Consider the following 72089-nt stretch of genomic DNA (forward strand, 5'->3'; position numbering starts at 1 on the left):
TCATTAATGATACCATGTATGCCAACCCTGTATATTATTTAGACAGCTATAATAGTTCTGATGTTCCAATGAAAGCACGCTCTGAACAGAAGTCACCGCATTCTTCACTGCATGCTTAATCAGAACAGTCAGTCTGTGAATATTGAGAAGGATTTTTAAACCCCAAAACCTGCAGTTTATGGCAAATTATAATGTTTGACAGGGTGAAAACATGCTCCTCTTCAAGTCACTGTCTTCAGATGAACTACACCTTCAGAATATCCTTATAAATTAGGGAAATTTCATAAATGCTGTTTTACAGTGGAGGAAACTTGTATGCAGACAGTACATGGCTGTCTCAAGGTCACGGCAGATTTCCTCTCATTTACTCCTCTCCCAAGCTCTAGGTCACAGTAACATAATCGTGTTTGCACCATCTTTTCCTTGCTGCAACTTGAAGATAGGGGGACTGCTGCTGGTGGAACCTCCTCCTTCTTCAAGCGGGAGCCAGAGCTAGACTTAGCCTTGGCCTTGCGTTTTGTAAGAGGGAGAAGATCACTGGAACCACCTCAGAATAAATCAGTCCAGTATTACATTTGTGAAATGAGAGTCTATCCAACAGAGACAAAAAGAGCATCAAGCAGCCCATTGTTACTTCTAGGCACTCTCTTTGCAGCTCCCTCCTGTGCTATGACTGGAACCACGAGGTCCAGAGAGGTTGGTGGTCCCGTTGCTGAGGGATACAGCGCTGGGAGCGTGCAATTCAAGGACTGTTTTGCCCACCGGCATGGACTTACTTAGCATGCAGAAGATTTGCAATCTGATTACTCATTTGTTTGATCTCATGGTAGCAGTATGTTTGGTATACCTATATGAAGTCTGTGGTTCAGATAGTCTTCTTCCAAGGTTGCTTCTCTCTCTTGGCTGTTTACTAAAGTACTTAAATCCTTCAGTATCATCACATGAGGGACTTCATCAGTGAAGCAGAAATTACAAACACAGCAAACTAAATTTTATATTCCCAATCCTTAAATAGCTTTACTGAGGGAGAGTGAAGGGGCTGTGCATCCTTTTCGTTTCCCTTCCCCCTCCAAAATAATCTCTAGTTTCATGTATCTCAGGTCTTTCTAGATATTCTTCTCTCACATGCTTTGAAATCATCTCATCTCACGTGCTTTGAAACCTCATATTTCTAGAAATGCTATCTCCTGCCACCCTCAATCTGATTTCTGGAAATGAGTCAGTCTCAAATTAATCTTCTGGATGGAAAGCTGGCCCTTCCCGCCTGGCTTGATGGGTGACTCATGTCTTTGCTTCTGTCTCCACCCCAAACATGGCAGCCTGAGTCACTGTCCTTCATCACATCTATCATATCCCCTGCTTACTGAGTTGGAAACTCTTAGCTGATGTGTGCATCTAAGCTCCCGAGCTGTCCGAGTGCGCTGACGTGACCCGTGGGCTCCTACGACCCCATTGCCCTCCATCTCCATCACTCTGCCGCCACAGTCAGGGACAAGCTCTCTTTCGACATCTTCCTGGAAAGGACTCGTGTGGTGATGGGAATTACAGAGTAAGTCCTGTCTCAGCGTTCGGTTCTTTGATTGCTTCTGGACATTAGCATTGGAGCTAATCACCTAGTTAATTAAACTGTCTCAAATATAAGCCAATATTGGGCCTTGGCCCAGACCTTTTATTTACATTTCTGACCAGCCTCAATTCTTCATTTGGCAATATATCAAAATGTACAGATGGATCAAAATAGTTCATCATTTCCCAGTCAAATATGATTCTTTGCAAATAGTAACCCAGACTGTCACAGCTGGTATACACAGGACTTGAATTATACATATGCAAACTGGGAGCACTTCGAAGACGCAGCCAGCCAGAACAGACACCGTGCCTCCCAGCGTGCTTCCCCACTCACATCCTACCTGCAGGTCCAAAAAAGCTCCCTGTGGAACTGGATGGGACAACTGGCATCCTGCAACCAGGCTGCATCGACCTTGTACAGAGCTCAGCCAGTGAAGCCCATTACTGTCAGAGAGCTGCTCACTACCAGCTTGTAGGTACCGTACGCTCAGAGGAATTGTCTGACATTCAGATATTCAAATATATATATTACAGAAGACTTTGGTCTTCAGCAAGCAGAAAGCATCTAATTTAGTCAGATAAATTATTCATTGTAAATAATTTGTTCAGCTCCACTACCTAGCAACAAAAGGATTCATTTTTCCTTCCTTCCATGCATATAGGATTTTTCTGTCAACAGTAATGGGGGAATACACAGAACAAGTACATTAATATTGGTGATTTTTTTTTTTTTTGGTTTGTTTGTTTTTGTTTTCCCCCCCCCTACCTACATGTTCTTTAGAAACAGGTATAATGTAGAAGTGTATATCTATTGTTGTTAGTTTCCAACCCAGGGAGCTCTACAGAGAAATCTCTTCTGGGTACATACCGTGGCATGCATTCCAACAAGAATGCATTTTGCAGTCCAGTATTAGAAATGATGTTTTTTTTATTATTTTTCTTTTTGCTTATAGTATTTTTATGTAAGTGACTTTTTTAGCTTTATGAACTTCTTTCTCTATTTCCGCTAGTTAAGAACATAACAAAATGTAAGAACTATGGACTGAAAGTCTAACTAGTCAAGTTGACTGTTGAACAGCAAGGGACTCTACTCTTTTGAGTAGAGAAGCATGACAAGCACAGAGCAGTGCTTCTTTCAGCTTCCAGAAATTTATAACTTGGGGTCATTATGAGCTAGGAGGGTGTCTTTCCATTTAGTAATCTCTGGATATGTCTTCCATAAGTGAATAATTTATTTGTGTGTGTGTGAATTCATCTATGGTTATGGTACCAAAAGCAAAAGTAATATTCTTTGTTCATCCAGTTTAACATGTTGTCAGTCTTATTTTCCCTTTAAACCTCTTCTGATGCACTTGCAGAATTTCCAAGAAAAGAAGTGTATAGTCCATGCCATCCTTTCTCAATCAGAGCATTTGAAAATGAACTTGTGATTTAAAGGTGATAATGTAGCAAATGCTGAGGCCCATCAATTTACCTGTATTGCTTTTCTCTCTGTTGGTATCTGCTTATCTCAGTGACCATTCTGTGTCTTGAGGTAGAAAAGCATTTTGTCCTGTAAATCAGTACTTATACCTTTGCTTGAAATTTTTGCATTGTATATTCCTCTGCTGAAATTACCTTTTTCTTTTTTTTCTGTTTCCTTATTCTTACCATCTGTTTTACTATTCTTCTGGCAGTCCCATCCCAAAGGTGGTGATGACTTCAGAAGAGAAGTTGATAAACAATACCACATTTAGGATGTGTAAACAGTGTTGATCTTTGGTCTTTTCTTTCTTCTATGCAACTTTCTAACTAGGCAAGCAGAGAAGAAAAGATGATGTTCATCTACCTCAGGCTACTACTTCCTTATTGAAAGCTTTGCTACAAAGGTTATTCAGAAGGGGAGAGAAGGGAATCTATATTTGTAAGTAAAAATATTCTAATCTATAAGTAGTAGAAGATGTTCATCAAGGTTGAATAGGAGAAAAGTTATCAAGAGATAGGTAACTTCCTATGCGCTACAAAACATCCCATGCTACTTGCAAATAAATTTTCTATAGGAAGAAATAAATGCTGGGGATTTGAGTTTGGAAGTTTTAAGTTTGGCCAGTTTGGAAGCTGTAACTTGTTAAGACCTGATAATTTTTAATTTAATTTTTATTTTTTTTTAAGTCCTGAAGTATAGTATTCCCCAAAATGATGCTGTGGCAGCCAATTCTTCATTATGTTATGATGCATATATGCTCAGACACTCATTCAGCTGTAATTTCCTGTAGTGCCCACACTGAAACAATGTCGAAGCATTTACTTTCTCAAACAAGTAGAAATCATGCCAAAAAAAATAAAAAATAAAACCAAAATTTGTCCTCTGAGCTATTTAGCCACTTCTGCAGGAAGAAGTGTAATCCAAGATGCAAGGTTGCAAACTGTTTTCTCCATGTGGCTGGCAAACACAACAAATGATGCTTTTAAAAGGGGTGAAGAATAACAGAATAAGAGACACAACTTAGACTGCAAAAATACTTCATGATCTCAGCCTGGTCTGGTATGTGTAATGGTATTGTCTGGTACTTCAAGACCTGGAAAGTTTATATTAATGCTCAAAGTGTTTTTATTGAAACAACACAAAATAGCAAAATCCCTACTATACCTTTCAAAAGAGAAGATAACTACTGTTTTCTTCATTTAAGCCACATTTTCATGGCAATAGAAGCTATTAGTTTGTTTTAATGCTGCAGAAGACATAAAAGGAGGAAATCTTTGCCCTGAAGAATTGAAAAGAAAATGGATATGAGAAAGGAAGTCAGAAGGGCAAGCAGCGTTAGCTCTATTTTATATACAGGAAATGGAGAGCAAAGAATGATTGTTTTTGTCAAGCCTTTCTAGAGAAAAATAATGATACCAACTGTGCATCAATGTAACTATCTCTATCACCAGAGACAGAGAGAGAAAGATGAGGATATTAGATTCAGGAAATGTGTAACCAAAACAACATTGAAATAAAGAAGAATCTTTGAATCAATTCAGAGGAAGCTGGTTCACTTTCTAGTGATTTAATCAGTGAGTGGGGATGAGGATTTTACCTGTCATGGACTTCTGTCTCCAACTGATATTCTGTTATCCTTTTTGCATTTCAGCATCCTTAAATTTGGTCCCACAGAGAGCATTGCTTCCTTATGAATCCATGCAGCTCCCAGTGCCCACAGTGTCTTAGAACTATTCCAGTATCCATATGGAATAGTAATAATAAATTAGGTGTTCAAAATGATACAGTTGATTTGAAGAGTATCTTGAAGCTGAATTAATGCCAATCTGGTGGCTCAATTCTTTTCAACCCAAATTTTCCTCAACTGGCTACTTGCTGCATTCTGCTATGGAAACATCTTTGTTGGAGTTGTCACTGCCTTTTGTCTTGCAAGTCATTCTCTGTGTGTGGCAATAGCAGGGGTTCTTCATATCTAAATTTCATTTTCTCATGTGGCTTTTATGAGCCTCAGTTCAAACTCTGCCCAGATGGTTCCTCCATGTCAGAATCCATCAGGCATTTTCTTTTCCATCAGTCATGAACAGGATCTGGGGATTTGGGCACATGGTACTGTCAGAACAAAAGCAAATGCCAAGCAAAGAAATCTGTCTTTTTTTCTTCAATGTTTTTCATGTTTCCTTTCCTTTCCTTTCCTTTCCTTTCCTTTCCTTTCCTTTCCTTTCCTTTCCTTTCCTTTCCTTTCCTTTCCTTTCCTTTCCTTTCCTTTCCTTTCCTTTCCTTTCCTTTCCTTTCCTTTCCTTTCCTTTCCTTTCCTTTCCTTTCCTTTCCTTTCCTTTCCTTTCCTTTCCTTTCCTTTGGGATAGGGATATGTCTCCTGGTATTGGTTTCACAGGATGCTAGTGTGGGTGTCTCAGAAGTGACCATACATTTAAACTTTTCTTTAAAATAACTGGAATCCATTAAAAGCTCCCATTTGTATTCAGGGCATTTCAGCTCTGAGCAGCATGAAAGGAAGAGATCAATAATCACATTGCAAGACCCAACTTCTTGCTCTGCTGGGCTAACACAAGCTAGCTCAGCTCCAATAGTGAATCGAGTCCTCCCTATATTGTCCTTCAAATGTAGTAGCCCGCCTTCTTCCCCTTTACCTTACAGTCCTCTAGGGCTCTTTCCCAATTCAACTATAACTTTTTGTTTTGTTTTGTTTTGTTTTTACCTATTTTCAATTTATTCCCGTATCTATTTTTCTCCTCTTTGATCTGCCATTTGGCTAGTACTACTGAAGGGCTCCATGTTCACATCTTTGCATAGCCTTTACTTTAATGCCACTCTCACTCATCATTGACTGCAATCTTACTCCACTGCTTCAGCAACTCATTTATATCAAGAAGGAAAGCTTTGTTTAACTGGCAAGTGTATATTATGAAGAGAAATATGGTAGTAGACATACAGTGACATGTCGTGAGCTAGCAGTATGACATGACTAGCTATTGATTCCTAAGTTAAAATTGTAAAAATCATACCTAGAGGGTCTCCTTTTATTTTTTGTTATTCTTCAATGTTTTCTCAACTCAAGTAATTTCTTACGCAAGATTTATTATCATTAATACAGTTCTCCCTCCTATTCTGCTCTGCCTTTTATCTGTCTTTGGGCTTTTATATCACTTCCAAGTCTCAATGGTTTTCTAAAAATATTTAAAGTGCATTTCAGGTTTTGTTTTGTTTTGTTTTGTTTTTTTAAAAAGCTAGTAAACTTTCCCCAAAATTAGATCTTGGCATTACTGATGCCTCTTCCAGCAACAAAGCAATAGTCAATGGTACCTCTTTTTCATTAATGCTCTAAGATGGGAGAACTAGAGCGGACAGGTGCATAGTCAAAAAAATAAAAAATAAAAAAATAGAGCTGCCTTTGAACAAAGAGGATATGCTGTTGCAGGATGGAGGGAGAAAGAAAATCTGAGTGTGGAATCAGTGCCAGAAAATGATGAATGCAGCAAAAGAATTAAGTAACCGAAGTGAGATGCCCTTCTGCGTGACCATGTGCCAAGTCAGGGAGAAGGAACACTAGGATGTGTTGATGTTTGATTCACTGCTGGTTTTGTGTCATGCTGAATCTGGCAGCCACGCAGTGTCTGCTGTGTGTCACAAAACTCCTGTGGTGAGAAACCACATGAAAAAAATTATAAAGGGGAAAAACATTGGCACAAGAATTTCAGGCTGTCAGTCCCTGAAATGAAAGCTTGCTTTAGGTATACTAGCAGATCCCTCTAGTCTACACTTTCTTTCACCTTATTTGTGACTGGGTCTCATTTTCTACTGATCCCAACTGCACAGGTGTAAAATAGGCTTTGAATGCTGCTATGTGAATAGGAAAGTTCTGTTTTTGCGGCATACCATGCTTAAATGGCTCTAGCTTTATGTGTGTGTTACTTAACAAATAAAGCTTAGGCCAAAAGATGCTATGAAATGTTTGTTAAAGCTTGGAGCATCATTTTGTGGAGCCAGGTTTCTGTCAGGACTGGAGTCTCAAGGTCTGGGTATCGAAATCATTAGATCTTGATGCCTGCCTGAGTTTTGAGTCCGAAACAGTAATTTGGAGTTTGGAGCTGGCTTTGTTAATGTGAACTGTCTAAGTTCCAGGGTGAAACACTGAATGGCAGCATTAGTAGCTGTTACACTGTTCTCAGAAATAACCACCAAGATGTGCCGACTATTCAATCTTTTTCTAATTGCAGGATAGCTAAGGTATGCAGGGAATAACTGGGACATAATTTGAAAATTTATAAGGCACCCAGAGAGAAGCTGTCACCCCTTTCTATTTGGAACAGACCAAACCCTGGAGAACGTAATGTAGAAAATAAATTTTGTTCCACTTTTTGTTTTCCTTCTTTCACTTGTGCAATTTTGGGTTGGCTTAACGTGCAGGAACCAAAATGCTGGTACAGGAGAAGCATTGTTGTAATGCAGTTTGAAGGCTAAACATCAAGATGTCTTTGAAACGACAGAAGGGGGTAGGGGAGAATTTATTTTTCTGAGGTTTCTGAACTAGGTTTTATCTTCCAGCACAAAAGTAAATGGAATGCACATCCAGACTTCCCTTGGTTTGTTCTCCAGCTAAGCGCTGATCCTTTCAAGTTTTAGTCATGTCTTATTCTTCATCAATCTTCAAATTTGACATTGAATCTTAATCCACAAAAGGAAAAAACTTGAATGCTTCAGGTATTTTTCAAGATTGATAGTAATATTAGGAGGTAGCCAGACTTTCACATTGTTCTTCTTATCACCCTCTTGAACATCCAAAAGCAGAGATTTGAGTTTTGCGAGTAATTACCAGAGTGTTCTAGGGTAAAATTTTCATCAGCTAAAATAAGGCTTTTATTTCTTTGTAGTGAAATGGGAAATTCACTTGCTCTTAGCAAAGCGAACATATGTTTATCCCATGTGAAAATCTGCCATTAGCGCCTACAAGCTTCTAGTTTACACAACATCTATTTTCTTTTGCAGTGGGTAATGAAAGATGTGTCAGAGTCACCCGGGCTCTTCTGTAGTCTCACAGACCATTGTTCCAGGACCTGGGAGCAAAGGCCATGGCATCCATTCCTCTTGACAGATTCCCAATGTTGTGCACAAAAATTAAACAACATCATATATATATTTAAAAATTGGCTTTAAAACCCCTTCAAGAAGCCAAAAATAATACAGAAAAGGAGAACTTTATTTTTATTTCTGTCTGTTTATTCAATGTCTCATGATAAGAAGAGGAAAATCTTCTGTTGGATTCTGCAGCAATGTTTTGGCCAACAGTGTTAATTGTTTTCTTTAATTTTAATGGAACACACTGCCTTGGGCTGAAGCTAAATCTCTCTAAGCCACACAAGTGAAGATTAACTTCTTGTCCTTCCTCTTTTGCAAAACTGTCAGAAAAGTATCACTTCACTTTTTCTTTTCCTCCTTAAAATGTTGTACACCTCCCTGCTCAGCATCCTTCTCATTCAGAGCTAGAGAGAGACACAGCAGATTCACAGCTTTGTTTGCCTGTACCAATGCAAAAGGACAGGACATTCCCACTGCATTTGAAGCCAGATTGCTCTCAAGGTTCACACACCAAGCAGAAGATCTTTTGTCATTTCAGAAGAGGAGCCAGGAGCAGAGAATTTGATGAGTTGATATTAGGAACTGGTAGCAGTGCAACAGGCTGATGCCACTGTAGTACAGTCTGTGAAGTCTTTTAACATGCTAGCATTCACTTCCTTAAAGCTCCTTCCTACACAATAGCGCACAATCCTTCAGTTTTTTTCACTCAGTAATCCATTGTAAGCTAACTGGGGAAAAAAAAAAAAAAAGTATTGGGAAGCTCTACAGCAGAAGTGCTATGAGTCTCGTAGACAGGACTACACTCAGGCAGATGCTAAGTGGGCTAAAGACAGTATTGCTTGCAAGAAAGTTCCATAAAGCGATCAGACTGGGATCATCAAACAACCTGTGACATCCAAGAGAATACTGCTAGTACCCCATGATTCTAGTTATGCTTTGGGTGGCAATGAGCCAATGTTGCTTTTACACTATTTTGTTGTTGTTGTTGTTTGGTTTGGGGATTTTTTTTTTCTGTCTTACCCTAAAAAAAAAAAAAAAAAAAAAAAAAGATGCTCCAAGAAGTCAGAGACCATTTTTTGCATGTGTCAAGAGCTGAGTCTCGTGATTTTTTCACAATTAATTCTCCCATTACATCAATGTGGAGAACTGCAAGATTATGGGAGACCATGAGATTTAACATAAAGCAGGGGGAGAGCATTTCTCTTGGATTTGAAAGTCTCAAAACGCAGGAACAAAATTTTAAAGTACAAAAATTATAGGGCAGTATGTTCTGAAGGCAAGCTGATGATGCTTTTCACAAAACAAACTAAGACTAAATGGAATTAAGTTCTGGGAGTAAACAAACAAACAACAACAACCAACCAAAAAAAATATTCAGAACTCAGGTAGAAAAATTGTTTCAGAAATTCAGTTGCAATTTCAAGTGTTCTGTATATGTTGTTCCATGTGACTCAGTAGCATTTCTAGCATAAAGATTTTTAGAATTGGCAGAAATATGTGACTGGAAAGGAAGGATGCTGTTTTTTTTTTTTTTTTTTTTTTTTTTTTTTTTTCTTTTTCTTTCTCTTATCAAATTACTTATTTTGATCTCAGAAACGTGGCTATTCTTTTTAGAGCGGCATGTTCAGAGGGAAAGAGCAATCCCTCGCCAGCTAGTATTTTGCATCATTGCTACCTGCTAATTATGTGAGGCAATCTTCAGAGAGCCTGATAGACACATCCATAATACCTGCTTGATGGGATTTCAGCAGAACTTTGTCCCTCTTCTCATCACATGCAGACACAATGACTCGGTGGCGTTTTGACAGCTGTGTGTCTGAGATGTCTGTTATGAAGGAGACAAGAAGGAAGATGTTCCAGGCTCCCATGTTGCCACCCTCCTGATGAGTAATTCCAGGCAGTTTGGAGCCTCCTCGCGGTCCTCTCCATCACCCCCACCCCTCTGTTCCCAGCAGCACATTCTGTCTCCTTCAGGAGTCATGCCAGCCTCTCAAACCTAAATGGTACATTATGTTAGATTAATTGGCGAAGAAAACATCCACAGAACAAGGGGAGGTGGGGGAAGAGGAAGGTTTGCTTGTCAGAAGTGTCATTTTATCACACTGAAAATCATAGAAATGGGGAAAAGAAGGATCCATCCTCTAAATGAAAAGAAAATGTTTGCCTGGGAGTGACTGGCAGTAACTTGGAGCGAAGAGGGAAGAGATGAGGTGCTGGGGAAGGGAGGGGAGAGAAAGACACAAAGTCCCAGTCAGCGTGTGATGGCTGTCACCAGTGCAAGCGGGGTTCCAAGGAGACAGCTTTGGCTGTCTGACCTGCGTTGACTGGTAGCTCTCCTCTGCCACTGGTGGACTCAGAGCAGGCACTAAATGGGGTCCTGGGGGAAAATCTTTTGGTAATTGGCTCCTGGAGAAACTTTCAATACAAGCTGAGCACTGTGATTCTTGTCATGGTGGCTACATCCTGGTGGCGTCTCCTGCTGCTTCTCACAGCTGGCCAGAGTAGAACCCACACAAAAGCCCTTCCCTGCTTTTCTTTTCCTATGCCAGAAGAGCTCTGCTCTCCCTAGGCTAGAAAATGTCTAATTCCTGCCTCAGCACATCTGTTTGCATTCGCTGGAGTTATTTGATGGGCTCCTCTCTAACTTGGTCCAAACTCTTCAGCAAGGACAGAATTCAGTTGCCACTTTTCACTAGAAGTTTGGCAGCCCAACATATTCTTGCAGTTGTGGAGTTTATTTTCAGTTTTCCTTTTTTTTTGAAAAAAAATATTATTATTTTTTTAAATAAAACTTTCCCCACCACTGTATTCCCCATGTGCTGGGACCTCCCTTGTGTTGTCAGCTTGCTGGTTCCTTATTCCTCCTTTGCTTTCCACCCACACAGTTTTCTCTTTAGTGTCCACAAGCAATCTATAGCACTACTTTTTTTTTTTTTTTTTTTTCTTTTGAGTTTTAATTTCATATGTGCTTTACATACACAGAATCAATTTGGTATAACCCACTGCAAGAACTATTTTCGTTACTGATTTTCAAGAGGGAATTGAGCACCCATGTTAACAGAAATATAAGATTCCCCACATGGGAATTCTGGGCTCTTTTTCATACTTCCAGTGCCAAAACTCTATAGAAAGATGTTGTTTCATTCATTCTGACTGACCCTGGCAGACATGAAGCTGCTATGCAGTAATTAAGTATTTTTATATGAAAGCTAGTTTTTATAGTAGCCTACATGCCATACATCAGTGTGGAAAATAAAATTAAAAAAAATAAATATATTTATTTCATGCCAAATGCTTCATGCTGGAATTCAACAGATGAAGCAAAATGACTTCTTCACACGGTTTTGCTGCTGAATTTGCTTCATAAGTAAGGACCAGGAGCTGACTTTGTAGCTAACAACATCCAGTAATGTAAAGCAATAGTAGTTATGTATTAGAGAGGGAAAATGAAACAAAATAAAACAAAATAAAATAAAAACATTCCAATGGGAAGGATGGATAGAAATAGACTGATAGGCTGAAAGCATGGAAAGGGTGTTGAAAATGCACCTCTGGAGGTTTCTCAAGATCTGGCTAAGCAAATGTTTAAATTCAGTTTCATTAGAGTTTGTGTTTGAGACAGGAGAAATTACAGGCCTCACGAGGTTCCTCATGCTCTTTCTTTTATGCCTCTAAGGTAAATGTGGAGCACAATGTCAGGAGAAGGAGAAGCTAGCTTCTAGCCTGGATGTGAGACCAACGTGAAGTTCCCACTCCTACCTGAGATACGGCTTTCCTGGGTAGAGCTGTAGGCACAGGGGGGTTCCTTCAGCCCCCCATAGGATACAACTCCTCCTTGCTTCCATCTTCAGTGTTGGTGGCACAGCACGGGGACATACTGAATACCCACAGCTCTCATCACATTGCTTGCCACCCTGTGTCGTTGGGTTTTGCCAGTGATGCCATTTGCCAGTGTGCCAGGCTCCTCTTTGTTCTGTCACATCACAGTAACATCTTACAAGGAGATTTGTTGTTTCAAGAGGAGAGAAATAAGCAAGTAGTGTTTGCAAACTGATACGGCTTGTTAGAGCATCTTTGGAATGGATTTCTCTCTGTGCTTTTTGTTGACCATTTATTTCCTTCAATTGGAGCGTGAAAGGACCAAGCTTGCCCAATGCAACTTCCCTATGCTAAGTACCACCTGCCAGGCAAATAAAGATAATCTATCAGTCACTGTTCCTCTGAGATCATAAGTTTTCAGAAAGAAATGCTGGCGCACACCCACGCTGCTCCCCTCACTGCATTCCCTTGCCATCCAGACTGCAGTGTGACTAGGAGCAGGAACAACACAGAAAATCCATCTATCTCAATAGTATTTCAAACCTAAAACTTAACCTACAAATAAGTGACTTACCCCTGGCACCTCCATAGTAATTGGGCTCAATTTTAGACCACTTTCAGTAGTAATACCTGAACAAAAGGGCAGTTGCTATAAATAAATCAGGATGGAAGATATTATTAGAAGATGTTATTAGAAAGACAAAGGTAGATTAAGTGGAGGGAAGGAAAAAATACCAGCCCAGCCACTCCAGCATAAACAAAATAGAGTAAAATTAGAGCTGGCTGTAGGCAGAGCTTTGAATGACTGAAGAGTGCATTTGCAGCCTGCTGAGCAAAGGCAATTCTGCCCCCACACTGACGCACAGAAGATTTGGATTAATTTCAGTCCAAACAGGTAGTGCAGCTGCAGTTTGGGGCTGATAGCTTGGTAGGAAGGCAAAACAGAGAACTGATGCGGGCCTGAGTACACTACACCTGCTGGGTAACAGAGATATAAATGCTAGAACAGGGGCAGCCAAAACGCGTCTCTTAAGCAACACACAGCTTCGGAACAGTTTTAGCACAGCTTCCACAACAGAGAGGTGTGATGTGAAGCTGCTGCGAGCAGCGTGGCGGTAATCAGTTTTCCCTGTCATTGAGGTTCGAAGGGAAGTGGTAGGATTGTTTGGGGAGGCTCCAGGAACAGCTGGATGAACATCTCTCAAGGATGGCTGGTCTGTCCTCCCCTAGCCATGGTCACTGCAACCCTTTTAAAGTGCCTTCTGGCTTTGTGTTTCTGTGCTGTGACAGTGCTACCAGGCACCCTGCTGAAGAAGGGTAGGCACCAGGGCCTATGGGGGTTGCCATTAGGTTACGGGACCCTAAGGTATACGTGGGTGAGCAGCACTCCATCACTAAAACCCTGGGAGGTTGTTGTCAACTCCTGCGTACGTGCCACTCTTGGGACTTTCTGTCACTTCAGCTCACTGGGGTATGCAACATGGGCCCACTGGTTTGTGCCCAAGCAGTATAAGCAAACATGTTTACTGTGACCGGTACATCTTCAATATTTATTGGTGTTACTTTATTTACGATTAAAGTACAACCCCAAATCTGTTCAGATCCTCATTGTCTCTGCTGTTGTAAAGATGCATAAAGAAAGTCCATTGTTCAATAGTTTTATCTGTTTTCAGATTTGTGGATACAGAACCTTTATGGTCAATGTCATCCGGCTGATGATTTTATTTTATTTCTTAAACAATAGCTTTCTTTAAAATGTATACGTTTGAGGTGCCAGAAGATTTATTTTGTGAAGAACTGAGAAATAGGAATAAGTGATAAAATGTAGAGAAAATGTGTATAGGGATAAGGGAGGAGGAAAAAGCGTTTCTCTGATTTTAAGGTTTCCTCCTACCAGGAGGTAAGAAGAGTGGTGTTGCCCAGCACTTGGGAAACGTTGCCATCATTTGAAGTGAATTTTTTTTAACAAATAAAACCTTATCTTTTCTTTAAAGCCTCTTGCAACAAAAATACGTTTTGGACAGCATTTTGTACCATATGGGTCAGTTGCTAAAAATACATATTTTAAAGGTGAACTTTTCTTTCCATTTTATACAGTGGCTCAACCAATCACAGCAAATGTTAACCGTAAAGTACTCAGTCTCACGTAACCCAGACAGCTCAGTGCTCTGTGAAGCAAAAGGAACAAAATTCCTCAAGTTCATTGGTAAGAAAACTTTTTTAACCTTCCTTTCTTATTCTTCTTAGGACACGGGCATTGTTCTACATTTTCCTGACCTTTAAAATCTGTAGGGAGTGCAGAAAGAGGAGGAGAGAGGGCTGACATTGTGACCAGTGTTTCCTACTCCATCACCTCTTTGCTTTGCTTGTTTATGTCCCTGTCAGAAAGTGTTGCAAGGCACTTAGGAAAAGCCATTTTATTTGAAGATTCTTAAGTATTTTATCAAAGCTGCATTAATCAGAACTCTGAGAATACGTGCACATTCAAGAGACTTGAGAGAATGGGCAGGGTGATGGAAAGCACCTTTAATTACTTCAACACTTAGGAATAGATATGTATTTATATATAAAATTGATGTTCATGCCCTGCATTTCTAATTATATAGAGACTTTTCATCTTACTTTTATTCCTATATTTGATAAACAGTAGCGTCCATGGGCTGTTCTCAGTAATGGACTTTTAACTTGTTGGCCCAACTATTTGCAACACAATCCATGGTTACCAGACAGAAGTCTGGAAAGCCAGAATGAATAGGGCCAAAGACCAGAGCAGGGGAAATACCTCTGGTGGGTGAGGTGCTGCCCTTCAGGCATCTGGAAGGTTATTTCAGCGCTTACTCCATGGCTCTTTAGGATGTAACTTCGGTCCGCAGCAGTAGCTGTGCATGAAACTGCAGGACTGCTTTTAGGCATGTGCTCTCAGGCACCTCATGGGCACAACCTTTGCATGAGGCTGCTACAGATCCAGTCTGTGTTTAATCTGGCACAAACCAGAGCTCTTGCAGAAGTCCGTCACAGTCATATACCAAAAGAAAAGCAGACAGGACAGGGCTCCAAATGAACCCAGGTTGCAGACTAGGAACTCATACGGAGGTATTTATAGTGCTGCTAAAAATCCATTACACACAGTCATCCGGAGAAGCAGGTTCACTGTTTCTTGGCTATAAATGCAGGTGCAGCCTCTGTAAGGAATATCTGAGAGTTCTCTGTACAAGGGCTAAGAAACACTCATAGAACTGTTGGATGTAGGAGAAAATAACTCTTTCTCATTCAATCTCCTTTTTTAGACACTTGTATTAATTTTCTATTTATTCTCAAAGCTCCTGCCCTCTCTTATATATAGTTGAGACAGACAGATAAATGTAAATAGGTTCACACAACATTCATATCTAGAGAAACATTCACATTAACCTATATACGAACTTACTTATCTAAGTTAGGAAAATATATATTTATATATTTTTCAGGCAGGAGAAAAGAGAGCACAAAGCTGTCTAGACAGCTAAGTTAAGGAATGAGCTACCAGTGGTTCTTTTTAAAATACTGGGAAGAAAAGACCTGCAAATAAGAGATTCCTATCTTTTGATTGCAAAGGTGCCCTAGCAATGGGAGAATGTAACCGAAGATGATAAATCTGACCATAATAAGCAAATGGTTTGGAATTTGCGTGGAGCTGTGTAATTATGACATTTAGAGCTAAAATCAACATATGGACATCTTGCCTTTGAAAGCATAGTCTTACAGACTTGGGCATCAGATATTCATCCTCAGAGAATTAGGTATTTTCTATTAGCATTATTGGCATTAATTGGAGTTGTGAGGTGAAATGTTCACAAACTGACATGCAGATTGAACATTTGAGATGCCTGCAGTGCTTATGAGCATGAGTGAGGAGGGGGAAGATACAGCAGCTGTAGTGTGTATGTAGACGACCAGGTGAAGGGCTGTTCTGGCCAAGCCAGGTGTTATACCTAATTCCTTGTTTATAACAACTGTGTCAGTAGGCTCAGCTGATGACACCAGTTCTTCAATTTTAAACCCTTGCTGCTACATTGATTTCCTACTGTAACACCACAAGGGTAGATCAAACTCTAAAGTTAGAACTTATTTCCTTGACTTCAAGCACCCAAGAGTTAGAGCTCCTGTCTCTGTGACCAGAAAATAATGTAAACTTAACAAAAGGATAAATGATTTTCTGATTTATCTGCCTAAACACTGAGGACAACAATGGTCTCCTGAACATTTTTGTATATGTTGTTGAGCTACAGTGAACCCAGAGGAGGTGTTTGTTTGTTTGTTTTTTAATTTCTACAAACTTGAACATGATATGGAGTGTATATGGGATTCCCATTACCAAGACTATGCTGATTCAAAATTGATAAACATTTCTGCAAATATGATACATTGAGAAGCATCATTCTTTCCAGTGATTAAGTCACTCTCTCTCACAACAAAGCTCTGATTGTTTTGAGAGGCTGAATTTTGGCACAATAAAAACTGAATTGTTTTTGGACCATCTCATCTAAAAACTAGATTGACCAAAAAAAGCTTTTTGGCCTTGCTGGTAGGTGTCAGTGTAAGAAATTCTGTGACTCTAAGCACCAGTACTCGGGATAAAAGGATAAAAGCTTGAAAAGATTGTAGATTTTTTTTTCTGTGAGATTTAAACATTATTATAATGTTGGGCTCCTCTGAGATTTTGGCTGGCTGCATAGAAGAGCTCAAGTATCCTTTTGTTTCATCCCATTCCTGCTATGTAGGGAAGGGGATGCTAGTTGTGTTTGGAAATGGCTCTGAAGGGAGCACTGGCAGATGTGCCACAGGGAAAAGCACACCTCATCTGGTGAGAGGCACCAAGCACACATGCCGGGAGAAGTGCTGTTTACAGAACCCATTTTGATATGATTCCAAATGCCTACATTAAAGGAAAAATCAAAATATAAATAAATAAAACAAACATGAAGACCACATGTACTTTGTTTCCTGCCAAGTGTTACTTGGTTGTGTCACCTTTCTTTTGAATTTTTGCAAGGTTTACTGGAAATCTTGACCTCCATACACACATCTGAGCTGCATCATATCTCTCTATGCTGTACAAACTTATTACATAGACTGTACATTTCAGAGCAGAGAATCCCATCATAAATTCCTTGACACTATGATAGCAGTTTTCTGATCTCATTTAAATGGCAGAAGCACTTCCTGTTTTGAAAGAAAACTAGAAAGGAGATTGTTCTGGGGGTGGACTGGTCTGGTGCAGCTTGTTTAAACCACAGCTTTGAGAGTGGGCTGCTTAAATTCACTTCCAGGAGGTTTTGTTTGTCTACAATGTACTGTTGGCCCAAGCTTTGTCCTCACGGGAGGCTTATTTTCCCCAGCCACCTTAGGCTTGCATTGAAAATACTAATGACCCCAGTGCCTGTCCCACACTTAAGTTCTTCATAGAGTAATAATAGGTGTATCTACACTATACAGTAAAGAAGTATGAATTAAGAATTGGACAATGGATAGAAAAATTGGCCAAACTCTCATAGTTAGTCACAGAATGAGTATGCAAGATGCTAGATTCAATTCAGGAGAAAACAGGATACTGAATGACTAGACAGAAATGTTACGCCTACTCCCTGTCAAGATGGTAAATCTAGTCCTAAAAATTGGCATGAAAATCTACCAGTCCAGGCTCAAAATCCACTCAACCATTTTTCCACCGGACTGACAACTATCTTTTCTGCAATGTAATGAGTCAAGAAATACGGCCTGTGTTAGTAAATGGAATATTGAAGGTTGGAATAAGAATTTAGAACCTGCCTGAGCCTTGTTAGAGGATTTGGGCCTATGGACAAGTTGCTGCATATTTATCCAAGGATGAGAACATACAAGAGTGATTTCTACATCATAGCCACCTTGTGGCAAATTATTCACTGACAAAAAAATACTGGTTCTGTAATGCTGTCTTTGTGATTGCCAGGATGTAGTGAAATCCATCTGCTCTTTAATGGAGACAGAAGTAGTGCAGAACCTCCAGGTTTCAGATTGTCCCTACCAGACCCATACTCCAGCTTAAACTGATGTTGTCCAAATATTTAACTGCATTTGAGGGACACAGAACATCAGGTCAGAGAGATGGTTCCTTTCACAAAGTCTTTTTTTTTTTCTTTTTTCTTTTTCTTTCATTTGTCTCCAGTCTTTTGTATGTAGGTTCCTTTGTTCAACATGGAGTAGTCCTGTAGATGTAAACTTTCTCTGTAAATTCAACAAGGAAGTTTTACTGATGTTTTTCTCATTTGGATTAAATAGCCATAACAACTTTGTCTGTATCAGCAATCGATATCCTGATGAAATATGGGTTAAGAAAAAATAATAGGGGGATTTAGTCGTATAATGTAACTTCAGTGTTGTTTTTTCTTTTCCATAACTTAGGAGAATTTCAGTCCAGCTCTTGGAGAATGTTCAATCCTGGGTGTTTCATTAGTCTTTTGTCCATGGGTACCTAAGGGATATAATGTTCACACCAGAGCAAAAGATATTGCTTTCCAAATCCAGTCTTTGAAATAATCTTTGGAGTTCTGGATTAACCAAGTGAAAAATAATAAATGGAGAGAGGAGCAGTGTTTTCTTAGCTAGGGGTAGTAGATGGCTTCAAGTGGCATCATATCACTCATATATGGGGACTTGAGGCCAGAAAGCAGTTCAAGAAGTAAGGTTGTAGATGGAAGCGGTGTGACAAAGTCACAGGGAAAAGAATTGGTCACTGATGTGAGGTTGCATACGCCAACCCTATGTTGCTGTCTAGGGAAATAAATATGAGCACTATACCATGACAGAAAAAGAAGGGGCGCGTTCCCCATAGCCATCTTCCAACCAGCTAGGTGAGAACAATGTAACAGCCAAGGACTGGAGGGAAAAAAGAGCTAAAGTGTTTCAGATTATCCTACAGAGAACAAATATGTTTGAATATACCATTCACATTGCCTCGTAGTTTACCGTCTCAGGGGCACCAGCTCTGTATAAGCCTGTGACTCACTGTAATCAAGCCACAAGCAACGGCTATGTGAAAGATCCTGGAAAAGTTTCTTGGCATCTCCAATAGATGTGTTGCAAAGCGATGACCCATTTTTCAGTCACTGGTTTGTATTTGATAACCATGAAGCCCTACAGTGTAGAGAGGGAAAAGAAATGAGATTGCCTGAGCTGAAAGAAATGGCTGTGCGAGCCAAACCATTGTGAGCTTTTATGTCTTGATTGCTTCTCTCTGGAAAGCTCTGCCAAGTCTAAAATAATTTCCATAATAGCTTGCATTGCTGATATAAAATAGATAGAAAATGCAGTGTCTCTTTTCAACTTGCCCCTACAACATCTCAGATTTCTTTCAGATTATAACTAGAACCTGTTTATCACTGAAAAGAAGTACCCGTCTGGGGTTCTTCCTATCAGCACGGGAGGCAGAGACAAGTTTTCTAATGAACCATTCCGTACAAGCACTTTGAAACTACCCATTAGCCAACAGACTTCACCTGCAACAGACCTGGGTAAATTCTCAGCTAGGTATTTTTTATTTTATTCGCTTCCGGTTCTAAATGGATTTTAGTGGCTTCTCTTAACTCTTGTTGGCAGGAACTCAGATATTTACCATCTGTTCAAATGCACAGTGGCCATGATAAACAATTCACACTATTCCCCAAGCAATGGGAATGGGGAGGCAACTGGTAATAGATTCTGTCTCTTCACACAGCTCGGGTACAGGCAGTGGACAACACGTTCAGGTGGGTTGTTGGCACCAATTGAACTCTCTCCAGGGTGCTTCCAGCAGAAATGAATTTAAGAAAGTATTCATGATCGTATCAGAAGATATTTAGCTTTAGCTTAAACGATAGCATTTTATTTCTTTAATTTCTTTAATATGTATGATGCCCAAGCAACATCTTTCTGGGGAGGTGTAATAGAATAAAAAGTAAAGGGGATAGTTATAGGCTTCCATTCAGAAGCTGCAAGGTTACATTAGAGCAGCTTTTCATACTGTGTTCATACTCTGTTGCTCAGACACAGCTGCAAAGAAACACATGAATTCTTATATGTGTTTGGCTAAACCTTCTCCTGGGCTGTTACTGCAGTCTTCTGGCCATAGATGTTGTCTATGAAAGGAGGCTGCGGTTTGGTTACACTTACAGCAAGCAATTTCTCAACAAACCTGTCACAATTGGTGGACCTGAATCAGGATTTGCTCGTAAAGATGCCCATGCTGTTAAGAATTGCATTTGCAAGTGCAGGTGGAGAATTTAGAAGGTTGCTGCTGGGAGGAGTGAGTGTCTCTCAGTGGTGTCTCTCCTTCAGAAATAATGACTGCAGCCTGCACCTTTTGTGTAGAAGTGTCTCAGATTAAGTCTCTGCCACTCATTGTGTATTTTCTTTCTATTTTGCAGAACTTTCCAGCTGGAGACACATGGTACGTTTGTTCCCCATGGCATGAAAGCATGACATCTTACTGCTTTTCCCTGGAGTGAAGCAGCACATTCATTTTTAATTGTTGACCACTATATCAGAAATCCTATTTCCCAGAGTTTAATTGTTTTGCATGATGTTTAATTCATGGCTTCCCTACAGAAATCAGCTGTTAACCTTTTAAAAAAAATAATGTATTATTTAGTATTTATTTATTATTTAGCAATAACGTTTTTTAATTGCACAGGACAATATAATTTATTTATATTTTCTCTATAAAATTCCATGTCCCAGTGTTCCCTCTCCCTCACCGCTCCTTTCTTTTTCTGGCACTCATGAAGAGCAATGAGAGCTGTAGAAATGCTACTGTAAAGGTTTTAAGAACAATTTTTTGATGGTTCTTACTTAGGACAACATAGAAGTCTCATTTAAATCCTACTGAAAACTCTAGGCCAATGCTTAAGTGCTTTTTTTGAAATCCAGGCCTAGGTTAGCATACTTTTCTTGCATCCTTTCTGAATTCCCTCTCTTCCATTTTCTTGCAAATGGACTGCCCTGCAGGAAAGTTGGGTGGAATGGCAGATCTCAAGCCAAAGTTTCAGAGGAGTTGTTAGAAACAATAATTCGGAGTTCAGAATTTCTGCCAGAGACCTGATGTGACAAGTGATATTCATCCAGCCGGGAGACTGTGCCATCCAGAATGTGTCTAGCTGAATTTCACACACAGCAAAGTACTCTTGGAAAGGCTCCAAGACAATAATTATTGGATACCAGGGAGCTGCAAATAAGTGCTAAGGGATGAGGAAGCACAGTGCTCGTACAGATAACATCTCCCCATCTGGCTGCTCAGAATCCCCCCTCTGCTTTGGCTGCCATGACAAAATCTCCATCTTCTCCTTCCAGCTGCTAACTGATGTGGAGCAAGATGAAAGGGGTGGGTGCAGGGAGACATTTTGTGGTATGCACCAAGTGCTCATGCGCCTTTCAAATCCAGAAAGCTTCAGGAGGCCCCAGCTAGCCCTCAGAACAAAGATTCCCCATGATGACCATGGGGAATGGCTGCAACCCAAGCTCAGCTGCCCCATGGCGGTGCTGCTCACAGGAGACAGGGTCCAGCTGTCCGTCACAGCCTGTGATGCCAAACACGGGGATCAGCACCGTGAGTATATCTGCAATTTCTCCATTAGCAGTACGTTCACTACTCTGTGCAGTCTAGGAGACATTCGTATGTACGGAAATACTCAACTTTGTCATTTTTGTGAGGAAAACGTGGCTAAATGGTGAAATAAACACAGAAATGTGAAAGCAAGGCAAGACATGCTTTGCTGGTTGATAGGGCTGTCGGGACAGGGTTAATGTTTGGTCAAATGTCAGTCCAGAAGAGCACCAAAGCAGAGACTTACATTTTGTTTTAGTGTGGGGGAAAATGCACTGAAGGCAGTAGTGAAAAACATCACTGCACCTGGGCCTGCTTTGCAGCTCCATTTCCTTTGATGGAAACCTGACCCCTAAAGAAAATCTCTCTATTTTCCTCCTTTTCCAAGGCAAGGGGTAAATGCAGGAAAGAAAACCAGGATGGATGCTTCCTTGTATTCACTGAACTTCAGCTGTGACTGATCCCTTGCCCTTCAATCTTTTCCATTTAAAAAGTAACCCTTGTGCTATCATTACCCCACGCAGGAACACATCATTGCCTAACTGCTTTGATAAAGTGTTCTTATGTCAGTGCATCATCAAAGGAGGAAGTGCTACTTCTGGGTAAAAATCAGTTTACAGTGGAAGAATCACAAAGCTTTTAATGATGAAGCTAGAAAATAATCTGAAGCTTTTTGCCAAGAGTGTTTGATTCAAAAACAAAATTTCCATCAAATCCTCAGGGAGCAGAGCAACACTTCCTCCCCTAAATTTTAATGTAAGCCTAGGCAATGTTGGCAGAAGCTTGGATGGCTAAAGCAAGTGCGGGGAATATTCTAATTCAGCAGGAGATGGAGAAAAAAACAACAACAACGAATCTTGGTCACTTCTGAGAGGGAGGATATCCGATACAGCTGCCGCTCTTTCAAGAATTACTTAAAAGCATCTTGACTACTTTTCTCTGGAAAACATTTCAATCAGGATATATCAAAAACCCTTTTCTTCCCTCTTTCACTTTCTTCCTTCTTTATTCCTTCCATCACAATGTAAGTTCTACTGCAAGAGAAAGGGCAAAAAATCTGTACAGCACAAATGAGTCTCACTTCAACCAAATATTGCCATAAGTAATTATGTTTCTCTCTGTTCTTGTTTCAGACATATTGATGTTATGAATGAATTAACCAAGGAACATAATGCATCACTGCCAACTTAGAGCTAATCCTTGAAGTTTATTGCTATTACTCTTAACATATTCCAGTTGGATCACAAACCAAGACATGCAAAAAAAAAAAAGAAAAAAAAAAGATATCACTGAAGGAGCTGGATTTTTTGTCAAGAAAGAGTTTCATGATTCCTTTGCTCTAGGGAAATTTAAATGAAGAAACATTCAGTTTGGAGATTTGCCTATTCTACTTGGAAAAAGTTTTTTAAAAAAATGGTTGAAGAAATCAAGAAAACTGTGAAAAGAAAAAATACCATTTTTAAAGTAAAAAATCATGTTTATAATTTTTTCCACCATGGGATGTTTTGACAATTGACTGCCCGCCCACATTTTCTTCTGGAAGTTACAACCTGTTGATCAGAACCTGCTGGCATTCTGTTGTGCATGTGTGCTAGCTAAAACTTCTCAGATTTCTCTCTCTCTCTCTTTTTTTTTTTTTCCTCATGGCATGAGACTATCTTTCTCAAAGAATGTTAGTGCCTTTTCCATCCAGTCTTTTTTTTTTTTTTTTCCCCTAAATTCACAGAGTTGCTAACATTCAGATTAAATTTGGGCAAGGCCAGAAGTAGTGAAATCACTGTAGCATAACTCCGTTGCTGCTATTTTCACAGGCGAAGACCCTCTCTGAGATCAGCTGAAGTTGTATGTTTTTCTGGCTCTGTGCAGAAGTAATCTGGAAGGAGCTCCTTTGACTCAAACATTTCAGCCAGACCTAAATGCTTGAGTGAGATTTCCACACTAGCATAAACTAAAACACATCTAAACATCTGCTGCTCAGCATGTCTGAGAGTTATCTCTCCCTACCTTCAGCCGCCAGATTCCTTGGTGCCATATATAGATTTGTAGTTCGCTCTCTGATTTCCTTTCTTTTCCCCTCTGACATGCCCTCCTGATCATCCTGTAATGGACCTGAACCTCTGTTAAATATGTCTCTTAGCCACTGTAGGAAAAAGATTTTTTCCTTCTTGAATGATGGATCTGCTTGCTGTTTCCAGTGGATTCCCTTGTTGACTACTGACGTGTTTTTTGGTACCACAACAAATTCAGGACAGAGATGCTTTGGCAGACTGGAGCTCAGTAAGGTGCTGAGCTACTTTTAATAGTCAATGAGGTGAGCAGAGCATCACCAGAATGATGCTAAGGTGCCCTGTAGTACCCTTAGCTGTTTTCATTGACTTGCCTCCTCATGTAGATGACTCTGGTAAATACAGAGAGGTTTTTGGAAGGGATGCAGACAGCTGAGGCAGCAAGCAGGGAGAGTTGAGAGCTTCAGATGAGTCATTTGCAACACGGAAGAGAAAGTGACCCAATATCACAGTCTCAGCTCAGCAGCCCAATTCAGGGGCTCTTGAGGTTGCACACATAGACACTGTACAGTTCTGTGGGTGATGTTTTTTTTTTCTTTCTTTTTTTTTTCTTTCTTTAAAAATGGGTGAGGGGCAGTTTCATCTAGCAAAGACCTACAGGCAAGACCTGTATCAGTCTGACAACAATTCACCATCAGAGAAAAGGCTGTTGTTTGCTGCATGAGATGTATGTAGTTGTAATTCTCTTCTTCCTCTACCTCTTGCAGGTAGCATACGCTTCAGGATGTAGCTTTGACACCTACAGTCTGCATGAGTTGTGCTTATAGTTATACGCTTATTAAATGATTGTGTGCATTTGTACTCAGACTATTATAAATCCATTACTTCCCTGAGGCCATAGGAAATGGTTTTAAAATGTGAGGCATTTCTACAGGGAATTGAAAGACAGCAATACTAAAGCAATGTACTTGGTTTGCACAGATCAATGTAGTGCAATAACTGGGATGATAAAGCAGGCTTAAAACATTACAAACGTGATTGGATGAAAGCTTAACATGACATTGAGTAATTATCACTACAAAAGTCTCCTAAAACACCTTAAGAAAAAAACCACCACCACAACAACAACAACAAAAACCTCAACAGCCTGGCAGTAAATCATAAACCAGAAATGATGGTGTTTGCACTCAGAAATAAGGCCTGGGTAGTATAACCACACAGTAGCAGTGAAACTTCAAATTTGGCCTTCTCTTTTTTTGTAAGATGGAGATGGTATAGGTCAAAGAGTTGGCATGGGAGATATCAAGACATTTTTGACAATTCTGAATTTTCCACCAAAATAAATACATAAATAAATAAATAAATACATGATTTTTTCTTCATCAGTAATTTTGTTTCTCTGCCAGGGAAAAAAATGTTCCAAACCTGACACATCCTAGTTGGGAAGTGAATCAAGGAATAAATAAATAAATAAATAAATAAATCTTAAAATTGAGATTCAAAAATAGTAATTAAAGTTCCTACCAGGTTCAGACGGTGGTGCTAGACTGAACTAAGGCATAAATGTTACCCTGTGTGCACTGAGATTTACATGCAAAGTCAGGATGATGAGCTAATGCTTCATCCCAACACAGGCAGACAATCTGTACAGGTAGTGAGACTTCTTATTTTTTTCATGAATTTGTATTAATCTGAAAATAAATACTAATGAAGGGAAATGTTTCCTTTTTTGAAGCACTGAGCCACTTATAGGAATAATTTTGGGGGGGAGGAGTAGGAAAGGAGTTTATATCTCAGACTTCTGTCATTATCTAGCTTGAACAGATGGAAGCTCAGCCACTTGTGATTAAATCAGTGAAATGAAGATGGACATCACTGAAATGGTGGTCATTCATTTGCTCAATTCTAAAAAATTAACAATGATTAGCTATGGATATGGATTTCCCGAAAAGTAGAACGAGCAGCCTTTTGCAATAACTGTAGTCATTGAGAGATGTGTTCCCACATCACATGCATTCATGGACAGGGAGCTTTGATTCTCCATTTCCATTTGGGATGCATTCAGCAATGACACCCTCAGCAATGGGACCGTGAACATGTCTGTATGCTCAGCACAGACAGCATGTTCCTGGTTTTGGAACAGAGCAGTTGCTGCTTAAATCCACTTGGGATCTAGAAGTAGTGGGTTTCAAGTCCCTATTTTAGAGTGGGGTTTGAAACTCTCAGTCTGAAAGTGTCCAGTTCTCTTGGCTCTAAACTAATGGCAGTTATTTTGGGTCCTGTCTGAGAAAGTGGATTATAACTCCTCCCTCACAGGATGTTGAAGAATGCAGCTTCTTTGAAAAGTACAAAAACATATTAAATAATAATAATTATAATTTACAAAAAAAAAAAAAAAAAAAAGTCAAATCAATAAAATATCACTCATTAGATCTTCAATCAGCTTCTCAGTGCTCCATTTTAATTAATTGCCATCTGGTGCAGCCCCTTCTCTCCCAAAGCAACTGGGAATATTCTTCTAGAGCAGGCACACAGCAGTGCTACTCATATGCTAACCACTTCTGACTGGCGATCCTAGGAAGCCTGATTGTTTGAGGCAAATCGTCTCCCCAGGGACTGCATGATTTATTCCCTGCATTTGGGTTGCAAGGTTTTTTGTAGGGAAAAAAAAAATACTTCCATGTCATTTATAATGGACTTCACTCCAATGAACGGACATCTTCTTGCATAATAGGACTGCAGCTTATCAAATAGTAAAATCTTGTCACTCTAAATTGCTGGGAACAGGACCGATCCAGCCAATGTTGATTCCTATGTCCACTTTGTCATGCCATGAATTTTTCAGTGGTTTGCGTGCGTGTAGAAGCTATGGCTGTCAGCAGGGAAGAGCCTTAGCATGCCACAGGGAAGCTGCAGAGACAAGTGGGTGTGATTTCTCAGATTCTGCTCCTTAATATGTTATCCAGTTTTAAGCACTACCTAATGTTCATTAGGGATGATCAGAAAGCCATATGGCCTAACAAATGCAATACGTAGTTCAGCATATTGGCAGAATGACTCTCTTAATTCTGTCTCCTATTCCACCCTCTGCCTGGTGGAGAGGATAGTGAGGAGGCTGGTTGCACCACGTTGAAGAGATGACAGACTTGATAACTTTAGTATGGAGCATTTCCAGAGCCTAACAATGAATGGCACTAGCTTTCTAAGGGGAGAAAAAAATAGGCACAGATTTTCAAACACATCAGCAGGTTGCAAAAAATGTGCTGATTAGCCATTTGTATATTTGACTAGGGACAGTTGGCACTTGAGAGATCTCAGATTATTTTCTATTCCTGCAATGTTTTCTCTGTGTGACCTAGGCATACTATTAAAGCTCCTCATGCTTAGATTCTCCCCCTTTCTCTCCGGGATAGGAAGTGGGTCTTGGTATACTTTTATACAAAGATGAAGCGATCCTGCACAAAGCCTCTGAGCATATTTCACAACACTGTGGAAATCTTGGGCCTCTTATGGTTACTGGTGTTTTCTTGGCCATCAAGAGTCAATGAGGGCAGGTTGTCTAACACGGTGGAGGGGCATCAGGACCATCCCATAGAGATGGACTTGTCTGTCCAGGGGGCTGGCTTCTTCCCACAGCAAGGTTTGCCCAGCCACCCTCCTACTCTCACATCCTGTTACCCATCACAAGCTGTAGCCTTGAACCTCCGACGCAGTGTTTCTGTGACCCAAGGTGATGGAGTGCCCACAAAACTTCTCCTATGATATTTTGGAAAATGTGATTGTAAGATGCATTGGTAAATTTGAAGAATTATTTACTTAATCTTTCTGCTATTATTTTCTGCATAATCAAAAAAAAAAAAAAAAAAAAAGCTGCAGAGATGGGGTGATCCTTACTCTGCTGTAACCACTGTGTTCACCTCTCTTTTCAAGCCTGGGGTTTGAACGTGTGCTCTCCATAGTCACCGACTGCCAGCAGGAATGCACCTCTTATGCTACTGCATTTCCTCAGCAGTAGCACAGATGAGTAAATTTGGCCAAACAGCTTATTTGAAACAGAGCCCACAAAAAGGAATAAAAATGACATCAGCAACAGTAAACTACTGTTGCAAATAACAGCAAGGAAGTCTTAAAGCAAAGGTTGGCTGTGTCTATATAGAGGCAATACTTAGTGTCTGTGTGATATACAAGGCATCTTATCTCTTTGAGAGCAGGAGACTATAAAAATACAATTGCCAGAACGAAAGAAAATTGAAGCTGATTGCCATAGCAACAAAAGAATTACATTGATGAAACAGAAGCACATAAAATCCTTGTATGCTACATTAAGGACAAAGCAATCAAAAGTAAACAAGAGTGGATTGGAATTTGTTTGGCTGAAGCTGGAAATGACAAATGTATCCAGCTGATGGAGGAAGAAATAAGCCTACAAGCAGGGAAGGGGCAGCCCCATGGAGCCAGGGACTTATCCTTGATTTCCTCCAGGATTGAGACCTGAGGAACACAAGACTGCAGGTGCAGGGACTTCCCAGTCTTTGAAGGCAGTCAGTGGAAGGAAATTCCCAGTCATGCGGTCAGTAACATTCAATGTCTTTCACCTGTACTTTTACACAGATCTCCACGACTTTCTCCCTGAGCCTGCCTGGTTCCTTTCCTCTGCTGAATTTCTCTCAGCTGGATGAAACAAGCTGCTACTGTAAAAAGGAGTTTTCTTTTTCCAGCTGCTTCTCTTGAAGCATCTTGCTCAGACAGGCAGTTACTTGGCCATGAAAAAACATGTTCCATCCTCTATGGCACTGCACTTTTGTCCTATCAGATCTAAGACATGATGGGACTGCAGACACTGCAGCAGAACCAGCAAATTTGCAGAATGCACTGGTGAAACCACAACTTCAGCCTATACAGCCATTCAGCAGTTTACTCATGTGACAGGCTGGGAGGACTGAATTTCCAGACCTCGTCTCCTCACGCAGCATCAAAACTGTAGCGGCAGATGCAGCACAATGCTGCACTTCCTCTTCGGGGTCTGAACCCCTTTTTGTGGATGGATTATTGCTGACCTGCTGGGTACTGTCACCTGCTGAATCATTCCCACAGACAGATGATTCTGCATATGACACAAGCAGCATAAAGCTCAGTTACTGTTGTACAGTTCTTCCAGAAAAGGAAGGTGCTCCTATTTGTGCCCCACACACATGAGCTCTAGCAGGCCTATCCTGATTATATGGAGGAAGTACACATGATGTTACCCATGTCAAATCCATCTGAATTAAGTATCTGTGCTACAAAGCTTGGGGCTTGGTCTGGAATAATAATAATAATAAAATGTTTTTAAATGGAAGACATTTTCTGCACGCAGCTTTAATTAAAACCTTAATATTTCTTATCATAACAAAGCCTTGAAGTCAGTCCAAATGTTGTAGCTAAGCACAATGAAAGTATTCCAAGTGGTGGACTGACTTGTCCTTAAGATACAGGAACATTTAATCTACTAGATCTTAGACTGCAATAACGACCAGACCTTTCAAAGTTAAGACAAAAAAAATATCTTAAGACTAAAATAAAGTTGACAGTTCCTTTAATTAAACTCATCTTCCTTTCAAAGGAAGTGACAAAAAGAGTTAAGGAAGATTAATTAAGACTTAAATGCACTAAAATGACTCAAGGCATATTTAAGTAAGACTTAAATTAGTCTTTCATTTGGACATAGGAGATTCCATTAACAGTAATGAAATGGAGACAGCCAGATACTAAACCCTTTGCTCTAAGCACTGCTTGGAGGCTGTTTCCAAAATCCTATCCATCTCCCAGATCTTATAACAATCCTGATGGTTGTTTCTTTAATATTTTTGTCATTTTTTTTTTTTTTTTTTTTTTTTTCTATTGTACTTAGAGAAAACTCTTAGCCCTATTTGGGCTTACATATTTCATTACATGACAACCTATTCTCTTCTGCAGGACCCTAAGGATAGGGATATATTCATCCCCTGGGACTGGCACCACTTTGGCTTTTAGGAAATGTCAATTCAAACTGAAATCTGGCTCTCCATCTGGTAAACAAAAGATTTCCATGCAGATTCTAGCTCTCTGGTGCTCCCTAAAAACCTGGTATTTACCAGGTAACTGCATTGTGCAGCAGTTCCAGCTACTGCATTAAGATGGCCCTAAGTTATGAAGAGAAAAATGCAGATAACAATTCTCTTGGTTTGCACTGAAGTAAAGGTTTGTAGCATCTTGCCATGCGCAGATGGGCATGAAAGTCATCCTGGTCACCATGGTAATAAGATAATCAAACCAACCCTTGAATTTTTAACTCCGGATGATGAACAGCAGAGACAGAAAGTATCTGGGCACAGGGAGAGAAAAAAGGTGTTACATGCAAAGACATCTGTGAAGGAGAATGAAGCTGCACCCACCAACCACAGGCAGGCTCTCAGGTGTATTCTTCTCACAGGGTCACAAAAACCAGATCTTTTTAGTAAGAAATCCCTACCAAAGCAGGAAGACAATGTTAGGAGCTTCCCCCAGCCCAACACAGGATCAGTCTCGTGTTTGAAAAATGAGTGAATTTGTGCCCAGAGTTGCTGCTTTGGGGGCTTCTTTGCCTTCTTCAGGGTGTCTCTACTCTCCAGGTGGTCCACAGGCTTCTGTGATTGTTGTCCTTGCTATTGCAGTTCTTTTTCTCCTAATCTCTGCTTTAAATCTGCCTTACTACAGTGTAAACCCATCATTTCCAGTCCTGCCTAGTGTGGGTTAGGCAAGGGTTCAATGCTTCTTTAAGGACAATGGCTGTTATGATATACCCCTTTATCTTCTGTTCTTCAGGCTGAAACCCTCAGCTCATCTGTTCTTTCCTCACGGTCACATTGCTTACACTTTGATTGTTCTTGCCATTCTCATTTATTTTCCTCTACTCACAAGAAAGGCATCCTCCTTTCCAGGATTACTCTTGCAATAACAGGGCTCCTCTTGTTTTTGTCTTCTGTACATTGCATCTTCTGTTTCTCATTGATTTTATTTTATTTTTTATCTCCATCAAAGCAGACTGTAAAACCAGGGGGGAGGGAGGAATTAACTTCTATTCATTTTTGTTGGGGTTGCAAATTGGATCCATCCATTTCTCTAAGCAGGAAAACAAACAAAATGCCAATACTCTGGGGAGTACACGTAGCAAAACTATGCAACAAGAAAATCTGTAAACCTAGTTTCTCTCTGTGGGTGGCTAAATGGCTGTTTAAAGCCATTTAGCATCACACACACAGTTGAAGAAACAAAATAATAAAAGAAAGAAAGCTGCATCTTCCTATTAAGGAAGCCTTTTGTTTTCCCCAAATTTACTGGATTGCTGATTTAGGATTGCAGGGTTGAAGCTATTTATGAAGGGGAGAAGAGTTTCATTTGGGCTTGTAATTTCATTAACACGCACTTGTGAATATATGCTCAATGCAATGCTCCGTGTCAGTTGAATCGGTACTCCTGTTGGCCAGAGTCCAAAAATACTTCAGGCACAGTGGAGAAGGAGACAAATGGGCACTGTTTTCATGGTTAATGTGCATAGGCATTAGCAGGCATGGCAGTAGGGATAGGAAGGAAAAGATGATGAAAAGCTCAGGAAATAAAATCCATTGCTGCCCTTTGTGCACAGCAACCTGGAGGGTTGCTGCAAGTGTCTCTGCTTGCTTCTGTTTAGGAGCCAGAGCTCTCTGTTACTGTAGGCATTCCTAAACTTGAACAACAGATGTACTGCAGGTGTCTGCAAAGTCCTGGAGGAGTGCTGGGGGTTGCTGGGTTTTTAATACCTTGGATAGGGGTAACATCAGGTCACAGCAGTAGGGAGGGATCATTTACTCTGCTGAACTCCATTCTGCTTTAATTGCTCTCTCTTACTAAATCCCAGATCAGTTAGTTGAAAACTAACTCAGATAGCACTTCAGGAAGCTGCTGTGACAGCAGTGTGAAGAGACCTGCATGCTCCTTATCTTGTAACACTCAGAGCCAGGAGATCTTCCCACAGGCTTCGGTAGAACTTCCAGGTCCTGCAAGAAGACATTAGCAGAGGTGCAGCTGGGATTTGCAGCAGCAGATTTTTTCAGGCAGTTTACAGATGACACTGCCTTGCAACTTTCCCTGCAAAGAAGTCACAATCTGCCTGACAGCTGGATGAAACAAGAAAAAAAATTCTTTTGCTTCTCTGACACCCTTACCCATCATGACAGGACTGAGATTTGCATATTCTGCATTGCTTGTAACATTCCATGCTGAAGTATGGAGGAGTAAGTGCAGGATAGAGCACAGAAGACATAGAACTGTTTTTCCTAACCTGTGATACGGGCTTCTTTGAGGTCTTATGCTGATTTCAACTCAGAAGAAAAAAAAAAAAAAAAAAAAAAAAGTCTCCAAACAATACAGCCTTCACATGTTATCTAGTAAAATGTAAAGCCACACTCTTGCTTTTAAACCCAACACACATTAGCCCCCATCTGCAGCTGTGGCCCAGCTAGTCAGATTACCCTGGAGCTATAGTTGAATGTTGGCTTGCAATTAACCCCTTTCCCAAAAGGGAAGAGCATGGATTCAAGGCATCTATCTTGTAGATCTTGGGATTTCTCGTTGGTGCGTAAGTGTCTAAAAAGTTACAAAGGGCTGTTCGTTCAGTCAGGGAGCTGTGTGGTTCAGGCTGAGGTCTGGGATTACAGAAATTGCAGTTACTGGATTAGAGTTGTCTGTTTTTTTTTTTTTTTTTTTTCTTTTTTCTTTTTTTGTTTGTTTTTTCAGATGGGCAGCTAGCACATGTCCTCTTGTTACAATATATCCCCACTAGCTGCATTCAGCTTGGCTTTTGCATTCAAAAGGTCTTCAATATTTATTCCAGAGTTAAACAAAACCTCCAGATTTGCCATGAAATAAAATAAATGCCCTCCAGCCAACTTCACATACCACATCCTATATCTTTTTTTTTTTTTTTTTTTAAATTCATCCTCCTGTTCAGCATCTCAGGAATTCCCTTTCGGAGTCTGAAACAGAAATCAGATCCATACACAATATTAGCAGCCTGCCATTTGAAAAAATAAATTTAAAGGTTGTTTTTTGATCTGGTTAAGGGGAGGAAGTCAGAAAGGATGATGTGTTTGGATTGGATATAAAAGTAATGTGACTATTTGTTGACAATCCTGTGTGCCTATCAGTACCACTACAGAAAATGGCAATACAGGCTGTTTAAATTTAAATGCTGTAGATCAAGTTTTACACCTGCACACAAGGTGTAAAAGCAATGAGCCGACCAACCTAAAATTAATCTGTGTGGGACTGTGAGATATTTTTGGTGTGCTGGGTAATGGATTCCTGCTCCTTAGTGCAGCAGAGTGGAAAAGTCAGGGGGTGCCCTCAATTTGTTTCTAACCTCTAGCATTTTAGCTCCCTTATCATGTTGCAGAGAAGCAACCACTCAGTTTTACATAAATTAAGGGGACAAACACACTTTCTATGCTGCTGTAACTTGCCAGTGATCTTGGGATTGTGGAGAGGATTTGAAAAACAGAGGAAGCTATGCTGACATAGGAGCTAATTAGAGGAGGAAGATAAGCGATGGGGCCCTTGGTGTCTTCTGCTGCCTCCAGAAAGCCCAGGATTTCTGAAGGCTTCTCAAAACCTCAGACTTCTGAAATGTGTCACTTAGAGGCATTCTACAATGTGGCAGCACAGCTGAACACAAGGACTGATATTCTTAGATGCTAGTGATTGAGATACCAGTTAGTTTTAGTCTTTAGACATAACTGAAAAACAGAGGTAGTCACCTTCACCTGCTTGTTCCCTCTGTTCTTCTCCACCTCTTTCTGCTGCTTCACAGTGGCTGCCATTGGATCCAGGAGTTCTTTAGCTCAACATGGCAACCACCACCAGCACTACTTCTGCTGGTGAGGCCTTGCAGGAGCCCACACCAATATGATAAACTTGGGTCTGTCCAAATCCTTCCCCATCCCTGCCTGGAGCCCACAGAGATCACCGGGGCCTCTGTTCCATGTGGGGACACATTGTGGACATGCCCAAGGAGCTGGGAACAGGCTGTGAAAGACACACACACAGATGTGCAGCCACAGGCCTCTGAGCCCAAGGTTTCTTTCACATACAGCTCCTAGGTGCACAAAGAAGCTCTGCAGTTCTTTATTCTTTAGATTTTAATCCCTGAAGGGATACAGAAACCTCCAGTCTAAAGCACCTTATGTGCAACTTCCTTCTGTTCAGGGAGAAAATCTTCTGGAGTGTGTTTTTTCTGCATACTTGGCAGGGTTGTGCTTGACCATATGTCACCAAGTTAGTGGATCACTCTTGGAGAAGCTGAAGGGGTAATTCCCTCAGAGTGGGCGAAGAGCAGGAAGCGTGTACAAATGCCTGATCTCACAGCGACAGAGGGAAGGAGAGAGGACAACCTGCAGATGTCTCTTGTTTTCAGAGGAAAGCCTACAGCCATCCCTCTCCCGGAAAGAGGATTTACACTCTGAAGGAAGCAAATTGACACGGTGTAGATGATGACACATGACTTAATGTAACAGTAAAGTACTTGATGTATCAGTAAAGCACAGCTCGAAGGAGAAAAGCAGGACTGCTACAGCGTCTGTTTTTCAGTGCAGCCCTCTCTGCTTTGTGGCAGCATCCTGAATAGACTGAGACACTCTTTTGGCTTAGACAGGCCAAAAGATTTACATAGGAATAGAGACAGGTGAGCTTTGAATTGACTGGACCTAATTAAGACAGTCTCAGATGTATCACTTCCTTCTGAGGCCTGGAGGCCTCTATTTATGCACCATGAGGAAGAGGTGTGGTCTCTTGGCCAGGCCCACAAGAAGGCCTGCACAGCAGGCCCACACCAACTCTAGGCCTTCCTCCCCTCTGCGTGTCTTTCATTATCACAAGAGATTTGACAAGTAATTTATTAACTCCACAAGCCTTCACAAAGTCAGACTAAATTTAGCATTATTATTCATGGAATTGAAAACTAACAGAATGTCTCCATTACCTCATGAAATAAGGGGTCTATTAAGGACTGGTGCAGAAACTGCTTCCATGGATGCCACCTGCCCATCAGGCGCACATAATCTTTCAGTTCCAGTTATCCTCAGATATCTCATTTGTGTTTCAAAATCATGAGTTCATTCAAATATGAAAACGTGAGACTATTTGGTCTTTCACCAGCTCTCTCCACTAACTCCTTGGCTCATTTTCATTTTGGAAAATGTGATTTCCTTATTCAGTGCCTCTGTCTTTTGTAGCATGAACTTTCCCCTGAAAGACCCCAGGCCTAGAAAGTAGCTGGTGGAAAACCAGCCTAAATCTAGCCCTTAATGTCTAAATAACATGAACTATTGCTAAACTGAATAATAGCCACAGTATTTATTTATGGAGTTCCTATGCCACTGCTTACATTTTCCTAACATATTGCTTCACAAAGCTCTTTGGGATACCTGGAATTGGAAAGGTGGTATATTAAACTGAATTCTATTATATTTTCCATTGTTGTCAGCAACTTCTCTTTTTAGCCTATTTTAAGGCACCTATGTATGCTTCATGAAGTGTGTTCCTTCTCTTGTGTTCCAGGCTCTTGGGAGTCCATTTTAGGTAGTAAAGACTGAATATTAGTAGGTACTACAACTAACATCCTTTTAGAGTAGTAGTCTCTATTCCTGTCAAAAGAACTAAGTAAGGAATTTGAAATAAAAAGGCAGAGACTGAAGCAATGTATTATTCATTTATCACTCCACTACTTGGAGTAAAAAAATAAAATAATAATAATAAAAAAAAAAAACACAGTAAAATAATCAGTCTCCTTACCCTGAAGAAAAACTCAGATTTTATTTTCCAATTTCTCAGAAGACATTTATTTACCATGAGCTACAAATTCTGATACTGTCTTCTCCCAAGAAATTCACAAAAACAGTTTTTCCATTTTTAACATCGGCATAATAATTTCTAATGATTACTGTTACACTGTCCGTGAAAAATGTAAGCCACAACTATTGACAGGATAACATCATAAACAAACAGCTTAAATGTGCTGTATTCCATGAAATAAGTAGGATTAAAGGATGAACAAATACAGGCAATGTTGTTGTGGGAGTCTATTACAGACCACCAGGCCAGGATGATGACACTGCTGAATTATTCTTTGAGGAATTAAGAAATACCTCAAGATCAACTGCCCTTGTCCTTTTGGGGGACTTCAATTTGCCAGACATCAACTGGCATTATCACATAGCCAACATGTGTGCAAGTCCAGGAGGTTCCTAAAGCACCTCAATGATAATTTATTGGTGCAGGTGCTAAGGGTGCCAACTAGGAAAGGTGCCGTCCTAGATCTCTTGCTGGAGAACAGAGAGGGTCTTGTGGGGGAAATGGCAGTTGGCAGCCATCTTGGTCATAGTGACCATGAGGCGGTTGAGTTTAAAATTTTGGTGACAGGAAGAAAACTGCCACCAAAACTTCAGCCTTGGATGTGGGGAGAGCAGACTTCAGGCTGCTCAGGGAACTGGTTAGCAAGGTCAGTCTTTAAGCAGAAGGCCAGCTTGGCTGACCAGCGATCCTCTTCTGGATTTTAGGCATAAAAAGAAAGTGTATGGCTGCTGGAAGCATTCAAGCAAACTGGAAGGAATACAGGAATGCTGTTCACATTTGTAGGGAGAAAATTCATCCAGCCAAAGCCCAATTAGAGTTGAAGCTGGCCAGGTTTGTGGGAGACCATAACAAGTTTTTTTTTCCTTTGTTTGTTTGTTTGTTTTTACTGTGTAAATAGAAAAAGGAGGACCAGAGAAAACATAGGTCAGCTACTTGATGGGGAAGGTCACCTCACAGACAAAGACACACGCAGAGACATTTAATGCCTTCTTTGTCTCTGTCTTCAACACAGATGATGGGTTCAAGGATGCCAGGTGCCCTGAGCTGGAGGACCGTGATAGTGGGAATGATAAACCCCCAGCCGCCCCTGAATGTGTGTGGGATTTGCTGCCCCACCTGTATCCATACAAGTCCATGGATCTGTATGGGATTAATCCCAGGGTGTACAGGGAGCTGGCTGACATTATTGTGGAACCTCTCTTAATTATTTTTCAATGGTCTTGGTAATCTAGAGAGCTCCCAGTAGACTGGAACCTGGCAAATGTTGTACCAATTTTCAAGAAGGGCAAGAAAGAAGACCCTGGCAACTACAGGCCTGTCAGTCTCACGTCTGCCTGATAAAATTATGGAGAAGATTATCATTTAAATTATTGAAGCGCACCTGGGGGACAATGCAGTTGTTGGTGCAATGCGTCAGGCTGGTGGCCAGCCACCAGTGGGGTCCCACAAGGCTCCATTTTAGGGCCAGTTCTCTTCAATGTTTTTATAAATGATTTGAATGTAGGACTAGAAGGTGTTTGCTGATGATACTAAACTGGGAGGAGTTGTTGACTCTGTTGAGGGTGGAAAGGCCTTGCAGAGACATCTGGACAGATTGGAGAGCTGGGTGATCACCAACCGCATGAAGTTTAACAAAGGCAAGTGCCAGGTCCTGCACCTGGGACGGGGCAACCCTGGCTATATGTACAGACTGGGCAATGAGATGCTGGAGAGCAGCCCCACAGAGAGGGATCTGGGGATTGGGGTTGATAGGAAGCTGAATATAAGCCAGCAGTGTGCCCTGTCAGCCAGGAGGGCCAACCATACCCTGGGGTGCATCAAGCATGGCATTGCTAAGTCGGTCAAGGAAAGTGATTGTCCCACTCTACTGTGCACTGGTGCAGCCTCACCTCGAGTACTGTGTGCAGTTCTCAGCACCACATTACAAAAAGGACACTAAACAGTTGGATAGTGTCCAGAGGAGGGCAACGAAGATGGTGAAGGGCCTAGAGGGGAAGACATATGAGGAGCGGCTGAGGGCACTGGGCCTGTTCAGCCCAGAAAAGAGGAGGCTGAGGGGGGGCCTCATCGCGGCCTACAGCTTCCTCGTGAGGGGGAGTGGAGGGGCAGGCGCTGATGATGTCTTCTGTAACCAGTGATAGGACCCGAGGGAATGGTGTCAAGCTGCAACAGGGGAGATTCAGAGAGGATATCAGGAAGAGGTTCTTCAATGATAGGGTTGTTGAGCACTGGAACAGGCTTCCCAGGGACATAGTCATGGCACCAAGCCTGTTAGAGTTTAAGAAATGTTTGCACTGTGCTCTTAGTCATATGGTCTGAATTTTTGGGTAGACCTGTGCGGAGCCAGGAGTTGGACTCGATGATCCTTATGGGTCCCTTCCAACTCAGGATATTCTTTGATTCTATATGTTAGAGTTGTTCCTATAGGTCCCTCAAATGAAAAATGTGAGGAGATTAAACCCCATTGAAGTATATCATATTGATATGCAGATTATGAGCTTTTAGAAATAGATGTATGTTTTTGCCAAGCGAACAAGAGTCCGCCACTGTGTTAATGCTGTGCTGAAAGAGTGAAAAATCAGAACCTAAATCATGGGATTTCTGTAATAAACCTGCTTTAAAACCCAGATTTACTGGGTTGTGGGTTAGCTACTTAACCAAGCTATCTGTACACATGTTGGGGTCTAAAGAGTTACAGAAGCCCCTAGAATAACTAGTATTATCTCAGAATGTTGGATGTCCTTGCTAGAAGCTGAAAGATCAGCCTCGCCTCCCTTTGTTATTTTTTTGGAAAACAAACATTTCATTTCATAATTGTTTCTTTTGTACCTTTTGTTCTGGGAGATCATCTTCTTAACAGTTTAGGCACTCAGATCAAAGTGTCTGATTTCTGAGGGATTTGATGGTTATTACTGCTGTTTTGTGTTTGTTTATCAAATCATTCTTGATGTGTCTTGCAGCAGAAAAAAAAAGAAAGTCTCCAAGGATGGGTAAGCTGAACCTAAACTTTCCATCCCAGATGGAAGATGCTGCAATCAGGCGCATCCCATCAGTTCCAACACAGTGATGAATCCAGCTGAGCTACTTGTAATAGACTAAGAAAACAGATGAGCAGTTGAATCCAAATTTTCAAAATAATAAGTTTCCACAGGGAGGCTGCATAATTCTTTTTACAGATGGACGTCCTTGGAGACTTGAGCACATTTGACTATTATTAGAAGGAGGAAATGGGAAGATAATATTTTATTGTTCAAGATTTTGCATTTCCCTGACTATGCTGATCTTAGAATTGTAGGTCTGGGACTTTTTTTGTGTGTGTGTGTGTTTTTGTTGTTTTTGTTTTATTGTTTGTTTTAAAATGAGGATTTAAAATGCTTATGAATACTGTTTTAATTACAAGTATGCATTCTTCCTCCCTCTCTTTCCAACTTTCATTTTGTGGGATTCAAGAAGGACACTGGGGCTAGAGAGGAACAAGGAAGTGGGTGGATGCGGATGCTGCTATTAAGTTAGAGAAACTAAAAATCAAAGGCAGCTGAGACATAGATTTATTCTACTCAGTCTTGGACTCTAAAGCCCATGCTCTGACAGTAGGCATTTGGGCTGCCACTTTCAAAAAGCTATTAAGATCAAAGATGAATGAAATGTTTTCAATTAGACATGGTTAATACTAGAGACTGCTGAATCTGGTGATTTTTTTTTTACGTTCCATCATCTATTCACATGCACACACACACATATGCTCCCACGTACTTTGAACTCTGGAGGGTTTTCGACAAAGATCATTGGTTATATTGAAATTTTGGCTTTGGAGACAGATGTCAGGTATTTAAAGGTAAAGAAGACAGACCGAACTGGAAAGGCACCATTGTGTTCATTCTTAATCGATCTCTTCTTTCTGAAATCAAGAGACTCCCAAGTACACAGCTGAGGATCTGCATTCACATTTAGATGTTACCATGGGTTTCCGGAATAGACATTGCTCTAATGTTTAAAAGCTTTAAAATTTTGTGTGGGTTACAAGAAAAATACTATTGTTAGTGCTTTTCCAATTTCTAGCTGAGATATATATACAAATACCTCCCATTTATTTGCAAAATACCTCCCGAAATATTTGCAAAATTCATTTTAATTTTCTAAATAAGGTCATTTTGGCTTCATTCCATTTTAATCTTGTGCTTCTTTTCAAATGATAAAATAATGAATTTAACTGGCTGGCATATTCTGCTTTGCTGCAACAGGAAGATTTAGTGAAGAAAAGATATAGGAAAAAATACTCAAGCCATGACTCTCTTTTCTTGTGCAGTAATATACTCAAAGTAGTGACTCCCACCTTGTAGAGCAGAACCAGGCCATGGGTTTAACAACTCTGTGGTATGTGCCAACCACTTTCTTCTTAGAATAAACACTTAAAGCAGAAATCCATATGATTCAGGAGATGTATCTAGTCCAAAGAATCTGAGTTCCAGGAACAGCATGTTTCAGCAGGCTGTCTGCTGTGCATCCAGCATGGTCTGAAGAGAACCATGGGATCTGTGGTGTATGGCCTCTCTAGTATTGGTAGAAAAATTTCAAAGGCAGCAAGCAAAAGGATAGCAAGAAAAATCTCATGGTGCACCAGTGACTCCAGAGTCTCCTCGTTTGATAAGAATTCATAGTTACACCTCTGCAGCTCTGGAGACACATTTTGGTATGCTCCTGGGAATCACTAAAATATTTGCAACCTTTCAAAGCCTGCCTGGGGCAGGAGCTGTTCCTATTGCTCTTTGTCAGAGATGCCCTGTGCTCACAGCAGATTGCCATGCTAACCTGGCTCATTGCACCTGAGCTGCATCATGTGAATAAGTTGGGTACCTCTGAAGAGCATTCCACTTTCTCAACAGGGCTTTGGTGTGGATAAGGCTGCTTCCTCAGAATGATTTTTTGCTGTTCTTGGGAGGAATAATGTCATGCCCAAAGTTTAGGAAAAGGAAGGAAATTAATATAAAGGAATTGTTATCTGCCATCCCATCTTAGGAAATGATTGAAGCTTCTAGCCAGGAAGGATAACATGATGCTGTATGTAATCAGCAAGGGGCCACATGGGCAACATGCTGGGAGAATCTGAGAAAAACAGAATTTTTTTGAAATTTCCTTGAAATTGGGAAAAAATATTACTGTTGGGCTATCAAAACATTCTGTTCTAATAGAAATCAAACTGTCATTAGATTTTTTATTTAATTTTAGTGTTATAATTTTGTATTAATAATATATAATATATTTTCAAAACAAAATGTCCTTTTGAAACCCCCAAAATCAAAATGTTCAGATAAAATCAAAATTGAATATTTTGACACTGTCAAAATATTTAAGTTCTATATTTTTCCTTGTGAAAATATAATCAAAAGCAAGAGCATTGCATAAAGACTTAAAATTTTGTTACATTTCATAAAAATGTTCAGCCTATTAAAATCTTAATAGGTTCCTTCACATTTTTTCCCCTGAAATGTATTAAGGAACATCTCTTTTTCCCTGTATTTCTCTCCTGATTTCATTTGAGCTCCTTGAACAGTTCACAAAATTAATCAATGGGAAAATCAAATTACACAGTTTCATCTGTTTGGGTCCCATGGCCCAAGCTTGATATCAAGTAGCTTCTGAGTGGAAAGGGAGTTCAGCCACTGACTTTCATACCTCTGTTTCTCATCACAATTAATCAGACAACGGATGCTCCATGCTCGTCAGATGTGGAGTTTTCTGGATAGTTCTGTTTTGCAGTGCCACAGTGTCAGCATCATGGGAGTCAGAAACTTTGGCAAATGTCCATCTTCAATCTTTCATGCAAATAAATATTGACAATCTATTCCATTCAATTTGTTAGTCATATCTCTCCCTGCCTTCCCCTCTGTATGTCTGTTAAATTTATTCATTTATAAGAAGTGTTAGGGGAATAATTCACAGTCAACAGTTGGTCCAATGTTCAACCTCACCGCTTGCAGAACAACTGACAACAAACCTAAAATAGCCCCACTGCTCCAAGCATTTGACTGGAGAGAACAGATAGCTTCCAAGCATTGGGTTGGAACTTACCTGCAAACTCCAGTTCAGCAGTACACTTAACATGCTTAAATCCAATTGCATGCATCCTCATTCATCACAGGATTCTATACAACATTAAAATCCTTTACTAACACTGTGTGTCAGGTTTATTAGTTTTGGCTGGACAGACAAGTTGCATAATATTTTCCCGTCTCTTTATTTGAATGAATATGCAAATATCTCCATGACAGATATATGCGTAAATAAACCTAAAACTGAGTATTTGCAAATATGTATGCCACTTTGAAATTAGCTCTCTACAAACATTCCTGCCAGCAAAACTCAATTGTTGGAGTGTTTGCAGAGAGTTAACGGATGAGAGGATGGATATATCTGGACGGAATTTGCTTAAATATTCAATAGAATAGTTGCTGAAATTTTCCATTATTCACCCAGTTTGACTTTAAAAACCTTTTGAAAGATATGTATTTGGCACCTTCCTAAACTTCTGGGACAAACAGAAGGATAACAGGAATGTCTAAGGGCCATTTTGATATTTAATGTACTTGTTTCCTTGAGATGCTTTTAGAAGATCAGAATATTATGTTGGAAGACTGTCAAATGACAGTCCAAAATGTCATTAAGTTCATGGGGCTGGTGCTCCTGGGGAGCACCAAAACACCATCCATACCCATTAGCTCTTCTCTTTCAGTCACAACTCATAGAAGGTCATGTTATACATATATAGATTAGTGGAAGAACAAGCAAAAACGTGCACAACACCTGTTTTCAACTACACCTTGTGCCAGAGTTATCAACTCTTGCCATATGCTTGGTGAGCAATGGAATAAACAGCTCATCCCAAAACCACAGTGGTTCCAGATAAATAGATCTGGTCCAATAGTTTCTGTTACACTCAGGTACTTCCAATTACCTTTGGACAGGTTACTCCTTTGACTGTCTGTTGCTAAACACAGTTCTCACCTTTCTATTTTCTTCTCCCTTTTTCTTAACCTTGTTCCAATAACTGAACTGAAGGAGCACCATGAAATCATTTGGATACATCACACTTCAGAGACACAGCTTCAGCTTTGAAGTAGCAGCACTGGAATAGAAATAAATGAAATCTTCAAAATAAATAAATTAATTAAATTCAGACTAATATCTTCACAGCTAAAACATGAAGTGGTTTTGATTTCCAGGTCACATACTTTTCTAAGTAATTAACAGCAATGCTTCTTAATATATCATCCAGACTGATTACAGGCGGCAGAAAAGGTGCCTTGAATAAGAGCATCTTCACGGAAATTTAGCTCAGCTTAACTAATATGCTTTCACTTCAGACCTTCAGGTAATACATCTTAACTTGCTTAGGTGTCCTTGTGCACACAGTTTTTGGCTTGGATACTCTCAGCTTAGAAGATGGGTGATTTTTTTCCCAAAACCTGATGTAAGACTTCACTGGATCTGTGGCTCCATCAGATGTTCTGAGTCACTGTTGCCTGGAGTGATCATACAGGAATTATGTTGTAGCCTTGTAGCATGGGGAGGAGAGGAGGATTGGGTTGCCTGCCAGAATGATACCAAATGGGACTCAGAGGGCAAATGGTGGAGAGTCTTCTCGTGTGCTAGATCCCAAGAATCCCAAGAATCCCTAGGTTCAGGATCCGAAAATGAATCTCTGTCTACTCTGAGCAGTCATTTTCTGTCTCTTCAAAAGGGAGCTTCTATTTCCTTGCTGTATTGTATTCTCCTAACACTCCAAATAAATAAATTAATAAAGAAGAGCTTGAAACTCTCTAGAACTGTACAGAAGTAACAGAAAGTAAATATGATAATTCAGAACAAGGAGGAAGAAAAAAGGAAGGAAGGAAGGAAGGAAGGAAGGAAGGAAGGAAGGAAGGAAGGAAGGAAGGAAGGAAGGAAGGAAGGAAAAGAAAGTATCCTATTTTAACCCACCAAGTACCATTTATAAAAGCCTTGTATTCGTCCTGATAGTGATGAAAATGCACCCTCTGTATTCTGCTCAGAGGAAAGGACAAATTCCTTTTAGATAACCACAAAGCCAATCAAGCATCCTTGAGTGGAAAGTTTGCTTGTGCTCATTACAGAGTTTGCACATTGTGTGTGAAGGGAGGGGGAATGGAGAGAGGAAGAAAAAAAAAAAAAAAAAAAAAAGGAAGGAATTAAATAGAGAAATAGAGAGAGTGGAAAAATCCAAGGAGAATATATCACCAGGAAGACTTAATATAGAAGGGAAAAGGAAAAAAAAAACGCACTATATTTTATGAAGAAAACACCTTTCAGTGTCAGCCTACAACCCTCCTATTAGCTAGGATAACATATTTCTTCAATGACAGAAGGAAAAATTGCACATTCTTTAGAGAAAAAAAAATAATCCTGGTTTAAATTACAGGGGAAAGGTCTGTGAACTCAATCTCTCTCTCTCTTTTTTTTTTTTTTAAATTTATTTTTATTTATTTTTTTTAAACCCAAAATAAATAATTTGAGTGGTTATCAAGTATATCCAAGTTCCTCTAGGTTTTCCCAATCCTCGTACTCCTATGGTCACTTCTGTTTGCTTCTAAAATACATCAAAGATATATCTGAGATAAAACACATCAAACAGCAGCAACCTCTGGAAAGAGAGAAAATGTAAGTGAGGAATGCAAGAACAGTGTGATAATCATGTTGCGTACAGAGGGATGAGACTTCTAAGGAGCAATGCCCAGTGGACCGCTTGGTTTACCATAATGACAATGCTATCTATGCATTTGCCTGCCATTTTCTCCCTAGAAATGACTATAATTTATTTCTGTGAATCTCATCTGAAGCTGGTGGAAGTCACTGATGCCCCATTTCTCTCTAGCTCTCAGGAAATCTGCTTTTCCCAGACAGAGCACATTAAGCAAGTAGTCAGGAGAATAATGGAGCAGTTACATTACTCCAGTGGTTTTCATTGCGAGAGGCTGTTTGGAAGCAGTGAATTTCTGTTGTGTCTCACTAGCCCCAGCTTCTGGTTTTGGTGGCAGAGGGGAGAGCTGGGATGGACAACACTTCAAGCTGCAGATATCAATCACATCATTTTTTTGTACCCCATTTAATTCCAGTTTCTCACAATAATATGAATTAAAAATAAATAATAAAAAAAGATGACAACCAGAAACAAACAAATATCAACTTTGTACCCTGTACAAACAGTGGAAAATGAGGATTGCAGCCATGCTGCTCCAGCTCAAATGAAGGCATAATGTATGCAAGAATTCACTGTGAAATACCCAGTTTGGACATACAGGAAAAAAACAGTAAGATAAAGTGAAAATTACCTAGTTTTAAGCCTTTAAAAAAAAAATAAAAAATATAAAAATCCATCTCCTTGGGGTACTGGTGAAGTACTATGTGTTTATATGGTTGATATATCGAGAGAAGTGGTACCACCAAATAGAAGTCGTGGCTGTTATGTGGCTTATAAGCTCCAGGTCACTATAAGTTATAAGTTCCACCTCCTACCAACTTTCCAGCTGATGCATGAAGACCAGTTTCACTCTGAAACCTCAGTGTTTTCCATCATTTCTGCATCTGCACTGATAGTCTATGCTAGCCATCGTTGATGCTTCAAGCTTGCTGGGATGAAGAGGAGTAAAGCTAAATCAGAACAGCAGTAGCCATAAAACAAATTAAAAGACACCAAGCGTGTGTCTTCCTATGGAGATGTAGTCACAGAACAAATTGGGCTGCAGTGCTGATATTGGTATTGGAGAGAGAATGCATAAAGAGCTGTTACCTCCTGTCCCTCTTCCCCTCTAAACCCAAATATTGTAGAACAGTGAGATGTTCACTGTGTTTGTAGTCACAGAATGAGTATTTCTAAAGCTTAAGTTTTGTTTAATTTTCTGGGTGTGGAAACAGATATGGTGTTCTCTCCACTCTCTTCCATTCACTGACCCCAAATTCTGAGTTAGATTATAATTAGCATGAATGGATGCCCAAGTTCGCTCAAAGCAAGTTATGTTTTTATGCAACTGCATTTAAAAAAAAAAATAAAAAAAAAATCATCCTACCTTGTTTCATTATTAGAGTTTTAACTAGAAATATCCTGCAGTCATTCAAAGGAAACTTTTCTGATGTTTTCACACCTAATTCCTTGCCCGGTTTCTGTGTCAACAGCTCTTTTCATAAAGCTATTTTGTCCCAAGCTGGAACAAAATTAAATGCCATCTGCAAGATTTCTTTCTTATGCTGAGGCAGAAATGCCTTTTTTTCCCCAGTAACCTTCAGCAGTAAGCGATATCAGGATAGTGCAGCTGTTTTGCAGCCGCCAGCTCATGCAAAGGAACCATCCTTTACTAGAGAACAGAAGAAGCTGGGGGGGATTGTAACTGCTCCTTGGTGTTCCTTCCCCAGTTCATCTCTCCTCATATTAGCAATAATATTTTTTGGCAGCGTAGTAAGATACTTGTGCAGCACAGGTCTGAAAAAAATGTGGACTCAAAGGTAGATCAGTCAAACAGCAGTATTTTAGATTTGGCAGATGGACAAAAAATCAGACATTTAGCAAAAAGAAAGGAATAGTAATAAATAAAAAACCGTTGAGGTCTCTTGAAAAAGTATATTTGGCAAGTCTGTAGGTCTTGTACTTCTCCCTTAGGCTCCAGCGAGAGGCAGAAAAGGGTATATTGGTAACAAATGTACAAACAATGCTTAAGGATGATAGACTAGCTAAATGAGCAAAGTGTTATTCTGCTTTCCTAGGTTCAAAATTCTACAGAAACATGGTTCTAACTTTTTTTTTTTTTCCCTTACTTTTCATAAGCTTTTAATTAATCCTACAAAATGTAAGAGATGTTGCAATAGCTCTCATTTAATACATGTTTCAATTTCTCCTTTACAAAATACTTTTTTTCCCAAAATTCTGAGTGAGCAGAGGAGTGCAGAAAAATGCTTCTATACATCAGAGGTCTAGGAGACAGTTTGCTATCATCAAGGGCCATATTATATGCAGATATTACGAATTCTGCTCAGAATTAGACTTTGCTAGGTAATGATGATCCTCTGGTAGATTGGGTTCTGTTCTCCCGCTCTGCCATGGGTCAGTAGGACAGTATTCTGGGTGGCTGAACAGAGATAAAGTAAAAAAATGCATGTTTTACACGGGTACCAAAGATCAACTTCTTTTGATGCTCAGAACAGTGAAGGAGTGCTCAGAGTGATATAGGACGCATGCACAGATTTGATCTCTTTTTGTGGAAGCAATTTGTAGGCTGTATGTCAGCAGAGACGTGGATGCACTGAGCTTTCCCTTTTTGTCATGTGTTCTCCATTCCCTCTAAAGTGGACACCACAGTTGTTCAGTGTTCACAAGCAGGAAAATCAGGGAAGAGTGGGAAGTGAAGAGCATAGCAGGAAGGAGGAGGAGGAAGGAATCAGTCTGGGGCTACCATGCAGGAAGGCTGTGGAAAAACAGCTCTGATCCCATAGCACACACTTGTACAAGGGTCATCATCTGGGCTTTACAATCCAGAGACAGCTCCAAAGGACTACACCAAACCCTCAGGCCATATATACATCTTATTGCAGCTATTTAGCCCCTTTGGTCTAAGAGCAAGCTCTTCCCCCAGTCAACTCCTAGCAGGACCCTTCTTGCAGATGAAAAAAGTTCCTTTTACATTCAATGAAAAAACTGTGCATGGCGAAGCTCATTATAGCAAAGGTCTTCTGCTGACCAAAGAGAACAATAGCAGCTAAACCATACTGTTAATTAATTTTCCATGCTCAGATAAGCTTCCAACCTCTATCTGAATCCGTTTGTCCCCTAGGCTGTACTGGCTCTGCACGCTCAGGAATTTTTAGCCTGAAGAGCTGTGATAAATAGAGGCAGGTAACAGCAATGCAGATAGGCTGCATGACTGGAAGTCTGCTCTCTATTAGCTGCAGGATGACTCCTGGTGAACCCTAGGTTTAATGGCAAATATCTTTTTTCAGCAGCTGTTTCCCCAGACAACTCAAGTACATGCACCCTGAACTGAATTGCTGGTTTTGTCCTGCCTGTGAATAAGCCTCTGAATTACATTTGAAAATGAATTAACTATCATGGGCTTTGACTGCTGCTGTTGAGGACTGAACTCTGAAAAAGTTGAACACTGGCCTCATTTCTGGTACTAGTGAAAAATGGGAGCCAGAGCCAAAGGCTTCAGACAATATTCAATATTTGTAAACAGCTCCAAAACTGAATTACGCAAGCCTTAGGATTCAGGGAAGCTTTACAATGTGCAGAGGAACCTGCATTTTAATTTAGTAATTATAGCTGGTGCCAGCATCGCAGCTTAGAGCAGCTCAGAACTGTCTATTATAATACCTGCTTTTAGCTATTTACAGTTTGGAGTTTGAGAATTTGAATTGCAGACATTTAAATGCTGGGATTTGGTGTTTCTAGAAAAGCATCTGTTAAACTGGTGCAAAGCTCAGTCTGAGAATGAGATAAGAACAAACATATATAGTTAAGAAACCCTCAATTGCTTCCAGGTTCAAAAGCCAGGACCTGACATGTATCAGGGAGAACAGGGAGATGTCTCCCTGCCATTATTCCTAAAAAATAATAATAAATAAACAACAAACCAAACTAACCACCACTACCAACAACAACAACAAATGAAAAAACGAATATTTGAACCTCAGGGATAAAAAATCAATTAACGGGAATGATGGAGATTGGCAACTACATTTGCTGAAGGGTTCTGTCCCCAGCTGCCTGTCATGTTCTTTGGAGCTAATGAGGACTCAGGAGATGGTTCCTTTTACCCAGTGTCACAGACAGAACAGCCTCAATTTGGGGGATTTTTACTTAAATTATTTTATTCATGATCAATACAAATGTCTGAACAGTTCTCTGTGTATTGAAACAAACAAACAAACAAAACACATGAAGAATTAAAAAAGCACTTAAGTGAGCGTCTTTCCTCTCCCAGCCTCAAATTAAGGCAAAAGCCTACCCTCCCTCTTTCCTAGTCTGAATTTTTATTTGTTTATCTTCAGTCTGTCCCAAACCATTGCTGAGCCCATGGGTGGTGAATTGAAGTTGTGTGTAACGGTGCTTCGTACTGTCCCCTCTGTCATGGTTCATCCATGGGCACAGGCTTGGCAAGGTAAAGAGGGTCCCCAGTCCCCACCACAGGATGCGGAGGGGTTGAGCAGTGTTTTCCTTTCAGTTGTGTTGTGGCCTGGATGCAGGTGGCAAAAGCAAAGTACTGTGATTTCTGGTGCTGGCAGTGCAAAGGCTGCAATCTCCATGTTTCTGTGCTGTTAGCTAAAACCTGAAACATCTGGCAAGCTATGCATCATCACCCTATAGATCTGGCTTCACAGATGATAACAGCCTATTGCCATTGGTTATTCTGTAGTTTAATCTGTTAAAAGAGCAGAGGAAAAGTCCACGAGGCTTGCAGGAATCACCTAGCTGCTGCATACTGCATTGTCAGAAGGAGAGGAACAAACTCTAGTCTTTTATTGCCCTTTTTCATAACTCACACACAATGAAAATGCTTTGGCTCTTTACATGACCTCAGAGGCGAGACCCACTGCCACCTTGGCTTTAAGCAGGCTGCTGTTGGCTTTGATTCTTGTCTCTAAACATCCATAATTCCCGATGCAAAGCAGACTCAGAGGCAGTCACACGTGCTTTCGTCGCCACCTGCACAGTCTCAAAGCAGAAAGAAACGGAGACTTTGCTTCCTGGAACCGGGAAGGGGGATGCAGCAGGACTCCCTGCCGCAGTAAAACCCAATAATTTTGGAAGCGAGCTACCCCCACGTGCCCCGTTTTAAGAGTGACAGCTCTCACTGAAAGGTCCTATCAGTGCTGATTTGCGTCTCAGCTCAAATCCTGACAGCACCACCTATTTGGGAGAACCCTCCCAAACGCAGTGCCTGTGCGATGGGACATGACAGGCTGTGTGGCTGTGGGCGAGTCCCTCAGGGGTTGTTAGAAGACTCATCACCGTGTTCTTTTAACTGCCTGCGAGAGACAATAATCATTTTGCAGTGCCTGCTGCAGAGCATCTTTCCGCTACTATAAAATGCAATTTACAAACAAAAATACAGGAAAAGGGATTTTGGATGCTCTGGGCACTGTCCAGGGCCAATTAGAAAGCACCATTCTTTTTTGGCCTACAGCTGCGAGTACAGTTTATAATAATTCACCATATGTTGTTAAAAAAGAAGTAATTCTTTACACTTCTGCTTTTCATAGGCACTTACTGGCCCATAGAAAATGTAATTAAGCAGAATTCCTGCCTGTTGTTTTCCTACACACGACCTTTCTGTTCTGGTGCTGCAGCTACTTCGTCAAGAGACAGGCACTAAATATAATAGCAAAAACCAGAATTTGTCATTACGAAAGGCCACGCAGTCTGCAGAGCTTCCTGCTTTTGTCTTGCTCCAGTCCCTAGCTGTCCATGCCCCTTCTCACAGCTGCTGTCTCCCTCCCCGTTTTGGGGTGGAGTGGTTGCTGTGAGCCAGGATTTAACAGAACTCCTCTATCACAAAAAGAGGGTGGAGGGTGGGGATGGAGTGACTCCTGGGAGTCACTAATGGCATGCAAAGCCTTTCATCTCTGGGTTTCTAGGCCAAATCAGCTGTAGTGACCCAAAGTCCTTTGATAAAGCAGATCTCTCTTTATTTTTAATTTTAATTTGTGGTAAATAAGAAGACAATTTGACCTGATTTTTTCAAAGGGGAGAGCATGTGTATCTGCCGTTGGGAGTTCCTCTGAAAATCAACAGCTTGTCTGTGGGTAAAAGAGAGGCTGGCTGCCTTTGAAGCTTCCCAGGCAGCCACATCCTCTACCAGGGCATCCCTCCTTCAAAAGCACCAGGAGGGGGCTCATCCTGGCCCCTGCCAGCTCCCCCTCTGCCCTCTCTCCATCCCATCTCCTCTGCTGTCCTCCTGACTCCTTCCAGCATGTTTTCTGAAAAGGGGGTCTCTCTAAATATTGACTTGTTTCAAGAGTTCATTTACAGCAGTGATATTTGTAATATCTTGTCATCTAAGCAGCTTTGTTTAGTGTCCCACAGTGAATGCAAACCGAAGGCTCTCTGCCTTTTAGAACAAGTCTAGTAGGCACTTCGAAGTATATCATTTAAAATAGCTATTCACTGGCAGCAACACCCCAGTTTTATTCAGCAGAAAAATAAATAAATAAATAAATAATAAAAAAGGAATAATTCAGTTACATCTGTTGATAACAGTGTAAGACAGTCCTGATCGATGAAGTGCCGTGTGGTATTTTCAGCCGTTTACCTCTTCACTGTTTTTCCTTTTCAGTGTCAACATCTCTTTTTACTTCCTGCAGGCTGTTACCTTAGGACAACCTTCTCCCACTGAATTAGGGAAAAACTTGATTTGGTATCTGGGCTATGTTAAATCTCTAGAACTATGGAATTTATGGACAAGCTGTTTGAAAAAAAATAACAAAAATAGTTCTGTATTTTTTCCCCCAGTGGCAGATTGGCAGGATTTCCTTTCCACCTGTCCTACAGCAAGGAAGACTCCTTATCTCGGCAGTTTTGCTGTTGATAATCAACAGGAAATATCCCCACAATTTTACCGGAGCCTGACAATAGTAGGACATCTGGTATTAACAGAAGCTGTTAACCATATGCAGAACCTAACTATAGCATGACAGCACGAAACTTATGTAAGATTACTTGTCACTTTGAGTCGCAAGCATAGTATAGTATATGCTTACACAATCCTGGCACACACACATAATTGTGTGCTTTCCAAGACTGACACTTGGCTCTGCACATCTCCAGCCAGTCTCCACACCACATTGTATGGCCTCAAACCCTTCCTTTCCTCCAGCCCTGCTGGCCACAGAGAGTAGAAGTGTCTGTGTCCACCAGGAACTGGCAAGGCAGTGAGGTAACAGCCCGGGAAAATAGCAAATTTGGGGGTAAACTGGGTTTAACTGTGGGAATATGTACTAGCAGTATAAGGCAGTGCTTTAAATTCTAAGCATCCAGAGTTGTCTGTGTATTTATAAAGCCAGAATAGTTCTTTAATATTTCTCCTATTAATGCTTTTGTACCAAAATTGGAATGTGCATTGAATGCTTTGGGGGTATACACTAATGGTATTAAAAGGACCGATGGGGCCAAATTCTGTTCTTGGTTATATTTGCACAATGTTAATGATTTCTATAATTAAAGGCATAGTTCGAGCCTATGTATCTCAAGTAGAGGTACAAATTTTCTTCTCGCCCACGCAATTAGTACTACTTAAAGCTGTAAGGACAGAGAATCAAATGGGCAATCTTGGAAATGAGGAGAACTACACTAGAAATAAAGAGGCATAGAGAAGGAGACCTCAGATCCCATTATCTGAACTCGTTTTATTAAGGGCATATTTGTACTGTATTTGTAATTCCCTTAGAATCGCCTACCCATTGCCAAGGAATGTCTGCACAGCAATTATGGTATCGCAGATGCTAATGCGACCTTGGGGAGGGAGGGAACTAGAAACTGTGCAGTTGTGAAGAGAAAATCTCAGCTTTTAATGATGGTTAATGAATGCAGAAGCTTGGCATGGCATCTTTGTGCTTCTACCTTTCTTAACATGGCAGCTTGTTGCATGTGGAGCTGGCAAATCAGTGGGCCTATACATTTGCCTGCTGGTGAGCTATAATGTTGCAGCTGTTAACAAATGAGTTGTTCTCTACCTAGTTAAATTAGGCCTAATCCTTCTTTCTGCTGTCTGTGCCAGGTCCCTTTTTGCTGAATCTCAGTTGAGGCTAAGACAAAGGAGACTTGAGGTATTCATGCATTTTCCCTCCCAAGGCTCCGAAAATTAAAAATGAGTTGTCACTGGCCCAAGCCCCATGAAAGCTGAGAATTTCAATCGATATTTCTGCCCCATTTCACTGCAGAGAGTGGGATGTAATTATTACAAATGTCATGGTAACAAACTTGGTAGTTTTCACAGTGACAGTTGCCACTGCAGAAATAGCACAACACAGAACAAAAATTACCTGTCAAGCATCTCATTATGTTCATCCAAATCCCGCTTGTTCAATTCACCATTGGGCTGCACCTGACACAACACTTCCAAATGCTCTTACAGATGAGCCGTGTCTATCTGTCTCAGATAGCCTCCCACGGCACACCTGAGCAGCTGCCACCAAATTCCCTAAGGTCTAGAGATTTCAGCGCCTCCATGGAAAATGTCTCACTACTACTAGTGTAAGCCCACACTCTTGATCTAGGGTCTGGAGAGAGTAAGGGTCTTAAAGAGCTGGTAGGGCCAAGCTGGGCATTGTGTGGAGTTGGCAAGAGGAGAAACATTGAGTCCTGATCTTCTCTGGAGCTGAAGTGTCCTGGGTTAGGACCTGCTCTTGACAGTGTAGGAGATGTGACTGCTCGTATGAATTGTAACCCAAGAATCAGTATATTCATTAAGGAAACAGGAAATTTGGGTTAAATTGGCTGCTTCCTCTGATCTCGTGCTTTCCAATACCCTGGGATGTGCCCCAGACTTGTTCCAGGCTGGGTAAATAGGAAAGCAGATGGCTATGCAGGCAGGCAAGCAGACTCTCAATATCTGGTGAAATTTTGCTTTTGTGAAAAAGAGAATTCAGGATTCACTGGAGCAGAGATACTAAAGAAAATGTAACACACCTGGCTATTTGAAGATCACAGTGAGGAGACCTTGGGATATGGCATCTCACAGTGATGGCTAAGCATGTGCTCGTTGGAACTAAAGTGGAACTGAGATGCCTTAAACCACTGGAGAGACTGGAATTGAACATGCTGGAGACAATGGGTGATCGGCACATGATGTCCCCTGAATGACACGGCACCAACATGGTTGTCACATTTGCCCCTGACACAGGCTTGGACAACAGAGCCAGCCTGGAAGGAGGAAATGTCCCCCAAGGCTAACCTCATTTTCTCTTTTCTATGGTTTTGGTCCTAATGAAGAAGTGACATTTCTCTGCCTTTTGGACTTTAAGTTCATGAGATGATTCATTCTGTTCTTTTTTACTTTGAAATAACCCAATAAATACATTACTGAATAGGCTTTTTATCTGATAATGGATAGGACTCTGATTAGATCACAAAATGCAAGCAAAACACTGCTAGCATCCTTTAGTGTTTCTCCTGAAGGGAAAGGTCTGATGTACACAAATGCTGAATTATTAAACAATCCCTTTTCCAGACCATAACTCACAAGGGGGAGTCATATGTCTACTCTTCAGTTCTTATGTAGTAAGTTGTCTAATGCTCTGAGCTTCAGCGCCTAAAGCTAAGCATTGCTGAAAAACATTTGCTATCATTTGCAGCCCACAAAATTGGAGGAAGCAACAAAATTAGCTAAGGTAACAGTTGCAAACACAGATTCACAAGAAAATTCTCATTTGGGAAAAAAAAAAAATTAAATATGATGCAGTTCACTGGTTTTCTCAGAAAAATACCCCTCTGAGGAAAGGCATTTCGAAATGGTCAAGAATTGGGTTTGAGCCAAACCATCATTGATTTCAAGCATTTTTGTTGTTGTTGTTTTTGTTATTTTGTTTCCTTTATTTTTTCTTTCTCCGGGACAAGAAAACTCCTCCAAAGAAAATAAGAGACCTTTTACCACAACAAAAATTTCAACTCTTCCCCAACATTTTCAAGCGGAAGGCGAAGTAAGCAAATTCACCCAGGAAGATGCCAATGCCTTGTTTCATCCACTAGCAAGAAAGTTCCTGTCACTTTCCAGAATGTAAACTTTAAGTCAATAACTCCTACGCGTTACAGACCAATCTACATGTAGTATACTCCAGTATAAATTTATACCCTACAAGAATTTTCTCAAGATATGATTCAAGCACCTAAGAATGAACAAAGTAACCTACAAAGCAGCTATTGATTTCCCAAGGGGGTGCTTGCAATAGGAAATCAGTTGGCAGCATGCAGAATTAGGGCTTTAATTGCTCCTAAACCAAAACAAGTTGGAACTATATTTTTAGCCTTTCACAGTGCTGTTCACCCCTGGAGAAACACTGGGATAGGTGCCTATAAATTGATGCAACAGATCCTTTTGGCCTGAGCCACCAAGAGACTGACCATCCTTCAAGAAAGAGTGTGTAAGAACTGCATGCATTACACTTCTATTTTTTTTTATTTGCTGATTAAATATTTTGCCGAGGCTGAACCTGAAAAGAGCAAAATTCCACCCGCTCTCCAAAAAGAGCAGCTCGGGGTTCTGTTTTTGTTTCACAGTTTTAAAAAAAGGAATGTGCTTTCATTTGCCTAACACTTTTATTAGTGTTTTTATGGACATCTGGAGGTGTGAGATTCTCCCCATTTTCCACCTTATGTCTCCATCTTCTCCTTTTTTTTTTTTTTTTTTTTTTGACTACGTAAGAGGGGCTGAAAGGAGAAAATTCCAAAAACATTTTTTTCTGTTTGCTATTTTGATCCTTTATTCTCTCCAAAATAAAATTTTACAAATTAGAAAAGAACATTTTTTTTTAAATCTTATTTTTCTTAAATTATAATGAGTCTTTTTGACTGTGTTTTGCCTCCCAGGCTAATATTATTGCAGCTCAAGAATGCACATTGGTTTTGGGTGGGCCACTGGGCAGAAGAAAAATAATGTTAATATATAGAAGAAACTACTGGTAGATGAAAACAATTTTGGTGTTTTTAACCTGCCACAAAACAATTTTCAGCCTTTGACCTTTCAGATCAGTAAACTCTGAGAAGCAGTCAAAACTAGTTTGTTTTCAGCTTTCTCCATCATTTATACCCAATCTCTTATCCACCCACAAACTCACCCACTCCACTGCTAATAAAAACAGAACTCGATATCTTTGTCTCTTAGCCATGTCTCTGTGCAGCCGATAGGCTCTCCGTTCCCCTGAAGCTGAAACGCTTCCTTGTGTTCACGGAGATGGGCAAAGGGAATTATTATGCAATGCTGAATTGCTAAAGCAGGGAAGGGGAACATGTTGCCTGAATTCAAGCAGAAAGAGAAAGTGGAGATTAATGAATCTGAGGGGGCTGCCCTCATCCCCTGGTGTACTACTGGTATGGGCCGTGTTCCCCAAGAAATGAGAGGTGGTACCATCTGTGGGGTTATGTGCTCTTGCTGCTATGGCCCCTACAAACTGATTTTTTCTACAAATACAAAATCCAAATTGTGGTAGTTGAAGTGTCCCTGGGCTGGGTTAATGTGAGAAGAAGGTTAGGGCATGAGAGCTGGATGAGTTCTTTGAAGCTGCAGAAAGCAAATTCACTTTTTTAATGGCTAATTTAAGGTCTTGTCTTCAAACTGTCCTTGGAGCCCTGTATTGTCTGAAGTCACCCTTGGCTGCAGGGCTTTGTCCTCTGAACTCTTTATGAGGTTTCAGAGGCATAACAGGAATAAAATGTTAGGAACAAAATAGGGGAACCAACATTTTTTTTTTTCAGGTGCTTGTGGCTTTGACCTCAAAGAGAAGAATACCCAGAGTCACAATTCACCTGGCAGATCTGCACTCCTCCCCCTGTCCTGAAGTCTTTTCTGGGACATTTAGGACAGGGTCCCACTGTGAGGAGATTCAGAAGTAGCTTTTCAAAGCTCAAAAGCCCCCCAGGAGGAAACTCCTTTCTCTTTCATTCTTATGAAAGCCCCGTGGTGTCCCTCTGATTGCTTTCCAGCAGTACCAGCTTCCAAAGCCTTCCCTCTGAGCAGAGTGGGTCTTTTCTTTCACCTGACTGTCTTCTTGCATTTGGAGAAAGCTTTGAAAAGAAGCCACTTGTAGAGCATGTTTGGTAACAGGATGTGTCTCTGCTTCTTTGTGGTATGTGCTCTATAAACAGCTTTGCTATGGCATTTAATCAATTGTTTCAGCTCTTTATTACCTTGTATATCACAATGCAATGGAGATAGTTGCTTAAGTTACCTTTATTGAAGCTGAAGTAAATATACAGGATCCACTTAGAGTCCTCTTGGACAGATAGGTTTTGAATGCACTGAACCAAAACAGAGGCAGTGAAGCTCTTTGCCCAACAACAGAATGAATCTGTGTACGAAATTAAGGCACCAGCTCTGTGCTCTGAATGATCAGTGCCGCAGCCTTCAAGTGCACCGTGAGCTGCATGAGCATATCTCAGCAGAGGAAAAGCCTTCATCTTTGCCATTTATTTGAAAATGGCTCCTGTGGACCGGGGTTACTGAAGACAGTGTTGGGCACTTTGGTTTCATCCTACCAGAGTGACTGCTAGGAGAGAACAAAAATCAATGTCCCACAGCTCCTGGAAAATAGTTGGAGAAGTTCCAGCAGCAAGGTCTGGTGAGATCCAGTATCAGCAACCTCACAGGAGACAGAGAGTACAAGAAAGTGGAAAGCTCCATATTTCCTTGGCTCCATTGCTTTATCCTCAGTTTGTCTTGATTATTTTTGACAGACACATTGGTGGCCCATGACCAATTAAAAATGAAGTGGGGATGTCACCATGCATCTCAACATGTGAAGGGACTAGAAGAAATAAAAGGCACAGGGCATTCCTGGCTGTAAAAATTGCTGAGCTCAGTTTGCCTCCTGCCCAGTTGCCTACCCTCCTAGGACAGAAACATCCTCTTGGAGAATATATGGTTATGGAGAGTGACTACAGATAGGGTGCCCTGGAAAAGCAATGCTCATTTAAAGATCTGGCAGTGTTACAGAGCTAAAAGCATCCTCCTGGAGTCTCCAGGGTGGCCGATGACCTGGTACACTGACAGCTCAATTCCATGAGCAAAAACAATGCTAAAATGAGGAACTGGAGAGGTACCTGCTCTGTCTCAGGGAGCCAGATGTGAGCTTCTTCCACAGGGATCCATCCCTGGGGTTCTCAGTGCCCTGCAAGGAGCACTCCTACATGCTGAATATCACCCTGGTGATTTTAGGTTCACAGCAGCGACTATGCAGGTGAAGTGCAAGCCAGGGGAAATTTTGTGAATTAATCTGTTCCAGGCAGTGAGCAGAAGACGTGGGCTGTGTTCCCCTGCTGTTTGCAAAGCCTCCAAAGGCAGCGCAGCGGGCTGAGTGGTTCTGCTGTCAGCTGTGCAGCCTCTCCCCAGCAGCTCTTCGGAGACCTGTTGTCATACTTAGTGGAGCATCTAACATTTCCCGGCCAGGCGGTCCAGCACTGGAGACAGAGATTCTGAGATGCCTCGAACTCTAGGGAACACTAGTCAGTGAGCTGCTGTCCAACAAGCGGCAGTAATCTGAAATAAATCACACCAGCCCGGCTTTCTCCAGCAGAGGTTTATTATTCTAAAGGAAGGACACTTCCAGGCAATGAGGCATGGTGTTGCTAAACGGTTGGCTCAACATGGGTGTGAATAAATACAGTAAAACAAGTCCTGCTTCCCCCAAGAGTGAAGACTCAGCCAAGTTCTTAAAAGGTGAGAGTGTGGGCCCTGTGGGCAGAGGCAGGGAAATTGATTTTCTTTTCTCTGTTTAAATTAGAGAAGAAGGTCTCTGTCTGACCCACTCTCATGCTGTTTGGATCCTGGTTTTATATGGCAGCCAGGAAATTTTCAAAATTTGATTAGATCCCACTTATTTCCTTGGAACAAGAGCTTCTCCTCCAATATTGCTTTTGTCCAACGCTCAGGTCACAGAAGCCACAGCCCTGTGAGGCTGCAGGAGCTGGGGTATTCAGCAAGGCTCCTTCCAGCCCCTGCTACAATGAAGCCTGCCTGAAGCAAGATATTCTGAAGGGTTTTTAGAGTAAACAATTCTCTGATGAAATAATGGCACAGCCCTGTGCTTGCGCGTTCCCCTCCTACAAGAATGCTGTGTTACATGCTCCTTCCAGTAATGCAAGGGTCTGGCGAGAAAAGTACACTCCTTCCTGGCTCTCCCCGGTTTGCTTCCTTATGAAATGTTAAGCAGTTGTTACAGTACACATTCACAAACAGCAGGGCACAAGGGCATTAAGAAAAACTGGATTTTAATTTTTTTCATAGTTCTCCATGGTAGCAGGATGATTTCTTACTGTTCATAAAAGACAATTGGGAAAATTAGTTGGTTTCAGTTTAACAAGGTAATGTTCCAATTTAGCAGAGATCAAAGCACGCAGTATAGCAAATGCAGAATGGTGAAATTAAGTTACTTTATTAATGCACAATGTACTTTTCCATCTTGCAGCAAATGATTGACTATCCATTAGGTTTACTGAACTGCAATTAGTAATTATTAGCAATAGCCTCTTATCTGTAGGCAAGTAAAGGTCTGGAACATGTTCTTACTTCCAGACAGCAACAGTTTTCACCTCGTAAAATCATATGCAATGTAGGAGTACAACATAGTGGCCAGCTATAGGAAGGGCCTCTCCTTTGTCTTCTTTTTCTGTTTGATGCATCTTCACACAATGAAAGAAAAATGCATGTGCTAACAATCTTGAGCATTATGCTGACAGGCAGTTTGATATCTGGTTGCACTCTTATATTTAGAGAAAATCGGGAAAAAATAGATTTCTTTTGTCCATTTTGGTGATTTGTCTATCAGCCAGTAACTTGTCCTCATAAGACATTGACAGCGAAATCAGCAGCAGCCACTCTGTAAACAAACTGATTAACGGAGGAGGTGGGGTCTTTTTGCAAGCTTTAAATGATATCTGTCAGTGTGAGAAGAATTTAGATTCAGGCTAGTGCCTTATCTGTGTACATTTTCTTGTTACTTTACGAGACAAATCTATGATCATTAAATTCTTTGATGACAATTATGTCACTGTATTCATTTTTTCTTTCTTTGATCTTCATAAATATATGAGAATAGGATCTTTATTTATGTAGTATTCATCTGTTCTTGTTCCTTATTCCTCATTCAGACCAGTAAACCTACAGACATCTGAAACATGCCAAGTGTTTTTGTTTCAGTAGAAGCTCCATGAATTTTATCCTGCACAGTGGTTTGTGTATGTATGCATATGCCTGTTCATTTCTTTGTCTGTCTTCCCTTAATGACTTTTGATCTCGCTGTCCAACTAAAACCAAATTTGACAGCTGGGAAAATTCTTCAATATATCAAGTTTCTACAAGTCTTTTGAAAGCAGGTTGTCAGAGACTGTAAAGAGATGCTATTAGCAGAGTGAAACTGCCGTTTCAACTCCTACTAGACATCAAACAATCTACAAGAGACAACGATGTAAGAAAAAAAGTTTAATTTGGCATTTACATCTTCTTAGACATCAGAGAATCTAGAAGACCCTTGTCCATACCAAACCAGACTTCCTGTATTCCTTCACTAGTGTTACCTAGTTCTTATAATCCAGCCTGGAATAAAGAAACCTTGCCTTTGCTGCCTGAGGATGATAGAGAGTGGTGAACAAAAAAAAAAAAAAAAAAAAAAAAAAAAAAAAAAAAAGCGCTAGCTTAAAATGGAAGGTCACAGAGGGCACAGAGAAAGAAAACAGCTCAATTCTGGGGGCTTCATTCAGCCATCAGTGTGTGCTGCACGGGCTGTGAGCAAGGGCAATGGCAGCTGACTCCTTCTGCATGACTCCTGCATGCTTGGGGTCACACTTCTTGTCTCATCATCACCGCTGCTGCCCTGGGTGCAAAAAGGAGCAGGTCAGATAGCACTGCTTCCCACCCTGCAGTTGTTTTTTCCAAGCTTCTATAACACTATATAATTCTTCATTAGGAAACAGAGTGCATACCCAGGTTGCTTATTTCTGTCATCCTAAACGCCTTTAAGCAGCCTGCTTTGGGGTATTCCTAAATGATGTCTTCAATATTCCATTTCTTTGCTGCTTGTTCTCCTGCAAGTAGCAGGGCCCATCTAAGATCTGTCATTATTTGTTTTCTGTTTTACCTGTGTATGCACAGACTTCCACTAAAGGCAATTTGACTCATTGAGGAAATGTTTGTTTTGGTTTGATTTTGCCATTATGCTTACTCCAGCATTCTGCTCTATAGGCAGCCTGAGACAGTTCTGCAGAAATTCATTGTAAGTTATACCTTTGCACCAGTGCAGACATTCATATGAATTCAGATATGTGCCTTTCTAGATATGAGACACCCTCCTTCCAAACAAAATTAGGAGTGTGGTTTTGTATATATGTAATCTACCAGTAGATACTTTGTACATTATTTTTAGAAGAATCATCAAGGAAAAATTAAAGATTCTTAGTTTTGCTACTAAATATTGAGCTACAAGTGAAAGCTTGCCAAGAAGATAGGCGTACCATTTGTTTAACTTGATTTTCCATGTGTGTTGATTTGTCCTCTCAAAGGAGGCAACATACAAGATAGGAGGGGCTGATGAAGAATTAGTTTCATAATTAACAAAGACAATTATTAGAAGATATTTTATGACATGAACTTCATAACAGATGATGACAGAAGAAAAAGGCTGCGGAGACCCTTGCTTGCTCCAATCATTACTATCACTTAAGTGAGATAAAAGGAGTTGATTCTCTTCTGAGAGACACCACAAGACAGATGACATTCTTGCCACGAAGGCCTTGGCTGAATGTCTGTCTTGAATGACTCCTTCTGTCATGGCTGGCAGAACCACAGATCATCTATAACTGCATAGAGTTTATTCACTGGTGTCAGAGTTAGGGTGACAGGTGGTAGTTTAGACAGGTTCCAGCAGAACAGGACATAGCTCTTGTTACGATAATGAAGAGCATTTGTAGCTGGCTCTCAATTCACTTCACATAAATCTTTTCACACTTTTTTTTTCAGCATTCAAGGACAGTTATAATGGATCCACTTATCTCACTGAAAGTTCTCTAATATGCAAGTCATGCAAGAAAACTAAAAAATCCAGCATGCCTTCCTGAGCCATATGCTATCAAAGACATTATAATTTTTTGAAAAAACAACAGTCCTCCTCCTCTCTGGAGAGATGACATTTCAGCTCCAGGTGAAGCAATTACAGTTGATTGCAGGGGATGGAAACTGCAGTATCAACTCCCTGATTAAGAACTTGATTTGTATTTATTTATATTTGATATGTGTTTTATTTAGCTTTTCCGTAACTAAATGCAATTGACGCTCCATTGGGAAGCCTCACATGAACAAACCTTCCTTCATTGTTTTCTTGGGTAGGTGCCATTAATGGGAAATATTAGAACCTTTTGTTTTTTAATTGGGAATTGGAGTGTAATTTTTAGCGGTGCCTTATATAAAAATCCCTGCATTCATTCTCAGGCACAAAAAGATTTGGAACCAGGCAATACATGTGTTTAAGGGAACACACGGCAACCTTTCCAGCACTTCTGAAATCTTTAGTATTTTTCCATTTCCAATGTTGTACCACTGTTACAGCCATCTATTACTCATTCTTTGCATAGTTCTTGCAATTGCTTTGCTGGCTAAGCTTCTTCCCTATAAACTGCAAAGATCATGAGGCTGAGTTAAAATGTATTTTCTTTACTGTCAACCCTTTTAATCTGTGAATGAGTAACCCTGAGTAAATGGTTAACTGTGCAATGGAGTCTTTGTGTCACAAACCCATTTGAACTACCTTGTTTGAACACATCTGATTTCTGCATTGGATTCCCATCCCTTTAGACTGTTTTAAGATTCCTTCACTCCCAGCTGGATGCAGCAAGGACCCTGCACATTTGCTTCTTCATGGTCTTCTGTGGGTTGGGCATCCAGTGTTGACAGCCCTTTTATTCCGCCATTGTGTCATTTCTGTGTACATCCTACAGGCCTAGAAATACAACTTTAACTCATTAAAATGTGTAAGATGTCTGTTGATTCCCCAAACCTTCATAATTTGTGGGGAAAAGGGAGTTGCTGAGGGCACCCTACAAGGGTGGAGCACGGTAGAAGCTGCTGCGAGACTTAGCAGTCAGGAGCACCGCTGTGCCATGGCAGGAAACTGCTCTGATTAGGAGGCTGCAAGCAACACTACACCATAGCGTTTCCTCCTCCTAATCCAGACTAGCCGAGAAGAAAGCACATACGCTGAGCAGAGACTATGTGACTCACTCTAATAAATAGACTGATATGACTGGAATAATGATAGGAGCAGAGATTGTCAGAATGCCCATCAGCTACTTCCATGGCTGTAGCTGGAAGTGATGGAGTGAATTAATCAGCATTCCTTTACAGCTATTGGGATTTTAAATCTGTGCACTTAAAGAATGGCTATCGGTGGGTGTTTTGTTTTTCCACCAGCATCTCTGGTGAGCTGTGTGCTCATTGCAGTGCAAGGACTGATGCAGTCTACACAGGCATGCACAGACATCTGAGTCAAAAGTAACTCATCATTTCTACCAAACAGGGAGAGAGGTGGAAGTGTGCCAATCTACCTCATAATTAGCAATGACAGTGGAGCTTCAGGCTGGCCCTGGCTGACCATTTTGGCAGCAAATACAACAGACAGCCTTAGCTCTTCATCTAGGGCTGAGAGAGATACAAAATATGCTTACAAGATGGTGATGGCAATGACATTTTGTAGGAAAAATGTACATAACAGCAGATATTACTTACATTTTTCATGATCATAGATGCTTCAATATCATTAGCTCCAAAGAGCTGTGCTGTTTTGAAGCCATCTCTTGCTGTCGCTGCTCTTTCTCCATCAGTGTGTCCATTACACTGCCAGTGCTCTGGGACATTTTTCCCTCAATACTTTAATCTCCATTAATTCAAAGCGTTTCTGTTTTTGTCCCTCATCTCTTTTTCTGACTTCTACAGATCTTTTGCAATATTTCTGTCATCTCTACAGTTTGATTGGCTTCCAAGGCAGCACCATCTGCCTATTTAACTAATATGCTTCTCATGCCTTCTTCCTGATCACTAAAGGTGATGTTAAATAAGAACAGTCTTAAGACAGATTCCTCTGCTATCTTTTTTAGCTACAACTGACAGTTTGATGCTTCAAAAATCTATCGTTACCCATTGTTTACCATCAGTCAGCCAATTTTCTGGCCAGATACGGTGCTCATATCCAGTTCTGTCGATTTTTTTTTCTTTTTCAGGGCAATTTATATTCAGTACAGGGGAAAATTAATCCTGTGGTAAGATAGGTGTGATGAATTGTTCTCTGCTGGTGCTTATCCTCTACACTGATAATGGAACAAGTTCTGTATACCATCCTAACTCTATAAAAATTTGTTAGATTAATATAAATGTCTATTTCTCTCTTACTTGTCTAAGATACTCCATGGCCATTTTCTTCCTGATTTACTTGCAGTAGTGCAAAATGATGTTACCAATATCATGCACTTTCAATTGAAAGAAGTCTCACCACATTTTATATTTGCGGTAATTTATCTGAAAATGTTTGATAGATAGTTAATAAACAGTGATATGTATCAAAAGCATATATAATATTTGTTCCAGATTTGTTATATCACCAGCAGACGTTACCAAAGTTTGAAAGCAATTTACTGACCTAGATAACAATCTGTATGTTTAATTGAAACACTTATTGTTCACTTAGTAATCTCTTATGAACTGTTATGAAAGTAAATGGAATAAGAAGTGTGACAGCAACTTTCTCCAGAAGATTTACAGTAAAAGGACAAAAACGCCCAACTGTAATCTCTGCCTCAGGTTGTACATAAAGTCCATTGAAACAGCGCCACTTTATTATTATCTGTACACTCAGCAGAACATGTGAACCCAGCACGTGAGTGGTTTACATGGATAGATAGACAAGAAAGTAATGTTATCCTAGTAAGCTCTGGGGCTAGAAGACTGTGAGGAAGGAATGCCCTATACTCAAAGTGCTGTGAAACAGAAAGAGAGAGAGCAAAAACCAGAACAAAACAAAAGCCTGTAATACTTCCTATTTCACTTTTCAGTGTAGTCTGTTTGAACTAGAATCACACTAAGGGTCACATCTGAGGAAAGAAGACCCAAATATGTTTTTAGTAGAACTGTGATTTCAAGCAGCCTTTGTCATCTTCGTGTCAGCTGGTAGAAAGCAACTGAAGCCTTTGCACCAATAAAAGATGAAAGAAAAATGCACAATACACTTTGTTTTGAATATATTATGGCCACTGCATTGTCACCATTCTTCTTCCAAGCATGCTTTCCCCTGGAGTGTTTTATAATCAGAGCTCTCCATAGCTTTTGCCATTATATGTGCATTCTCTTTATAGTTCCTCCACTTTTGCAAAGTGCCACATGCAAAGGCAAGAAATCTGTCAGTGCAAGTAAAGGAGCGTTGAGTTTAAAAAACAAAACAAAACAAAACAAAAAAACTAAAATAAATAAAACAGTGGGATCAAACAGCAGTGATTTTTCTCTTCATAATATTAAGTCTCCTCAAAATCAATAGAAGACAACAACTGTGGGCTGAAGAGTTAGAGAAATATATGCTTTGAAAACAAAATAGTTGACTTTGGTTCCTGACTGTCTTGCATCCACAAAAGGCACCCTTAGTTCTATGGCTCGCATAAATTGATTACTGTTGGGAGGGAGGGGTGGAGGATGGTAGTATGGGGTGGGAATAGCTCAAAAATAAGTCTTAAAAATGTGTACAGAGCTTGAAATGATACCACACTGTAAGCCATTCAAGACCTTCTCATAGCCAGTAAGGATAGCTATTCATGTTCATTGCATGGGCTATATTTTAGGAAGAGGAGTCCAAAATCTAGTATTGTTATTTAAGTCCATATCCATATGTAGAAATGTTCATGAGAAATTGCTTCTTGAAAGTCATCCAAGCATGATTACTTGCCAGCTCCTGACACCACGGCCCAGAGCTTCATGGCAGCATTATCCAGTGCTTCCTCGAGAGGAGGGCATGTCCTCTGCTGCTCGTGAGAGTCAGTGGAGTTTATAGCAGCAAGGAGACACCTTTTGAATCATCCTGACAAGGGGATGAAACATTGCTGGCATGAGACCAAAGGAGAGGAACCCACTTCTGCTGAGAAAATGGCTTCTTAGCAAGCAAAACCAGCCTGCTGCAGTAGGGCATCAACATGAAATGTAACTCCTTTACAAAGACCTCAAGCTTCATTTTGTAATTGCTCCTCATCCATCTGATAGTTAAAAACCTTCAAACAATCTTCAGCTTGAATCTATTCATGATCAATGCATGCTTCTTTGCTCCTGTGCCAGTGGCACCAGCTCTGAATCCTCAGTTCATTCACAAAGGGAAATCAGTTTTTCTCTTTGAAAAACTTGTAGAAAAATTTCCCAGTCAACAAGTTATCTGACCTGCATATCTACAGCTTGAATGAATCTTCATTGAACCTGAGTAAGCAGAGGCACACGTCAGAATCCAGCACCTCATACAGCAATACTGATACTTCTTTATCTCTGCCGGATATGCATGTTATGCTATCTCCAAAGGTTAGGTTTGCTTTTATAGCTGCATAACATTGGTGGCTCAGAGTCCATTTGCAGTTTGTTTAATGTGTCAGGTCATTTTTTACCTCTACTGAACTCACACATGACAGCGGGAGTTCTTGTCATATACTCTTAAATGTGCATAACACATTTGAAATGTGTATGCATCACAACAAACAGAATGACTCTGCAGTTTACACTATTACATATATTTTCATTTCCATTATGACAGTGCCCAAAGTCATCTAGTTCTTAATCTGCTGAGCATCTTCCTCTTTGAAGGTTTCTTAACTTTGTGCTATTAGCAAATTACATTTGCAAACTGAAACTTTTTGTTTGTTTGTTTGCAGATATTAATGAAAATATTAAATAAGATTAGCCCTAAGGATGATCTCGAGTTTTGCTGATGATATAAAATTATTCAGGGTAGTAAAAACCAAAACTGATCTTAGGGTTCTGAGGGAGCAATAAACTTACAGATTAAATTCAATGTTGATGAATGCAAAGTAATGCACAGGGGGAAAACAACACTAAATACACATATACAATGATAAGCTCTAAATTAGCTATTATCATTCTGTAAAGAGATCATAGAGTAGCTGCAGATTGCTCAACAGAAACATCTGTTCATTGCCCTGCGGCAGTCTGAAAAGGTAAATAGAATGTAAGGTATTAAAGCAACGGAGAACAGCAGGGAAAGCAGTGCTATGCCACTGAATAAGCCCAAGATTTGCCCACATCTTAAATACTGCATGCATCACAGGTCACCACTTCTCAAAATGAAATAGAAAAACTAGTGATGATACAGAGAAGGGCAACAAAGACAATCGAAGGCATAGGATGGTTTCTGTAGTAGGAGAGATTAAATAGGCTAGAAGTCTTCAACTCTGAAAAGAGGTGACCGGAGGACGATGTGACAAAGCTATATAAAATACTGGCTGGCATGAAAGGGTGAGTAAGGAATGATTATTCTCTCTTCCCCCATGAAAGCAACTTGGGAGCATCAAATGAAATCATGAGGCAGAATTTCTTTAACAGACAAGGACAGAGTTTGTGCTCCCTTCTGAAGCAGGACTGATATCTTATATGAATTGCCAATATGCATGCACACATAAAAGAGGCACCATGACAGCATTTCCCAGTTTTCTTTAGATAAATAGAATTCATGAGATAGATAAGCACTGTATTTTGTGAATATAACTTCCTTGGACACAACTAATACTAGCATTATCTTAAAGAACTAGCTAAGTCTCACTTTTTAAAGGGAGACTATTTCATATAGATTGTGTAAGTACCAATTTTAATTTGAATTGAATGTATTCTTTCATACTCACTCTATGCTTTACATTTGAAATATTTCCAGCAAGCTTCCAGTGAGTTGCTGTCAATCTGATCTATGCCTTTGGTACAGTACACATAGAATTAGCATGACATTAATTAGTATTAGCAGAACATATCCTGATAATCTGATCAGTTGTCACTTTCAATGACTCTGACTGCACCCTGATCCTTTTAATTGCCCTAGAGAGAAGAAAAATATAAAAAGCCTGGCAAGGTCATCGCTAGAAGAGTATTAGTCTGGGATATGCAGCTTTGGATATTTGTTTTTCAATTGTCAGAAGTAGCTGATCCCTCCAGAATCCCTCAGGGAGGTCTTAAATTGGATTAAGGCACCATTTATACCGACAGAGTATGTGGGCAATGGGCACCAGACCACCTTGTGTGCACCCCACTGTGAAGGTGGAGAACTCTAAAGACTTGCTAAATATGTTCTGTGTCAAAAAGCACATAGTCTGCCCAGCTGCCAAGAGGCTTCTGGACACCCATGAAGAAAATCACAATAGATACATTTCCCTGTTTGTCTGTTAAATGGGAAAATGTGTCTATGCCCTGGGCTCTAAGAGAAGGAAGATCATAGGAATCAAAAGTGAAAATGTTACCTAAATACTGCTTTGTTTGAGCAGAGACAAGTATACACAGGGAATAAAAAGCACTCATATTTCATTCCAAACTTACTTGGATTTATTTTGGAGAAAGAGTTATGAAAGGTTTAGTAAAACTTCATCAGTATGTTGGAAATTCTGGCATGGTAGCTATGTAGCTTGCTTGAAAGGTCAATGAGAATCTCATGAATAAAACCTAACACTATAATGAAAACACAGTATTTAAAATTTCCCTGGCTCCCCTTTCTCAAAACTGATTAAGAACAGAACTGCTGCTATCCTGTAAAATGCTTGTAAATGAGTCATCTTTTCATCACCAAAGCCCCAAAAGTTCAGATGAAATTGCCTAAGAAAGAACGTTTCCAAAACTATGGCATACCAGTTGGAAGGTCCTGATAACTTCCAATACACAGGAGGGTCTTGCTAAAATAAAATAAATAAATAAATAAATAAAATAAAAAAAACAACACTCAAATGACTTCTCTTTTAAGGTTTCCCCAGCTGATTGATTTAAAAATCACAACAGAGATTTAAAAGGTCACATTTTCTCAAGTGTCGCTGAGAGCCCGATATCTGAGCAATTACATGAGATAAGGATGCAAAACACCAAAGCACTGTGAGATTAGATGTAGTCTTCCAATTTTTTGCTGCCCTTTTTTCAAAAAATAAACAATGTTAAGGACTGTAGGGTGGGTGGATTTTATTTTTTTTAAATGACATTAGCATCTTAGGAAAAAAACTTTCCTTATGCTAGTCTCAGAGGGGGGAATAGACTTTGGTTATTTTGCTTGAGGAGTTGGTTTAATCTATATCAGCTAAAAACACTTTTTAAGATGGATTGAAAGCAGAAGGGTTTACCCGAGTTTATACTTTCATGAATCTTTTTTAGATACATCTGAAGGACAAACTGAAAGTCAGTTTTGCTGCCTATGGAAGCCAATCAAAACACATGAAAATGAGGTATTTCACTCCAGATGATAACTACGAAAGAATTGTGGATTTTGGTACACATTCAGCAAAATCTCCCTTGTACTATTATAAGGTAATATGTTTAGTTGCTCCTGGACATAGCATCTGAGAATTGGATTAGTGGTTTATTATAGAAAATATAGATTTGAGGGAAAAAGGAGGAAGCTCCTAAGGGAAAATCTTTTGAAACAGCACAGGTTTGAGAAGGTGCATGCGTTCTTTCTTGGCTTGTTCTCCCTGTTTGTACCATTCCTGAGTGTATTACAGGGTTTTGGTTTTCCTTTCCCCAACATTGACAAGGGACTACATAAATCTATGGAGACAGTAAGGGATTGTCATAGACTTATTGGGAGTATGAAAAGTTAGGATTTGTACAAAGCCAAGTCCAGGGTTGAAGTCAAAGGGTTGTGAAAAAGCTGTTGAAGACTCATGTTAAGCTGACAGAGCCATGACTTGTAGACCTTCTCTTGAGTGCCTGGCTTTTGCTGTGCTGTGCTGGGATATTCAAGCGAGGTGGGAATCTGGAGTGACAGATTTACTGGAAGAGGCCCAGGTGATAAGTGATTTTTTTTTTTTTTTTTTTTTTTTTTTTTTTTTTTTAATATGCAGAGACAGTAAACTTCTGGGACTGAGGCAGAGTCAAGCTCTACCCTGGTGCTGGAACAGGTACCTGTCCTTTGTGCCACCTCCTCTGGAGCATCAGGCACATTTGGGGAAAGGCAGGAAAAGGAGCACAAGAAGAAACAATCATGCAAAGAGCAAAGCAAGTCTCTAGAAATAAATAAGAATGTTAGGTAAAGCATAAAGAGATTCAGAAAGAAGTGAAGAGGTCTTTCTAGGGGTTATTCACTGCATAGCATGGCCCATTGTGCCACAACTACCAACAGACCATATGATGGTGCAAAGGGTTGTGGTTATCTTTACCCCCGGATGAGGGAAGAAACCTGCTGAGCCAAAGAATGCCACAGCAAGTTGAGAAAGGTTTATTTGCATGCAATGGTATCAAGCAGACTCAGAATAAGGGCAGCCTGCTTACAATCTAGCATTGCTCAGATGAAGATGTGAAATGTACAGAGTACATTTGTACAATGTACACAAGAACCATAGTGCAAAATATTCTATAATTTTTCCTATTAATCATGTAAACAGTAATGTGGATGAAAGTGGTCAGGAGAGGGAAGATGAAAGAACTTGGAGCTTGTCTGTCTTGCCAGAATGAAAGACTTTCAGAGGAAGAAAAAATATGCATTCTTTTCATTTTTACAGATTTTATTTTTTACTATAAAATTTCATAGCAAGCAAGCAAATACACTAAATCCCCCCCAAATCCCACCTGGATGCTCTGGCTTCATGGGAGTACTGAGATAGTACTTGCTGAATCAGAATATAAATCTAAGAACTTTTTCTAAACAGCATCAGAGTTACCTGCCACTGTTTTAATATCCCATGAGCTCGTTCCTCCCTCTTTGGGAAGTGCTATCTCAAGCCTGCAGCATGCATTTCACAGCAGGAGAATATCTCATGAGAAATTCACTCTGGGATACCCTGGGCTTTATCAGAACTGAGAGAAATCAGTTTCAAAGACAGCTTACTTCTGAGAATATGTACTTTTTAAAGTCCACGTGTTTTTTCTCCAGTTTTGGAAAGCTGATGAACCAGTTTAAATTAAAAAAGCAGCTTAACTTCAGGTGGACAGTAAGCCATTCGGAAACTGATGTCCCATTTCTAAGGAGGTGTGAACACTTTCTTTGTGTGCAGAAATGGCAAGAGAGTGGGAAATGGGGAACTTGGCAAGAAAGAAGATAGGAAGGTTGGCTGTGCATTTGACTGAGACCCAGAGACCTGAACATTTGTGGCTGAGTGAGCTGGAAAACTCTTGCTGACTGTCTGCATATCTGTAGAAGGCTCAGGACGTCGCCAGTACTTGCAAAACACAAGTAGTTGGTATTCATGAGCATCTCATGAACCTATTTTGAGATCAGTGGTATGAACCCAGTGGCTTTCTGAAGCTGTACCTGAGCACGAGCTCCAACCATTTGTACTCATGCAAGAGCAAGACTTGGGAATTTGGCCCCAGACTGCAGGACCAGGCACTGTCCTGCCGACATCTGCATCTAGGAAGAACACACAGCATCAGGGCAGCCCACAGGCATCAGGAACACAAAGTACAGCACTGCCTGCTTAAATGCTTTAATATTCCCCACTATCAAGAGAGATATCTGTAAAGCATTCCTGAGCTTTTATGTGTTCATATAATATATTTCAAATACTAACAAATCCTGCAGTGATTTGGTCCTCCTTATCATATGAGGAGATTAAGGTATTCTCTATCACACAGTCCTCATCTTTTCCTTCATGTTCGTCTTTATTCCCTGTCTGATAATGTGGGAGCATGTTATAGAACCACTCAACTTGTTAGGAATATTATTTTATTTTTGCTTTATGAAAGAATTCCTGTCTTCTAAACACTTACTCTAATCGTCCTGGAATAATCTCTGTTGCAGTTTTCAAATGTAACCTCTTAGACTCATGCAATTAAAAATGAAATTAGTTGAAATTTGGGATTGTTGGTTAGAGCAGGCTTTAAAGCAGTGACGCTGAAATCAAGATTTCAGCTGGTATGGTACTGAGCTCTTCTTGCAGTCTGTGTCTATGTCTTTGAACCCCCGTAGCAAGACAAATACAGTGAGCTGTGTCAATTACTACAGCTGTTATATGCAACGTTGCTCTTATGCATTTTATGAAATAACTTGCTGAATGTACTGAGTTTACTTTTGCTTTTGTTTTTATTTTCTATATAATTCATCCTCCACAGTCCATTTTTTGGGGGGAACCTCAGTTTGTTCATGTCTTTCTTTTCATTCTAGTTAACTTAATTTCTAAATTTTGTAATTACCTAGAAATAAGAAGACAAACTGCAAAAGTCTACAAAGGAAAAGCCAGAAAACATTGTTTATAAATATTAACCGTGGTTATAATTTTTAGAAAAATCTCACTTTGAGTGTAATTTCGTGTGGAAATTTGGCATTGTGACAATGTTGAGTGGATTTCTGTGCCTTCTCTCACCTCGCTGTTTCCCCGATTGAGGCAGCCTCAGTGTTACAAGCACAATGGGTGCATGAGGATGGAAAATTTAATGTCAACATCAGCAGTTACAGCTGAATCCATGAAAGCAGGGTTGGAGCAGTGGGCCTGTAGGGATCCTTTCCAACTTAGTATTTTCTCTGATTCTCTGACATCCTCACTTCACGGGGTGGTCTAAGGGTGTTTCGGAGCCAATATCACAGTATTTTAGGACCTCATTGTTGGTCCTGCAGTTCCCACAGGTCTCAGTGGGAGAAGTGGATGCTTGGACCCAAATCTTTGTGCCAAATGTCCCTCTGCACAACACTGCTTCTCTGGTCACTGAGAGTGAGGACCCATCTGCATACCACACACTTCATGCAAGGG

At 40.4% G+C, this 72089-nt stretch overlaps 1 long non-coding RNA gene across 3 annotated transcripts; it reads left to right on the forward strand.

The window, feature by feature from the left end:
- The first annotated feature begins 14038 nt into the window (after positions 1–14038).
- Positions 14039–27324, forward strand: LOC119718406 (uncharacterized). Of its 3 annotated transcripts, XR_011803424.1 has the most exons (4): positions 14052–14153; positions 19321–19476; positions 20368–20390; positions 22676–27324. It is a non-coding gene; the product is annotated as an uncharacterized lncRNA (long non-coding RNA). The 3 variants fall into 3 exon arrangements; XR_011803423.1 differs by lacking the exon at positions 19321–19476 and having other exon boundaries at positions 14039–14153; XR_011803425.1 differs by lacking the exons at positions 19321–19476; positions 22676–27324 and adding an exon at positions 21290–21432 and having other exon boundaries at positions 14039–14153.
- Positions 27325–72089: the final 44765 nt, after the last annotated feature.

Source organism: Anas platyrhynchos, chromosome 14 (assembly GCF_047663525.1).
Source record: "Anas platyrhynchos isolate ZD024472 breed Pekin duck chromosome 14, IASCAAS_PekinDuck_T2T, whole genome shotgun sequence".
NCBI lineage: Eukaryota > Metazoa > Chordata > Aves > Anseriformes > Anatidae > Anas > Anas platyrhynchos.